Here is a 70952-nt window from a genome sequence, read left to right as displayed (position 1 = left end):
GTCTTTGCGCGAAGAAGCAGCTTCTTCGTCTCCGGGAGCCGGAGAGAGCGGCAACTTGGCAAAGGTGATGAAACAAGCTGTACAACACTGCGATTGTGTGCGCAGCTTGAAAACTGAGGAAAAACAGTACCTGAGCACTCTCCTGCGTTTTCTATTCACATGAACATTGGATTGCAAGCTGTTTTGGACAACTTTCTTTCTCTTCTTGCAAAACACTCGGCAGACCTCCGTGCAGCTTCTAGAACACGATGGGAGATGTTTTCTGTGCTGGCACTGTTTCTCCTTGCCAGACAGAGTGGAAAAGCTTTTTGCTAAGATGTAGACGAGAAGAGAGGCTAAAGACGAAGGTACGGTGCTCTGCAGAGCTAAGCAGCGCTCCCGGACCTCTTTCGGCAGAAGGCGCACACCGCAGAGCACTGTGAGCGGCAGAATCGTCTTTGCGTGAAGAAGCAGCTTCTTCGTCTCCGGGAGCCGGAGAGAGCGGCAACTTCGCAAAGGTGATGAAACAAGCTGTACAACACTGCGATTGTGTGCGCAGCTTGAAAACTGAGAGAAAACAGTACCTGACCACTCTCCTGCCTTTTCTATTCACATGAATATTCGATTGCAAACTGTTTTGGACAACTTGCTTTCTCTTCTTGCAAAACACTCGGCAGACCTCCGTGCAGCCTCTAGAACACGATGGGAGATGTTTTCTGTGCTGGCACAGTTTCTCCTTGCCAGACAGAGTGGAAAAGCTTTTTGCTAAGATGTAGACGAGAAGAGAGGCTAAAGACGAAGATACGGTGCTCTGCAGAGCTAAGCACCGCTCCCGGACCTCTTTCGGCAGAAGGCGCACACCGCAGAGCACTGTGAGCTGCAGAATCGTCTTTGCGCGAAGAAGCAGCTTCTTCGTCTCCGGGAGCTGGAGAGAGCGGCAACTTGGCAAAGGTGATGAAACAAGCTGTACAACACTGCGATTGTGTGCGCAGCTTGCCAACTGTGAGAAAACAGTACCTGAGCACTCTCCTGCCTTTTCTATTCACATGAACATTCGATTGCAAACTGTTTTGGACAACTTTCTTTCTCTTCTTGCAAAACACTCGGCAGACCTCCGTGCAGCCTCTAGAACACGATAGGATATGTTTTCCGTGCTGGCACTGTTTCTCCTTGCCAGACAGAGTGGAAAAGCTTTTTGCTAAGATGTAGACGAGAAGAGAGGCTAAAGACGAAGGTACGGTGCTCTGCAGAGCTAAGCACCGCTCCCGGGCTTCTTTCGGCAGAAGGCGCACACCGAAGAGCACTGTGAGCGGCAGAATCGTCTTTGCGCGAAGAAGCAGCTTCTTCGTCTCCGGGAGCCGGAGAGAGCGGCAACTTGGCAAAGGTGATGAAACAAGCTGTACAACACTGCGATTGTGTGCGCAGCTTGAAAACTGAGAGAAAACAGTACCTGACCACTCTCCTTCCTTTTATATTCACATGAGTATTCGATTGCAAGCTGTTTTGGACAACATTCTTTCTCTTCTTGCAAAACACTCGGCAGACCTCCGTGCAGCTTCTAGAACACGATGGGAGATGTTTTCTGTGCTGGCACTGTTTCTCCTTGCCAGACAGAGTGGAAAAGCTTTTTGCTAAGATGTAGACGAGAAGAGAGGCTAAAGACGAAGGTACGGTGCTCTGCAGAGCTAAGCACCGCTCCCGGACCTCTTTCGGCAGAAGGCGCACACCGCAGAGCACTGTGAGCGGCAGAATCGTCTTTGCGCGAAGAAGCAGCTTCTTCGTCTCCGGGAGCCGGAGAGAGCGGCAACTTCGCAAAGGTGATGAAACAAGCTGTACAACACTGCGATTGTGTGCGCAGCTTGAAAACTGAGAGAAAACAGTACCTGACCACTCTCCTGCCTTTTCTATTCACATGAATATTCGATTGCAAGCTGTTCTGGACAACTTTCTTTCTCTTCTTGCAAAACACTCGGCAGACCTCCGTGCAGCTTCTAGAACACGATGGGAGATGTTTTCTGTGCTGGCACAGTTTCTCCTTGCCAGACAGAGTGGAAAAGCTTTTTGCTAAGATGTAGACGAGAAGAGAGGCTAAAGACGAAGGTACGGTGCTCTGCAGAGCTAAGCACCGCTCCCGGACCTCTTTCGGCAGAAGGCGCACACCGCAGTGCACTGTGAGCGGCAGAATCGTCTTTGCGCGAAGAAGCAGCTTCTTCGTCTCCGGGAGCCGGAGAGAGCGGCAACTTCGCAAAGGTGATGAAACAAGCTGTACAACACTGCGATTGTGTGCGCAGCTTGAAAACTGAGAGAAAACAGTACCTGACCACTCTCCTGCCTTTTATATTCACATGAGTATTCGATTGCAAGCTGTTTTGGACAACTTTCTTTCTCTTCTTGCAAAACACTCGGCAGACCTCCGTGCAGCTTCTAGAACACGATGGGAGATGTTTTCTGTGCTGGCAGAGTTTCTCCTTGCCAGACAGAGTGGAAAAGCTTTTTGCTAAGATGTAGACGAGAAGAGAGGCTAAAGACGAAGGTACTGTGCTCTGCAGAGCTAAGCACCGCTCTTGGGCTTCTTTCGGCAAAAGGCGCACACCGCAGAGCACTGTGAGCGGCAGAATCGTCTTTGCGCGAAGAAGCAGCTTCTTCGTCTCCGGGAGCCGGAGAGAGCGGCAACTTCGCAAAGGTGATGAAACAAGCTGTACAACACTGCGATTGTGTGCGCAGCTTGAAAACTGAGAGAAAACAGTACCTGAGCACTCTCCTGCCTTTTCTATTCACATGAACATTCGATTGCAAACTGTTTTGGACAACTTTCTTTCTCTTCTTGCAAAACACTCGGCAGACCTCCGTGCAGCCTCTAGAACACGATAGGATATGTTTTCCGTGCTGGCAGAGTTTCTCCTTGCCAGACAGAGTGGAAAAGCTTTTTGCTAAGATGTAGACGAGAAGAGAGGCTAAAGACGAAGGTACGGTGCTCTGCAGAGCTAAGCACCGCTCCCGGGCTTCTTTCGGCAGAAGGCGCACACCGAAGAGCACTGTGAGCGGCAGAATCGTCTTTGCGCGAAGAAGCAGCTTCTTCGTCTCCGGGAGCCGGAGAGAGCGGCAACTTCGCAAAGGTGATGAAACAAGCTGTACAACACTGCGATTGTGTGCGCAGCTTGAAAACTGAGAGAAAACAGTACCTGACCACTCTCCTTCCTTTTATATTCACATGAGTATTCGATTGCAAGCTGTTTTGGACAACATTCTTTCTCTTCTTGCAAAACACTCGGCAGACCTCCGTGCAGCTTCTAGAACACGATGGGAGATGTTTTCTGTGCTGGCACTGTTTCTCCTTGCCAGACAGAGTGGAAAAGCTTTTTGCTAAGATGTAGACGAGAAGAGAGGCTAAAGACGAAGGTACGGTGCTCTGCAGAGCTAAGCACCGCTCCCGGACCTCTTTCGGCAGAAGGCGCACACCGCAGAGCACTGTGAGCGGCAGAATCGTCTTTGCGCGAAAAAGCAGCTTCTTCGTCTCCGGGAGCCGGAGAGAGCGGCAACTTGGCAAAGGTGATGAAACAAGCTGTACAACACTGCGATTGTGTGCGCAGCTTGAAAACTGAGAGAAAACAGTACCTGACCACTCTCCTGCCTTTTCTATTCACATGAATATTCGATTGCAAGCTGTTCTGGACAACTTTCTTTCTCTTCTTGCAAAACACTCGGCAGACCTCCGTGCAGCTTCTAGAACACGATGGGAGATGTTTTCTGTGCTGGCACAGTTTCTCCTTGCCAGACAGAGTGGAAAAGCTTTTTGCTAAGATGTAGACGAGAAGAGAGGCTAAAGACGAAGGTACGGTGCTCTGCAGAGCTAAGCACCGCTCCCGGACCTCTTTCGGCAGAAGGCGCACACCGCAGTGCACTGTGAGCGGCAGAATCGTCTTTGCGCGAAGAAGCAGCTTCTTCGTCTCCGGGAGCCGGAGAGAGCGGCAACTTCGCAAAGGTGATGAAACAAGCTGTACAACACTACGATTGTGTGCGCAGCTTGAAAACTGAGAGAAAACAGTACCTGACCACTCTCCTGCCTTTTATATTCACATGAGTATTCGATTGCAAGCTGTTTTGGACAACTTGCTTTCTCTTCTTGCAAAACACTCGGCAGACCTCCGTGCAGCTTCTAGAACACGATGGGAGATGTTTTCTGTGCTGGCAGAGTTTCTCCTTGCCAGACAGAGTGGAAAAGCTTTTTGCTAAGATGTAGACGAGAAGAGAGGCTAAAGACGAAGGTCCTGTGCTCTGCAGAGCTAAGCACCGCTCTTGGGCTTCTTTCGGCAAAAGGCGCACACCGCAGAGCACTGTGAGCGGCAGAATCGTCTTTGCGTGAAGAAGCAGCTTCTTCGTCTCCGGGAGCCGGAGAGAGCGGCAACTTGGCAAAGGTGATGAAACAAGCTGTACAACACTGCGATTGTGTGCGCAGCTTGAAAACTGAGGAAAAACAGTACCTGAGCACTCTCCTGCGTTTTCTATTCACATGAACATTGGATTGCAAGCTGTTTTGGACAACTTTCTTTCTCTTCTTGCAAAACACTCGGCAGACCTCCGTGCAGCCTCTAGAACACGATGGGAGATGTTTTCCGTGCTGGCACAGTTTCTCCTTGCCAGACAGAGTGGAAAAGCTTTTTGCTAAGATGTAGACGAGAAGAGAGGCTAAAGACGAAGGTACGGTTTCTGCAGAGCTAAGCACCGCTCTTGGGCTTCTTTCGGCAGAAGGCGCACACCGCAGAGCACTGTGAGCGGCAGAATCGTCTTTGCGCGAAGAAGCAGCTTCTTCGTCTCCGGGAGCCGGAGAGAGCGGCAACTTCGCAAAGGTGATGAAACAAGCTGTACAACACTGCGATTGTGTGCGCAGCTTGCCAACTGAGAGAAAACAGTACCTGACCACTCTCCTGCCTTTTCTATTCACATGAATATTCGATTGCAAGCTGTTCTGGACAACTTTCTTTCTCTTCTTGCAAAACACTCGGCAGACCTCCGTGCAGCCTCTAGAACACGATGGGAGATGTTTTCTGTGCTGGCACAGTTTCTCCTTGCCAGACAGAGTGGAAAAGCTTTTTGCTAAGATGTAGACGAGAAGAGAGGCTAAAGACGAAGGTACGGTGCTCTGCAGAGCTAAGCACCGCTCCCGGACCTCTTTCGGCAGAAGGCGCACACCGCAGTGCACTGTGAGCGGCAGAATCGTCTTTGCGCGAAGAAGCAGCTTCTTCGTCTCCGGGAGCCGGAGAGAGCGGCAACTTGGCAAAGGTGATGAAACAAGCTGTACAACACTGCGATTGTGTGCGCAGCTTGAAAACTGAGAGAAAACAGTACCTGAGCACTCTCCTGCCTTTTCTATTCACATGAATATTCGATTGCAAACTGTTTTGGACAACTTGCTTTCTCTTCTTGCAAAACACTCGGCAGACCTCCGTGCAGCCTCTAGAACACGATGGGAGATGTTTTCTGTGCTGGCACAGTTTCTCCTTGCCAGACAGAGTGGAAAAGCTTTTTGCTAAGATGTAGACGAGAAGAGAGGCTAAAGACGAAGGTACGGTGCTCAGCAGAGCTAACCACCGCTCTTGGGCTTCTTTCGGCAGAAGGCGCACACCGCAGAGCACTGTGAGCGGCAGAATCGTCTTTGCGCGAAGAAGCAGCTTCTTCGTCTCCGGGAGCCGGAGAGAGCGGCAACTTCGCAAAGGTGATGAAACAAGCTGTACAACACTGCGATTGTGTGCGCAGCTTGAAAACTGAGAGAAAACAGTACCTGACCACTCTCCTGCCTTTTCTATTCACATGAACATTCGATTGCAAGCTGTTTTGGACAACTTTCTTTCTCTTCTTGCAAAACACTCGGCAGACCTCCGTGCAGCTTCTAGAACACGATGGGAGATGTTTTCTGTGCTGGCACTGTTTCTCCTTGCCAGACAGAGTGGAAAAGCTTTTTGCTAAGATGTAGACGAGAAGAGAGGCTAAAGACGAAGATACGGTGCTCTGCAGAGCTAAGCACCGCTCCCGGACCTCTTTCGGCAGAAGGCGCACACCGCAGAGCACTGTGAGCTGCAGAATCGTCTTTGCGCGAAGAAGCAGCTTCTTCGTCTCCGGGAGCTGGAGAGAGCGGCAACTTCGCAAAGGTGATGAAACCAGCTGTACAACACTGCGATTGTGTGCGCAGCTTGCCAACTGTGAGAAAACAGTACCTGAGCACTCTCCTGCCTTTTCTATTCACATGAATATTCGATTGCAAACTGTTTTGGACAACTTTCTTTCTCTTCTTGCAAAACACTCGGCAGACCTCCGTGCAGCCTCTAGAACACGATAGGATATGTTTTCCGTGCTGGCAGAGTTTCTCCTTGCCAGACAGAGTGGAAAAGCTTTTTGCTAAGATGTAGACGAGAAGAGAGGCTAAAGACGAAGGTACGGTGCTCTGCAGAGCTAAGCACCGCTCCCGGGCTTCTTTCGGCAGAAGGCGCACACCGAAGAGCACTGTGAGCGGCAGAATCGTCTTTGCGCGAAGAAGCAGCTTCTTCGTCTCCGGGAGCCGGAGAGAGCGGCAACTTCGCAAAGGTGATGAAACAAGCTGTACAACACTGCGATTGTGTGCGCAGCTTGAAAACTGAGAGAAAACAGTACCTGACCACTCTCCTTCCTTTTATATTCACATGAGTATTCGATTGCAAGCTGTTTTGGACAACATTCTTTCTCTTCTTGCAAAACACTCGGCAGACCTCCGTGCAGCTTCTAGAACACGATGGGAGATGTTTTCTGTGCTGGCACTGTTTCTCCTTGCCAGACAGAGTGGAAAAGCTTTTTGCTAAGATGTAGACGAGAAGAGAGGCTAAAGACGAAGGTACGGTGCTCTGCAGAGCTAAGCACCGCTCCCGGACCTCTTTCGGCAGAAGGCGCACACCGCAGAGCACTGTGAGCGGCAGAATCATCTTTGCGCGAAAAAGCAGCTTCTTCGTCTCCGGGAGCCGGAGAGAGCGGCAACTTCGCAAAGGTGATGAAACAAGCTGTACAACACTGCGATTGTGTGCGCAGCTTGAAAACTGAGAGAAAACAGTACCTGACCACTCTCCTGCCTTTTCTATTCACATGAATATTCGATTGCAAGCTGTTCTGGACAACTTTCTTTCTCTTCTTGCAAAACACTCGGCAGACCTCCGTGCAGCTTCTAGAACACGATGGGAGATGTTTTCTGTGCTGGCACAGTTTCTCCTTGCCAGACAGAGTGGAAAAGCTTTTTGCTAAGATGTAGACGAGAAGAGAGGCTAAAGACGAAGGTACGGTGCTCTGCAGAGCTAAGCACCGCTCCCGGACCTCTTTCGGCAGAAGGCGCACACCGCAGTGCACTGTGAGCGGCAGAATCGTCTTTGCGCGAAGAAGCAGCTTCTTCGTCTCCGGGAGCCGGAGAGAGCGGCAACTTCGCAAAGGTGATGAAACAAGCTGTACAACACTGCGATTGTGTGCGCAGCTTGAAAACTGAGAGAAAACAGTACCTGACCACTCTCCTGCCTTTTATATTCACATGAGTATTCGATTGCAAGCTGTTTTGGACAACTTGATTTCTCTTCTTGCAAAACACTCGGCAGACCTCCGTGCAGCTTCTAGAACACGATGGGAGATGTTTTCTGTGCTGGCAGAGTTTCTCCTTGCCAGACAGAGTGGAAAAGCTTTTTGCTAAGATGTAGACGAGAAGAGAGGCTAAAGACGAAGGTACTGTGCTCTGCAGAGCTAAGCACCGCTCTTGGGCTTCTTTCGGCAAAAGGCGCACACCGCAGAGCACTGTGAGCGGCAGAATCGTCTTTGCGTGAAGAAGCAGCTTCTTCGTCTCCGGGAGCCGGAGAGAGCGGCAACTTGGCAAAGGTGATGAAACAAGCTGTACAACACTGCGATTGTGTGCGCAGCTTGAAAACTGAGGAAAAACAGTACCTGAGCACTCTCCTGCGTTTTCTATTCACATGAACATTCGATTGCAAACTGTTTTGGACAACTTTATTTCTCTTCTTGCAATACACTCGGCAGACCTCCGTGCAGCCTCTAGAACACGATGGGAGATGTTTTCCTTGCTGGCACAGTTTCTCCTTGCCAGACAGAGTGGAAAAGCTTTTTGCTAAGATGTAGACGAGAAGAGAGGCTAAAGACGAAGGTACGGTTTCTGCAGAGCTAAGCACCGCTCTTGGGCTTCTTTCGGCAGAAGGCGCACACCGCAGAGCACTGTGAGCGGCAGAATCGTCTTTGCGCGAAGAAGCAGCTTCTTCGTCTCCGGGAGCCGGAGAGAGCGGCAACTTCGCAAAGGTGATGAAACAAGCTGTACAACACTGCGATTGTGTGCGCAGCTTGCCAACTGAGAGAAAACAGTACCTGAGCACTCTCCTGCCTTTTCTATTCACATGAATATTCGATTGCAAGCTGTTCTGGACAACTTTCTTTCTCTTCTTGCAAAACACTCGGCAGACCTCCGTGCAGCCTCTAGAACACGATGGGAGATGTTTTCTGTGCTGGCACAGTTTCTCCTTGCCAGACAGAGTGGAAAAGCTTTTTGCTAAGATGTAGACGAGAAGAGAGGCTAAAGACGAAGGTACGGTGCTCTGCAGAGCTAAGCACCGCTCCCGGACCTCTTTCGGCAGAAGGCGCACACCGCAGTGCACTGTGAGCGGCAGAATCGTCTTTGCGCGAAGAAGCAGCTTCTTCGTCTCCGGGAGCCGGAGAGAGCGGCAACTTGGCAAAGGTGATGAAACAAGCTGTACAACACTGCGATTGTGTGCGCAGCTTGAAAACTGAGAGAAAACAGTACCTGACCACTCTCCTGCCTTTTCTATTCACATGAATATTCGATTGCAAACTGTTTTGGACAACTTGCTTTCTCTTCTTGCAAAACACTCGGCAGACCTCCGTGCAGCCTCTAGAACACGATGGGAGATGTTTTCTGTGCTGGCACAGTTTCTCCTTGCCAGACAGAGTGGAAAAGCTTTTTGCTAAGATGTAGACGAGAAGAGAGGCTAAAGACGAAGGTACGGTTTCTGCAGAGCTAAGCACCGCTCCCGGACCTCTTTCGGCAGAAGGCGCACACCGCAGAGCACTGTGAGCGGCAGAATCGTCTTTGCGCGAAGAAGCAGCTTCTTCGTCTCCGGGAGCCGGAGAGAGCGGCAACTTCGCAAAGGTGATGAAACAAGCTGTACAACACTGCGATTGTGTGCGCAGCTTGCCAACTGAGAGAAAACAGTACCTGAGCACTCTCCTGCCTTTTCTATTCACATGAACATTGGATTGCAAGCTGTTTTGGACAACTTGCTTTCTCTTCTTGCAAAACACTCGGCAGACCTCCGTGCAGCCTCTAGAACACGATGGGAGATGTTTTGTGTGCTGGCACAGTTTCTCCTTGCCAGACAGAGTGGAAAAGCTTTTTGCTAAGATGTAGACGAGAAGAGAGGCTAAAGACGAAGGTACGGTGCTCAGCAGAGCTAACCACCGCTCTTGGGCTTCTTTCGGCAGAAGGCGCACACCGCAGAGCACTGTGAGCGGCAGAATCGTCTTTGCGCGAAGAAGCAGCTTCTTCGTCTCCGGGAGCCGGAGAGAGCGGCAACTTCGCAAAGGTGATGAAACAAGCTGTACAACACTGCGATTGTGTGCGCAGCTTGAAAACTGAGAGAAAACAGTACCTGACCACTCTCCTGCCTTTTCTATTCACATGAACATTCGATTGCAAGCTGTTTTGGACAACTTTCTTTCTCTTCTTGCAAAACACTCGGCAGACCTCCGTGCAGCTTCTAGAACACGATGGGAGATGTTTTCTGTGCTGGCAGAGTTTCTCCTTGCCAGACAGAGTGGAAAAGCTTTTTGCTAAGATGTAGACGATAAGAGAGGCTAAAAACGAAGGTACGGTGCTCTGCAGAGCTAAGCACCGCTCCCGGACCTCTTTCGGCAGAAGGCGCACACCGCAGAGCACTGTGAGCGGCAGAATCGTCTTTGCGCGAAGAAGCAGCTTCTTCGTCTCCGGGAGCCGGAGAGAGCGGCAACTTCACAAAGGTGATGAAACAAGCTGTACAACACTGCGATTGTGTGCGCAGCTTGAAAACTGAGAGAAAACAGTACCTGAGCACTCTCCTGCCTTTTCTATTCACATGAATATTCGATTGCAAACTGTTTTGGACAACTTGCTTTCTCTTCTTGCAAAACACTCGGCAGACCTCCGTGCAGCCTCTAGAACACGATGGGAGATGTTTTCTGTGCTGGCACAGTTTCTCCTTGCCAGACAGAGTGGAAAAGCTTTTTGCTAAGATGTAGACGAGAAGAGAGGCTAAAGACGAAGATACGGTGCTCTGCAGAGCTAAGCACCGCTCCCGGACCTCTTTCGGCAGAAGGCGCACACCGCAGAGCACTGTGAGCTGCAGAATCGTCTTTGCGCGAAGAAGCAGCTTCTTCGTCTCCGGGAGCTGGAGAGAGCGGCAACTTCGCAAAGGTGATGAAACCAGCTGTACAACACTGCGATTGTGTGCGCAGCTTGCCAACTGTGAGAAAACAGTACCTGAGCACTCTCCTGCCTTTTCTATTCACATGAATATTCGATTGCAAACTGTTTTGGACAACTTTCTTTCTCTTCTTGCAAAACACTCGGCAGACCTCCGTGCAGCCTCTAGAACACGATAGGATATGTTTTCCGTGCTGGCAGAGTTTCTCCTTGCCAGACAGAGTGGAAAAGCTTTTTGCTAAGATGTAGACGAGAAGAGAGGCTAAAGACGAAGGTACGGTGCTCTGCAGAGCTAAGCACCGCTCCCGGGCTTCTTTCGGCAGAAGGCGCACACCGAAGAGCACTGTGAGCGGCAGAATCGTCTTTGCGCGAAGAAGCAGCTTCTTCGTCTCCGGGAGCCGGAGAGAGCGGCAACTTGGCAAAGGTGATGAAACAAGCTGTACAACACTGCGATTGTGTGCGCAGCTTGAAAACTGAGAGAAAACAGTACCTGACCACTCTCCTTCCTTTTATATTCACATGAGTATTCGATTGCAAGCTGTTTTGGACAACATTCTTTCTCTTCTTGCAAAACACTCGGCAGACCTCCGTGCAGCTTCTAGAACACGATGGGAGATGTTTTCTGTGCTGGCACTGTTTCTCCTTGCCAGACAGAGTGGAAAAGCTTTTTGCTAAGATGTAGACGAGAAGAGAGGCTAAAGACGAAGGTACGGTGCTCTGCAGAGCTAAGCACCGCTCCCGGACCTCTTTCGGCAGAAGGCGCACACCGCAGAGCACTGTGAGCGGCAGAATCGTCTTTGCGCGAAAAAGCAGCTTCTTCGTCTCCGGGAGCCGGAGAGAGCGGCAACTTCACAAAGGTGATGAAACAAGCTGTACAACACTGCGATTGTGTGCGCAGCTTGAAAACTGAGAGAAAACAGTACCTGAGCACTCTCCTGCCTTTTCTATTCACATGAATATTCGATTGCAAACTGTTTTGGACAACTTGCTTTCTCTTCTTGCAAAACACTCGGCAGACCTCCGTGCAGCCTCTAGAACACGATGGGAGATGTTTTCTGTGCTGGCACAGTTTCTCCTTGCCAGACAGAGTGGAAAAGCTTTTTGCTAAGATGTAGACGAGAAGAGAGGCTAAAGACGAAGATACGGTGCTCTGCAGAGCTAAGCACCGCTCCCGGACCTCTTTCGGCAGAAGGCGCACACCGCAGAGCACTGTGAGCGGCAGAATCGTCTTTGCGCGAAGAAGCGGCTTCTTCGTCTCCGGGAGCCGGAGAGAGCGGCAACTTCGCAAAGGTGATGAAACAAGCTGTACAACACTGCGATTGTGTGCGCAGCTTGCCAACTGAGAGAAAACAGTACCTGACCACTCTCCTGCCTTTTATATTCACATGAGTATTCGATTGCAAGCTGTTTTGGACAACATTCTTTCTCTTCTTGCAAAACACTCGGCAGACCTCCGTGCAGCTTCTAGAACACGATGGGAGATGTTTTCTGTGGTGGCACTGTTTCTCCTTGCCAGACAGAGTGGAAAAGCTTTTTGCTAAGATGTAGACGAGAAGAGAGGCTAAAAACGAAGGTACGGTGCTCTGCAGAGCTAAGCACCGCTCCCGGACCTCTTTCGGCAGAAGGCGCACACCGCAGAGCACTGTGAGCGGCAGAATCGTCTTTGCGCGAAAAAGCAGCTTCTTCGTCCCCGGGAGCCGGAGAGAGCGGCAACTTCGCAAAGGTGATGAAACAAGCTGTACAACACTGCGATTGTGTGCGCAGCTTGAAAACTGAGAGAAAACAGTACCTGACCACTCTCCTGCCTTTTCTATTCACATGAATATTCGATTGCAAGCTGTTTTGGACAACTTTCTTTCTCTTCTTGCAAAACACTCGGCAGACCTCCGTGCAGCTTCTAGAACACGATGGGAGATGTTTTCTGTGCTGGCACAGTTTCTCCTTGCCAGACAGAGTGGAAAAGCTTTTTGCTAAGATGTAGACGAGAAGAGAGGCTAAAGACGAAGGTACGGTGCTCTGCAGAGGTAAGCACCGCTCCCGGACCTCTTTCGGCAGAAGGCGCACACCGCAGTGCACTGTGAGCGGCAGAATCGTCTTTGCGCGAAGAAGCAGCTTCTTCGTCTCCGGGAGCCGGAGAGAGCGGCAACTTCGCAAAGGTGATGAAACAAGCTGTACAACACTGCGATTGTGTGCGCAGCTTGAAAACTGAGAGAAAACAGTACCTGACCACTCGAATATTCGATTGCAAACTGTTTTGGACAACTTTCTTTCTCTTCTTGCAAAACACTCGGCAGACCTCCGTGCAGCCTCTAGAACACGATGGGAGATGTTTTCTGTGCTGGCACAGTTTCTCCTTGCCAGACAGAGTGGAAAAGCTTTTTGCTAAGATGTAGACGAGAAGAGAGGCTAAAGACGAATGTACGGTGCTCAGCAGAGCTAACCACCGCTCTTGGGCTTCTTTCGGCAGAAGGCGCACACCGCAGAGCACTGTGAGCGGCAGAATCGTCTTTGCGCGAAGAAGCAGCTTCTTCGTCTCCGGGAGCCGGAGAGAGCGGCAACTTCGCAAAGGTGATGAAACAAGCTGTACAACACTGCGATTGTGTGCGCAGCTTGAAAACTGAGAGAAAACAGTACCTGAGCACTCTCCTGCCTTTTCTATTCACATGAACATTCGATTGCAAGCTGTGTTGGACAACTTGCTTTCTCTTCTTGCAAAACACTCGGCAGACCTCCGTGCAGCCTCTAGAACACGATGGGAGATGTTTTGTGTGCTGGCACAGTTTCTCCTTGCCAGACAGAGTGGAAAAGCTTTTTGCTAAGATGTAGACGAGAAGAGAGGCTAAAGACGAAGGTACGGTGCTCTGCAGAGCTAAGCACCGCTTCTGGGGCTCTTTCGACTGAAGACACACACCGCAGAGCACTGTAGCGGCAGAATCGTCTTTGCGCGAAGAAGCAGCTTCTTCGTCTCCGGGAGCCGGAGAGAGCGGCAACTTGGCAAAGGTGATGAAACAAGCTGTACAACACTGCGATTGTGTGCGCAGCTTGCCAACTGAGAGAAAACAGTACCTGAGCACTCTCCTGCCTTTTCTATTCACATGAACATTCGATTGCAAGCTGTTTTGGACAACTTGCTTTCTCTTCTTGCAAAACACTCGGCAGACCTCCGTGCAGCTTCTAGAACACGATGGGAGATGTTTTCTGTGCTGGCACAGTTTCTCCTTGCCAGACAGAGTGGAAAAGCTTTTTGCTAAGATGTAGACGAGAAGAGAGGCTAAAGACGAAGGTAGGGTGCTCTGCAGAGCTAAGCACCGCTTCTGGGGCTCTTTCGACTGAAGACACACACCGCAGAGCACTGTAGCGGCAGAATCGTCTTTGCGCGAAGAAGCAGCTTCTTCGTCTCCGGGAGCCGGAGAGAGCGGCAACTTCGCAAAGGTGATGAAACAAGCTGTACAACACTGCGATTGTGTGCGCAGCTTGAAAACTGAGAGAAAACAGTACCTGACCACTCTCCTGCCTTTTCTATTCACATGAACATTCGATTGCAAGCTGTTTTGGACAACTTGCTTTCTCTTCTTGCAAAACACTCGGCAGACCTCCGTGCAGCTTCTAGAACACGATGGGAGATGTTTTCTGTGCTGGCACTGTTTCTCCTTGCCAGACAGAGTGGAAAAGCTTTTTGCTAAGATGTAGACGAGAAGAGAGGCTAAAGACGAAGGTACGGTGCTCTGCAGAGCTAAGCACCGCTCCCGGACCTCTTTCGGCAGAAGGCGCACACCGCAGAGCACTGTGAGCGGCAGAATCGTCTTTGCGCGAAGAAGCAGCTTCTTCGTCTCCGGGAGCCGGAGAGAGCGGCAACTTCGCAAAGGTGATGAAACAAGCTGTACAACACTGCGATTGTGTGCGCAGCTTGAAAACTGAGAGAAAACAGTACCTGACCACTCTCCTGCCTTTTCTATTCACATGAATATTCGATTGCAAGCTGTTTTGGACAACTTTCTTTCTCTTCTTGCAAAACACTCGGCAGACCTCCGTGCAGCCTCTAGAACACGATGGGAGATGTTTTCTGTGCTGGCACAGTTTCTCCTTGCCAGACAGAGTGGAAAAGCTTTTTGCTAAGATGTAGACGAGAAGAGAGGCTAAAGACGAAGGTACGGTTTCTGCAGAGCTAAGCACCGCTCCCGGACCTCTTTCGGCAGAAGGCGCACACCGCAGAGCACTGTGAGCGGCAGAATCGTCTTTGCGCGAAGAAGCAGCTTCTTCGTCTCCGGGAGCCGGAGAGAGCGGCAACTTCGCAAAGGTGATGAAACAAGCTGTACAACACTGCGATTGTGTGCGCAGCTTGAAAACTGAGAGAAAACAGTACCTGAGCACTCTCCTGCCTTTTCTATTCACATGAACATTGGATTGCAAGCTGTTTTGGACAACTTTCTTTCTCTTCTTGCAAAACACTCGGCAGACCTCCGTGCAGCGTCTAGAACACGATGGGAGATGTTTTCTGTGCTGGCACTGTTTCTCCTTGCCAGACAGAGTGGAAAAGCTTTTTGCTAAGATGTAGACGAGAAGAGAGGCTAAAGACGAAGATACGGTGCTCTGCAGAGCTAAGCAACGCTCCCGTGCCTCTTTTGGCTGAAGGCGCACACCGCAGAGCACTGTGAGCGGCAGAATCGTCTTTGCGCGAAGAAGCAGCTTCTTCGTCTCCGGGAGCCGGAGAGAGCGGCAACTTCGCAAAGGTGATGAAACAAGCTGTACAACACTGCGATTGTGTGCGCAGCTTGAAAACTGAGAGAAAACAGTACCTGACCACTCTCCTGCCTTTTCTATTCACATGAATATTCGATTGCAAGCTGTTCTGGACAACTTGCTTTCTCTTCTTGCAAAACACTCGGCAGACCTCCGTGCAGCCTCTAGAACACGATAGGATATGTTTTCCGTGCTGGCAGGGTTTCTCCTTGCCAGACAGAGTGGAAAAGCTTTTTGCTAAGATGTAGACGAGAAGAGAGGCTAAAGACGAAGGTACGGTGCTCTGCAGAGCTAAGCACCGCTCCCGGGCTTCTTTCGGCAGAAGCCGCACACCGCAGAGCACTGTGAGCGGCAGAATCGTCTTTGCGCGAAGAAGCAGCTTCTTCGTCTCCGGGAGCCGGAGAGAGCGGCAACTTCGCAAAGGTGATGAAACCAGCTGTACAACACTGCGATTGTGTGCGCAGCTTGAAAACTGAGAGAAAACAGTACCTGACCACTCTCCTGCCTTTTCTATTCACATGAATATTCGATTGCAAACTGTTTTGGACAACTTTCTTTCTCTTCTTGCAAAACACTCGGCAGACCTCCGTGCAGCCTCTAGAACACGATGGGAGATGTTTTCTGTGCTGGCACAGTTTCTCCTTGCCAGACAGAGTGGAAAAGCTTTTTGCTAAGATGTAGACGAGAAGAGAGGCTAAAGACGAAGGTACGGTGCTCTGCAGAGCTAAGCACCGCTCCCGGACCTCTGTCGGCAGAAGGCGCACTCCGCAGAGCACTGTGAGCGGCAGAATCGTCTTTGCGCGAAGAAGCAGCTTCTTCGTCTCCGGGAGCCGGAGAGAGCGGCAACTTGGCAAAGGTGATGAAACAAGCTGTACAACACTGCGATTGTGTGCGCAGCTTGCCAACTGAGAGAAAACAGTACCTGAGCACTCTCCTGCCTTTTCTATTCACATGAACATTCGATTGCAAGCTGTTTTGGACAACTTTCTTTCTCTTCTTGCAAAACACTCGGCACACCTCCGTGCAGCCTCTAGAACACGATAGGAGATGTTTTCTGTGCTGGCACAGTTTCTCCTTGCCAGACAGAGTGGAAAAGCTTTTTGCTAAGATGTAGACGAGAAGAGAGGCTAAAGACGAAGGTACGGTACTCTGCAGAGCTAAGCACCGCTCCCGGGCTTCTTTCGGCAGAAGGCGCACAGCGCAGAGCACTGTGAGCGGCAGAATCGTCTTTGCGCGAAGAAGCAGCTTCTTCGTCTCCGGGAGCCGGAGAGAGCGGCAACTTGGCAAAGGTGATGAAACAAGCTGTACAACACTGCGATTGTGTGCGCAGCTTGAAAACTGAGAGAAAACAGTACCTGAGCACTCTCCTGCCTTTTCTATTCACATGAGTATTCGATTGCAAGCTGTTTTGGACAACATTCTTTCTCTTCTTGCAAAACACTCGGCAGACCTCCGTGCAGCGTCTAGAACACGATGGGAGATGTTTTCTGTGCTGGCACTGTTTCTCCTTGCCAGACAGAGTGGAAAAGCTTTTTGCTAAGATGTAGACGAGAAGAGAGGCTAAAGACGAAGATACGGTGCTCTGCAGAGCTAAGCACCGCTCCCGGACCTCTTTCGGCAGAAGGCGCACACGGCAGAGCACTGTGAGCGGCAGAATCGTCTTTGCGCGAAGAAGCAGCTTCTTCGTCTCCGGGAGCCGGAGAGAGCGGCAACTTCGCAAAGGTGATGAAACAAGCTGTACAACACTGCGATTGTGTGCGCAGCTTGAAAACTGAGAGAAAACAGTACCTGACCACTCTCCTGCCTTTTCTATTCACATGAATATTCGATTGCAAGCTGTTTTGGACAACTTTCTTTCACTTCTTGCAAAACACTCGGCAGACCTCCGTGCAGCCTCTAGAACACGATGGGAGATGTTTTCTGTGCTGGCACAGTTTCTCCTTGCCAGACAGAGTGGAAAAGCTTTTTGCTAAGATGTAGACAAGAAGAGAGGCTAAAGACGAAGATACGGTGCTCTGCAGAGCTAAGCCTCGCTCCCGGGCCTCTTTTGGCTGAAGGCGCACACCGCAGAGCACTGTGAGCGGCAGAATCGTCTTTGCGCGAAGAAGCAGCTTCTTCGTCTCCGGGAGCCGGAGAGAGCGGCAACTTCGCAAAGGTGATGAAACAAGCTGTACAACACTGCGATTGTGTGCGCAGCTTGCCAACTGAGAGAAAACAGTACCTGACCACTCTCCTGCCTTTTCTATTCACATGAACATTCGATTGCAAGCTGTTTTGGACAACTTGCTTTCTCTTCTTGCAAAACACTCGGCAGACCTCCGTGCAGCCTCTAGAACACGATGGGAGATGTTTTCTGTGCTGGCACAGTTTCTCCTTGCCAGACAGAGTGGAAAAGCTTTTTGCTAAGATGTAGACGAGAAGAGAGGCTAAAGACGAAGGTACGGTGCTCTGCAGAGCTAAGCACCGCTCCCGGACCTCTTTCGGCAGAAGGCGCACACCGCAGAGCACTGTGAGCGGCAGAATCGTCTTTGCGCGAAGAAGCAGCTTCTTCGTCTCCGGGAGCCGGAGAGAGCGGCAACTTCGCAAAGGTGATGAAACAAGCTGTACAACACTGCGATTGTGTGCGCAGCTTGCCAACTGAGAGAAAACAGTACCTGACCACTCTCCTGCCTTTTCTATTCACATGAATATTCGATTGCAAGCTGTTTTGGACAACTTTCTTTCTCTTCTTGCAAAACACTCGGCAGACCTCCGTGCAGCCTCTAGAACACGATAGGATATGTTTTCCGTGCTGTCACAGTTTCTCCTTGCCAGACAGAGTGGAAAAGCTTTTTGCTAAGATGTAGACGAGAAGAGAGGCTAAAGACGAATGTACGGTGCTCTGCAGAGCTAAGCACCGCTCCCGGGCTTCTTTCGGCAGAAGGCGCACACCGCAGACACTGTGAGCGGCAGAATCGTCTTTGCGCGAAGAAGCAGCTTCTTCGTCTCCGGGAGCCGGAGAGAGCGGCAACTTCGCAAAGGTGATGAGACCAGCTGTACAACACTGCGATTGTGTGCGCAGCTTGAAAACTGAGAGAAAACAGTACCTGACCACTCTCCTGCCTTTTATATTCACATGAGTATTCGATTGCAAGCTGTTTTGGACAACATTCTTTCTCTTCTTGCAAAACACTCGGCAGACCTCCGTGCAGCTTCTAGAACACGATGGGAGATGTTTTCTGTGCTGGCACTGTTTCTCCTTGCCAGACAGAGTGGAAAAGCTTTTTGCTAAGATGTAGACGAGAAGAGAGGCTAAAAACGAAGGTACGGTGCTCTGCAGAGCTAAGCACCGCTCCCGGACCTCTTTCGGCAGAAGGCGCACACCGCAGAGCACTGTGAGCGGCAGAATCGTCTTTGCGCGAAGAAGCAGCTTCTTCGTCTCCGGGAGCCGGAGAGAGCGGCAACTTCGCAAAGGTGATGAAACAAGCTGTACAACACTGCGATTGTGTGCGCAGCTTGCCAACTGAGAGAAAACAGTACCTGACCACTCTCCTGCCTTTTCTATTCACATGAACATTCGATTGCAAGCTGTTTTGGACAACTTGCTTTCTCTTCTTGCAAAACACTCGGCAGACCTCCGTGCAGCTTCTAGAACACGATGGGAGATGTTTTCTGTGCTGGCACAGTTTCTCCTTGCCAGACAGAGTGGAAAAGCTTTTTGCTAAGATGTAGACGAGAAGAGAGGCTAAAGACGAAGGTACGGTGCTCTGCAGAGCTAAGCACCGCTTCTGGGGCTCTTTCGACTGAAGACACACACCGCAGAGCACTGTAGCGGCAGAATCGTCTTTGCGCGAAGAAGCAGCTTCTTCGTCTCCGGGAGCCGGAGAGAGCGGCAACTTCGCAAAGGTGATGAAACAAGCTGTACAACACTGCGATTGTGTGCGCAGCTTGCCAACTGAGAGAAAACAGTACCTGAGCACTCTCCTGCCTTTTCTATTCACATGAACATTCGATTGCAATCTGTTTTGGACAACTTTCTTTCTCTTCTTGCAAAACACTCGGCAGACCTCCGTGCCGCTTCTAGAACACGATGGGAGATGTTTTCTGTGCTGGCACTGTTTCTCCTTGCCAGACAGAGTGGAAAAGCTTTTTGCTAAGATGTAGACGAGAAGAGAGGCTAAAGACGAAGATACGGTGCTCTGCAGAGCTAAGCAGCGCTCCCGGACCTCTTTCGGCAGAAGGCGCACACCGCAGAGCACTGTGAGCGGCAGAATCGTCTTTGCGCGAAGAAGCAGCTTCTTCGTCTCCGGGAGCCGGAGAGAGCGGCAACTTCGCAAAGGTGATGAAACAAGCTGTACAACACTGCGATTGTGTGCGCAGCTTGAAAACTGAGAGAAAACAGTACCTGACCACTCTCCTGCCTTTTCTATTCACATGAATATTCGATTGCAAGCTGTTTTGGACAACTTTCTTTCTCTTCTTGCAAAACACTCGGCAGACCTCCGTGCAGCCTCTAGAACACGATGGGAGATGTTTTCTGTGCTGGCACTGTTTCTCCTTGCCAGACAGAGTGGAAAAGCTTTTAGCTAAGATGTAGACGAGAAGAGAGGCTAAAGACGAAGTTACGGTTTCTGCAGAGCTAAGCACCGCTCCCGGACCTCTTTCGGCAGAAGGCGCACACCGCAGAGCACTGTGAGCGGCAGAATCGTCTTTGCGCGAAGAAGCAGCTTCTTCGTCTCCGGGAGCCGGAGAGAGCGGCAACTTCGCAAAGGTGATGAAACAAGCTGTACAACACTGCGATTGTGTGCGCAGCTTGAAAACTGAGAGAAAACAGTACCTGAGCACTCTCCTGCCTTTTCTATTCACATGAACATTGGATTGCAAGCTGTTTTGGACAACTTTCTTTCTCTTCTTGCAAAACACTCTGCAGACCTCCGTGCAGCCTCTAGAACACGATAGGATATGTTTTCCGTGCTGGCACAGTTTCTCCTTGCCAGACAGAGTGGAAAAGCTTTTTGCTAAGATGTAGACGAGAAGAGAGGCTAAAGACGAAGGTACGGTGCTCTGCAGAGCTAAGCACCGCTTCTGGGGCTCTTTCGACTGAAGACACACACCGCAGAGCACTGTAGCGGCAGAATCGTCTTTGCGCGAAGAAGCAGCTTCTTCGTCTCCGGGAGCCGGAGAGAGCGGCAACTTCGCAAAGGTGATGAAACAAGCTGTACAACACTGCGATTGTGTGCGCAGCTTGAAAACTGAGAGAAAACAGTACCTGACCACTCTCCTGCCTTTTCTATTCACATGAATATTCGATTGCAAGCTGTTCTAGACAACTTTCTTTCTCTTCTTGCAAAACACTCGGCAGACCTCCGTGCAGCTTCTAGAACACGATGGGAGATGTTTTCTGTGCTGGCACAGTTTCTCCTTGCCAGACAGAGTGGAAAAGCTTTTTGCTAAGATGTAGACGAGAAGAGAGGCTAAAGACGAAGGTACGGTGCTCTGCAGAGCTAAGCACCGCTCCCGGACCTCTTTCGGCAGAAGGCGCACACCGCAGTGCACTGTGAGCGGCAGAATCGTCTTTGCGCGAAGAAGCAGCTTCTTCGTCACCGGGAGCCGGAGAGAGCGGCAAGTTCGCAAAGGTGATGAAACAAGCTGTACAACACTGCGATTGTGTGCGCAGCTTGAAAACTGAGAGAAAACAGTACCTGACCACTCTCCTGCCTTTTCTATTCACATGAATATTCGATTGCAAACTGTTTTGGACAACTTGCTTTCTCTTCTTGCAAAACACTCGGCAGACCTCCGTGCAGCCTCTAGAACACGATGGGAGATGTTTTCTGTGCTGGCACAGTTTCTCCTTGCCAGACAGAGTGGAAAAGCTTTTTGCTAAGATGTAGACGAGAAGAGAGGCTAAAGACGAAGGTACGGTGCTCAGCAGAGCTAACCACCGCTCTTGGGCTTCTTTCGGCTGAAGGCGCACACCGCAGAGCACTGTGAGCGGCAGAATCGTCTTTGCGCGAAGAAGCAGCTTCTTCGTCTCCGGGAGCCGGAGAGAGCGGCAACTTCGCAAAGGTGATGAAACAAGCTGTACAACACTGCGATTGTGTGCGCAGCTTGAAAACTGAGAGAAAACAGTACCTGACCACTCTCCTGCCTTTTCTATTCACATGAATATTCGATTGCAAGCTGTTTTGGACAACTTGCTTTCTCTTCTTGCAAAACACTCGGCAGACCTCCGTGCAGCCTCTAGAACACGATGGGAGATGTTTTCTGTGCTGGCACAGTTTCTCCTTGCCAGACAGAGTGGAAAAGCTTTTTGCTAAGATGTAGACGAGAAGAGAGGCTAAAGACGAAGGTACGGTGCTCTGCAGAGCTAAGCACCGCTCCCGGACCTCTTTCGGCAGAAGGCGCACACCGCAGAGCACTGTGAGCGGCAGAATCGTCTTTGCGCGAAGAAGCAGCTTCTTCGTCTCCGGGAGCTGGAGAGAGCGGCAACTTTGTAAAGGTGATGAAACAAGCTGTACAACACTGCGATTGTGTGCGCAGCTTGCCAACTGTGAGAAAACAGTACCTGAGCACTCTCCTGCCTTTTCTATTCACATGAACATTCGATTGCAAGCTGTTTTGGACAACTTTCTTTCTCTTCTTGCAAAACACTCGGCAGACCTCCGTGCAGCCTCTAGAACACGATAGGATATGTTTTCCGTGCTGGCAGAGTTTCTCCTTGCCAGACAGAGTGGAAAAGCTTTTTGCTAAGATGTAGACGAGAAGAGAGGCTAAAGACGAAGGTACGGTGCTCTGCAGAGCTAAGCACCGCTCCCGGGCTTCTTTCGGCAGAAGGCGCACACCGCAGAGCACTGTGAGCGGCAGAATCGTCTTTGCGCGAAGAAGCAGCTTCTTCGTCTCCGGGAGCCGGAGAGAGCGGCAACTTCGCAAAGGTGATGAAACAAGCTGTACAACACTGCGATTGTGTGCGCAGCTTGCCAACTGAGAGAAAACAGTACCTGACCACTCTCCTGCCTTTTATATTCACATGAGTATTCGATTGCAAGCTGTTTTGGACAACATTCTTTCTCTTCTTGCAAAACACTCGGCAGACCTCCGTGCAGCTTCTAGAACACGATGGGAGATGTTTTCTGTGCTGGCACAGTTTCTCCTTGCCAGACAGAGTGGAAAAGCTTTTTGCTAAGATGTAGACGAGAAGAGAGGCTAAAAACGAAGGTACGGTGCTCTGCAGAGCTAAGCACCGCTCCCGGACCTCTTTCGGCAGAAGGCGCACACCGCAGAGCACTGTGAGCGGCAGAATCGTCTTTGCGCGAAAAAGCAGCTTCTTCGTCTCCGGGAGCCGGAGAGAGCGGCAACTTGGCAAAGGTGATGAAACAAGCTGTACAACACTGCGATTGTGTGCGCAGCTTGAAAACTGAGAGAAAACAGTACCTGAGCACTCTCCTGCCTTTTCTATTCACATGAATATTCGATTGCAAGCTGTTTTGGACAACTTTCTTTCTCTTCTTGCAAAACACTCAGCAGACCTCCGTGCAGCTTCTAGAACACGATGGGAGATGTTTTCTGTGCTGGCACAGTTTCTCCTTGCCAGACAGAGTGGAAAAGCTTTTTGCTAAGATGTAGACGAGAAGAGAGGCTAAAGACGAAGGTACGGTGCTCTGCAGAGCTAAGCACCGCTTCTGGGGCTCTTTCGACTGAAGACACACACCGCAGAGCACTGTAGCGGCAGAATCGTCTTTGTGCGAAGAAGCAGCTTCTTCGTCTCCGGGAGCCGGAGAGAGCGGCAACTTCGCAAAGGTGATGAAACAAGCTGTACAACACTGCGATGGTGTGCGCAGCTTGCCAACTGAGAGAAAACAGTACCTGAGCACTCTCCTGCCTTTTCTATTCACATGAACATTCGATTGCAAGCTGTTTTGGACAACTTTCTTTCTCTTCTTGCAAAACACTCGGCAGACCTCCGTGCAGCTTCTAGAACACGATGGGAGATGTTTTCTGTGCTGGCACAGTTTCTCCTTGCCAGACAGAGTGGAAAAGCTTTTTGCTAAGATGTAGACGAGAAGAGAGGCTAAAGACGAAGATACGGTGCTCTGCAGAGCTAAGCAGCGCTCCCGGACCTCTTTCGGCAGAAGGCGCACACCGCAGTGCACTGTGAGCGGCAGAATCGTCTTTGCGCGAAGAAGCAGCTTCTTCGTCTCCGGGAGCCGGAGAGAGCGGCAACTTCGCAAAGGTGATGAAACAAGCTGTACAACACTGCGATTGTGTGCGCAGCTTGAAAACTGAGAGAAAACAGTACCTGACCACTCTCCTGCCTTTTCTATTCACATGAATATTCGATTGCAAACTGTTTTGGACAACTTGCTTTCTCTTCTTGCAAAACACTCGGCAGACCTCCGTGCAGCCTCTAGAACACGATGGGAGATGTTTTCTGTGCTGGCACAGTTTCTCCTTGCCAGACAGAGTGGAAAAGCTTTTTGCTAAGATGTAGACGAGAAGAGAGGCTAAAGACGAAGGTACGGTGCTCAGCAGAGCTAACCACCGCTCTTGGGCTTCTTTCGGCAGAAGGCGCACACCGCAGAGCACTGTGAGCGGCAGAATCGTCTTTGCGCGAAGAAGCAGCTTCTTCGTCTCCGGGAGCCGGAGAGAGCGGCAACTTCGCAAAGGTGATGAAACAAGCTGTACAACACTGCGATTGTGTGCGCAGCTTGCCAACTGAGAGAAAACAGTACCTGAGCACTCTCCTGCCTTTTCTATTCACATGAACATTGGATTGCAAGCTGTTTTGGACAACTTTCTTTCTCTTCTTGCAAAACACTCGGCAGACCTCCGTGCAGCCTCTAGAACACGATGGGAGATGTTTTCTGTGCTGGCACAGTTTCTCCTTGCCAGACAGAGTGGAAAAGCTTTTTGCTAAGATGTAGACGAGAAGAGAGGCTAAAGACGAAGGTACGGTGCTCTGCAGAGCTAAGCACCGCTTCTGGGGCTCTTTCGACTGAAGACACACACCGCAGAGCACTGTAGCGGCAGAATCGTCTTTGTGCGAAGAAGCAGCTTCTTCGTCTCCGGGAGCCGGAGAGAGCGGCAACTTCGCAAAGGTGATGAAACAAGCTGTACAACACTGCGATGGTGTGCGCAGCTTGCCAACTGAGAGAAAACAGTACCTGAGCACTCTCCTGCCTTTTCTATTCACATGAACATTCGATTGCAAGCTGTTTTGGACAACTTGCTTTCTCTTCTTGCAAAACACTCGGCAGACCTCCGTGCAGCTTCTAGAACACGATGGGAGATGTTTTCTGTGCTGGCACAGTTTCTCCTTGCCAGACAGAGTGGAAAAGCTTTTTGCTAAGATGTAGACGAGAAGAGAGGCTAAAGACGAAGATACGGTGCTCTGCAGAGCTAAGCAGCGCTCCCGGACCTCTTTCGGCAGAAGGCGCACACCGCAGAGCACTGTGAGCGGCAGAATCGTCTTTGCGCGAAGAAGCAGCTTCTTCGTCTCCGGGAGCCGGAGAGAGCGGCAACTTCGCAAAGGTGATGAAACAAGCTGTACAACACTGCGATTGTGTGCCCAGCTTGAAAACTGAGAGAAAACAGTACCTGACCACTCTCCTGCCTTTTCTATTCACATGAATATTCGATTGCAAGCTGTTTTGGACAACTTTCTTTCTCTTCTTGCAAAACACTCGGCAGACCTCCGTGCAGCTTCTAGAACACGATGGGAGATGTTTTGTGTGCTGGCACTGTTTCTCCTTGCCAGACAGAGTGGAAAAGCTTTTAGCTAAGATGTAGACGAGAAGAGAGGCTAAAGACGAAGGTACGGTTTCTGCAGAGCTAAGCACCGCTCCCGGACCTCTTTCGGCAGAAGGCGCACACCGCAGAGCACTGTGAGCGGCAGAATCGTCTTTGCGCGAAGAAGCAGCTTCTTCGTCTCCGGGAGCCGGAGAGAGCGGCAACTTGGCAAAGGTGATGAAACAAGCTGTACAACACTGCGATTGTGTGCGCAGCTTGCCAACTGAGAGAAAACAGTACCTGAGCACTCTCCTGCCTTTTCTATTCACATGAACATTCGATTGCAAGCTTTTTTGGACAACTTGCTTTCTCTTCTTGCAAAACACTCGGCAGACCTCCGTGCAGCTTCTAGAACACGATGGGAGATGTTTTCTGTGCTGGCACTGTTTCTCCTTGCCAGACAGAGTGGAAAAGCTTTTTGCTAAGATGTAGACGAGAAGAGAGGCTAAAGACGAAGGTACGGTGCTCTGCAGAGCTAAGCACCGCTTCTGGGGCTCTTTCGACTGAAGACACACACCGCAGAGCACTGTAGCGGCAGAATCGTCTTTGTGCGAAGAAGCAGCTTCTTCGTCTCCGGGAGCCGGAGAGAGCGGCAACTTCGCAAAGGTGATGAAACAAGCTGTACAACACTGCGATGGTGTGCGCAGCTTGCCAACTGAGAGAAAACAGTACCTGAGCACTCTCCTGCCTTTTCTATTCACATGAACATTCGATTGCAAGCTGTTTTGGACAACTTTCTTTCTCTTCTTGCAAAACACTCGGCAGACCTCCGTGCAGCTTCTAGAACACGATGGGAGATGTTTTCTGTGCTGGCACAGTTTCTCCTTGCCAGACAGAGTGGAAAAGCTTTTTGCTAAGATGTAGACGAGAAGAGAGGCTAAAGACGAAGATACGGTGCTCTGCAGAGCTAAGCAGCGCTCCCGGACCTCTTTCGGCAGAAGGCGCACACCGCAGTGCACTGTGAGCGGCAGAATCGTCTTTGCGCGAAGAAGCAGCTTCTTCGTCTCCGGGAGCCGGAGAGAGCGGCAACTTCGCAAAGGTGATGAAACAAGCTGTACAACACTGCGATTGTGTGCGCAGCTTGAAAACTGAGAGAAAACAGTACCTGACCACTCTCCTGCCTTTTCTATTCACATGAATATTCGATTGCAAACTGTTTTGGACAACTTGCTTTCTCTTCTTGCAAAACACTCGGCAGACCTCCGTGCAGCCTCTAGAACACGATGGGAGATGTTTTCTGTGCTGGCACAGTTTCTCCTTGCCAGACAGAGTGGAAAAGCTTTTTGCTAAGATGTAGACGAGAAGAGAGGCTAAAGACGAAGGTACGGTGCTCAGCAGAGCTAACCACCGCTCTTGGGCTTCTTTCGGCAGAAGGCGCACACCGCAGAGCACTGTGAGCGGCAGAATCGTCTTTGCGCGAAGAAGCAGCTTCTTCGTCTCCGGGAGCCGGAGAGAGCGGCAACTTCGCAAAGGTGATGAAACAAGCTGTACAACACTGCGATTGTGTGCGCAGCTTGCCAACTGAGAGAAAACAGTACCTGAGCACTCTCCTGCCTTTTCTATTCACATGAACATTGGATTGCAAGCTGTTTTGGACAACTTTCTTTCTCTTCTTGCAAAACACTCGGCAGACCTCCGTGCAGCCTCTAGAACACGATGGGAGATGTTTTCTGTGCTGGCACAGTTTCTCCTTGCCAGACAGAGTGGAAAAGCTTTTTGCTAAGATGTAGACGAGAAGAGAGGCTAAAGACGAAGGTACGGTGCTCTGCAGAGCTAAGCACCGCTTCTGGGGCTCTTTCGACTGAAGACACACACCGCAGAGCACTGTAGCGGCAGAATCGTCTTTGTGCGAAGAAGCAGCTTCTTCGTCTCCGGGAGCCGGAGAGAGCGGCAACTTCGCAAAGGTGATGAAACAAGCTGTACAACACTGCGATGGTGTGCGCAGCTTGCCAACTGAGAGAAAACAGTACCTGAGCACTCTCCTGCCTTTTCTATTCACATGAACATTCGATTGCAAGCTGTTTTGGACAACTTGCTTTCTCTTCTTGCAAAACACTCGGCAGACCTCCGTGCAGCTTCTAGAACACGATGGGAGATGTTTTCTGTGCTGGCACAGTTTCTCCTTGCCAGACAGAGTGGAAAAGCTTTTTGCTAAGATGTAGACGAGAAGAGAGGCTAAAGACGAAGATACGGTGCTCTGCAGAGCTAAGCAGCGCTCCCGGACCTCTTTCGGCAGAAGGCGCACACCGCAGAGCACTGTGAGCGGCAGAATCGTCTTTGCGCGAAGAAGCAGCTTCTTCGTCTCCGGGAGCCGGAGAGAGCGGCAACTTCGCAAAGGTGATGAAACAAGCTGTACAACACTGCGATTGTGTGCCCAGCTTGAAAACTGAGAGAAAACAGTACCTGACCACTCTCCTGCCTTTTCTATTCACATGAATATTCGATTGCAAGCTGTTTTGGACAACTTTCTTTCTCTTCTTGCAAAACACTCGGCAGACCTCCGTGCAGCTTCTAGAACACGATGGGAGATGTTTTGTGTGCTGGCACTGTTTCTCCTTGCCAGACAGAGTGGAAAAGCTTTTAGCTAAGATGTAGACGAGAAGAGAGGCTAAAGACGAAGGTACGGTTTCTGCAGAGCTAAGCACCGCTCCCGGACCTCTTTCGGCAGAAGGCGCACACCGCAGAGCACTGTGAGCGGCAGAATCGTCTTTGCGCGAAGAAGCAGCTTCTTCGTCTCCGGGAGCCGGAGAGAGCGGCAACTTGGCAAAGGTGATGAAACAAGCTGTACAACACTGCGATTGTGTGCGCAGCTTGCCAACTGAGAGAAAACAGTACCTGAGCACTCTCCTGCCTTTTCTATTCACATGAACATTCGATTGCAAGCTTTTTTGGACAACTTGCTTTCTCTTCTTGCAAAACACTCGGCAGACCTCCGTGCAGCTTCTAGAACACGATGGGAGATGTTTTCTGTGCTGGCACTGTTTCTCATTGCCAGACAGAGTGGAAAAGCTTTTTGCTAAGATGTAGACGAGAAGAGAGGCTAAAGACGAAGGTACGGTGCTCTGCAGAGCTAAGCAGCGCTCCCGGACCTCTTTCGGCAGAAGGCGCACACCGCAGAGCACTGTGAGCGGCAGAATCGTCTTTGCGCGAAGAAGCAGCTTCTTCGTCTCCGGGAGCCGGAGAGAGCGGCAACTTCGCAAAGGTGATGAAACAAGCTTTACAACACTGCGATTGTGTGCGCAGCTTGAAAACTGAGAGAAAACAGTACCTGACCACTCTCCTGCCTTTTATATTCACATGAGTATTCGATTGCAAGCTGTTTTGGACAACTTTCTTTCTCTTCTTGCAAAACACTCGGCAGACCTCCGTGCAGCTTCTAGAACACGATGGGAGATGTTTTCTGTGCTGGCACTGTTTCTCCTTGCCAGACAGAGTGGAAAAGCTTTTTGCTAAGATGTAGACGAGAAGAGAGGCTAAAGACGAAGGTACGGTTTCTGCAGAGCTAAGCACCGCTCCCGGACCTCTTTCGGCAGAAGGCGCACACCGCAGAGCACTGTGAGCGGCAGAATCGTCTTTGCGCGAAGAAGCAGCTTCTTCGTCTCCGGGAGCCGGAGAGAGCGGCAACTTCGCAAAGGTGATGAAACAAGCTGTACAACACTGCGATTGTGTGCGCAGCTTGAAAACTGAGAGAAAACAGTACCTGAGCACTCTCCTGCCTTTTCTATTCACATGAACATTGGATTGCAAGCTGTTTTGGACAACTTGCTTTCTCTTCTTGCAAAACACTCGGCAGACCTCCGTGCAGCCTCTACAACACGATGGGAGATGTTTTCTGTGCTGGCACAGTTTCTCCTTGCCAGACAGAGTGGAAAAGCTTTTTGCTAAGATGTAGACGAGAAGAGAGGCTAAAGACGAAGGTACGGTGCTCTGCAGAGCTAAGCACCGCTCCCGGTCCTCTTTCGGCAGAAGGCGCACACCGCAGTGCACTGTGAGCGGCAGAATCGTCTTTGCGCGAAGAAGCAGCTTCTTCGTCTCCGGGAGCCGGAGAGAGCGGCAACTTCGCAAAGGTGATGAAACAAGCTGTACAACACTGCGATTGTGTGCGCAGCTTGAAAACTGAGAGAAAACAGTACCTGACCACTCTCCTGCCTTTTCTATTCACATGAATATTCGATTGCAAACTGTTTTGGACAACTTGCTTTCTCTTCTTGCAAAACACTCGGCAGACCTCCGTGCAGCCTCTAGAACACGATGGGAGATGTTTTCTGTGCTGGCACAGTTTCTCCTTGCCAGACAGAGTGGAAAAGCTTTTTGCTAAGATGTAGACGAGAAGAGAGGCTAAAGACGAAGGTACGGTGCTCAGCAGAGCTAACCACCGCTCTTGGGCTTCTTTCGGCAGAAGGCGCACACCGCAGAGCACTGTGAGCGGCAGAATCGTCTTTGCGCGAAGAAGCAGCTTCTTCGTCTCCGGGAGCCGGAGAGAGCGGCAACTTCGCAAAGGTGATGAAACAAGCTGTACAACACTGCGATTGTGTGCGCAGCTTGCCAACTGAGAGAAAACAGTACCTGAGCACTCTCCTGCCTTTTCTATTCACATGAACATTGGATTGCAAGCTGTTTTGGACAACTTTCTTTCTCTTCTTGCAAAACACTCGGCAGACCTCCGTGCAGCCTCTAGAACACGATGGGAGATGTTTTCTGTGCTGGCACAGTTTCTCCTTGCCAGACAGAGTGGAAAAGCTTTTTGCTAAGATGTAGACGAGAAGAGAGGCTAAAGACGAAGGTACGGTGCTCTGCAGAGCTAAGCACCGCTTCTGGGGCTCTTTCGACTGAAGACACACACCGCAGAGCACTGTAGCGGCAGAATCGTCTTTGTGCGAAGAAGCAGCTTCTTCGTCTCCGGGAGCCGGAGAGAGCAGCAACTTCGCAAAGGTGATGAAACAAGCTGTACAACACTGCGATGGTGTGCGCAGCTTGCCAACTGAGAGAAAACAGTACCTGAGCACTCTCCTGCCTTTTCTATTCACATGAACATTCGATTGCAAGCTGTTTTGGACAACTTGCTTTCTCTTCTTGCAAAACACTCGGCAGACCTCCGTGCAGCTTCTAGAACACGATGGGAGATGTTTTCTGTGCTGGCACAGTTTCTCCTTGCCAGACAGAGTGGAAAAGCTTTTTGCTAAGATGTAGACGAGAAGAGAGGCTAAAGACGAAGATACGGTGCTCTGCAGAGCTAAGCAGCGCTCCCGGACCTCTTTCGGCAGAAGGCGCACACCGCAGAGCACTGTGAGCGGCAGAATCGTCTTTGCGCGAAGAAGCAGCTTCTTCGTCTCCGGGAGCCGGAGAGAGCGGCAACTTCGCAAAGGTGATGAAACAAGCTGTACAACACTGCGATTGTGTGCGCAGCTTGAAAACTGAGAGAAAACAGTACCTGACCACTCTCCTGCCTTTTCTATTCACATGAATATTCGATTGCAAACTGTTTTGGACAACTTGCTTTCTCTTCTTGCAAAACACTCGGCAGACCTCCGTGCAGCCTCTAGAACACGATGGGAGATGTTTTCTGTGCTGGCACAGTTTCTCCTTGCCAGACAGAGTGGAAAAGCTTTTTGCTAAGATGTAGACGAGAAGAGAGGCTAAAGACGAAGGTACGGTGCTCTGCAGAGCTAACCACCGCTCTTGGGCTTCTTTCGGCAGAAGGCGCACACCGCAGAGCACTGTGAGCGGCAGAATCGTCTTTGCGCGAAGAAGCAGCTTCTTCGTCTCCGGGAGCCGGAGAGAGCGGCAACTTCGCAAAGGTGATGAAACAAGCTGTACAACACTGCGATTGTGTGCGCAGCTTGCCAACTGAGAGAAAACAGTACCTGAGCACTCTCCTGCCTTTTCTATTCACATGAACATTGGATTGCAAGCTGTTCTGGACAACTTTCTTTCTCTTCTTGCAAAACACTCGGCAGACCTCCGTGCAGCCTCTAGAACACGATGGGAGATGTTTTGTGTGCTGGCACAGTTTCTCCTTGCCAGACAGAGTGGAAAAGCTTTTTGCTAAGATGTAGACGAGAAGAGAGGCTAAAGACGAAGGTACGGTGCTCTGCAGAGCTAAGCACCGCTTCTGGGGCTCTTTCGACTGAAGACACACACCGCAGAGCACTGTAGCGGCAGAATCGTCTTTGTGCGAAGAAGCAGCTTCTTCGCCTCCGGGAGCCGGAGAGAGCGGCAACTTCGCAAAGGTGATGAAACAATCTGTACAACACTGCGATGGTGTGCGCAGCTTGCCAACTGAGAGAAAACAGTACCTGAGCACTCTCCTGCCTTTTCTATTCACATGAACATTCGATTGCAAGCTGTTTTGGACAACTTGCTTTCTCTTCTTGCAAAACACTCGGCAGACCTCCGTGCAGCTTCTAGAACACGATGGGAGATGTTTTCTGTGCTGGCACAGTTTCTCCTTGCCAGACAGAGTGGAAAAGCTTTTTGCTAAGATGTAGACGAGAAGAGAGGCTAAAGACGAAGATACGGTGCTCTGCAGAGCTAAGCAGCGCTCCCGGACCTCTTTCGGCAGAAGGCGCACACCGCAGAGCACTGTGAGCGGCAGAATCGTCTTTGCGCGAAGAAGCAGCTTCTTCGTCTCCGGGAGACGGAGAGAGCGGCAACTTCGCAAAGGTGATGAAACAAGCTGTACAACACTGCGATTGTGTGCGCAGCTTGAAAACTGAGAGAAAACAGTACCTGAGCACTCTCCTGCCTTTTCTATTCACATGAACATTGGATTGCAAGCTGTTTTGGACAACTTTCTTTCTCTTCTTGCAAAACACTCGGCAGACCTGCGTGCAGCCTCTAGAACACGATGGGAGATGTTTTGTGTGCTGGCACTGTTTCTCCTTGCCAGACAGAGTGGAAAAGCTTTTTGCTAAGATGTAGACGAGAAGAGAGGCTAAAGACGAAGATACGGTGCTCTGCAGAGCTAAGCATCGCTCCCGGGCCTCTTTTGGCTGAAGGCGCACACCGCAGAGCACTGTGAGCGGCAGAATCGTCTTTGCGCGAAGAAGCAGCTTCTTCGTCTCCGGGAGCCGGAGAGAGCGGCAACTTGGCAAAGGTGATGAAACAAGCTGTACAACACTGCGATTGTGTGCGCAGATTGGAAACTGAGAGAAAACAGTACCTGACCACTCTCCTGCCTTTTCTATTCACATGAACATTCGATTGCAAGCTGTTTTGGACAACTTGCTTTCTCTTCTTGCAAAACACTCGGCAGACCTCCGTGCAGCCTCTAGAACACGATGGGAGATGTTTTCTGTGCTGGCACAGTTTCTCCTTGCCAGACAGAGTGGAAAAGCTTTTTGCTAAGATGTAGACGAAAAGAGAGGCTAAAGACGAAGGTACTGTGCTCTGCAGAGCTAAGCACCGCTCTTGGGCTTCTTTCGGCAAAAGGCGCACACCGCAGAGCACTGTGAGCGGCAGAATCGTCTTTGCGCGAAGAAGCAGCTTCTTCGTCTCCGGGAGCCGGAGAGAGCGGCAACTTCGCAAAGGTGATGAAACAAGCTGTACAACACTGCGATTGTGTGCGCAGCTTGAAAACTGAGAGAAAACAGTACCTGACCACTCTCCTGCCTTTTATATTCACATGAGTATTCGATTGCAAGCTGTTTTGGACAACTTTCTTTCTCTTCTTGCAAAACACTCGGCAGACCTCCGTGCAGCTTCTAGAACACGATGGGAGATGTTTTCTGTGCTGGCACTGTTTCTCCTTGCCAGACAGAGTGGAAAAGCTTTTTGCTAAGATGTAGACGAGAAGAGAGGCTAAAGACGAAGGTACGGTGCTCTGCAGAGCTAAGCACCGCTCCCGGACCTCTTTCGGCAGAAGGCGCACACCGCAGAGCACTGTGAGCGGCAGAATCGTCTTTGCGTGAAGAAGCAGCTTCTTCGTCTCCGGGAGCCGGAGAGAGCGGCAACTTCGCAAAGGTGATGAAACAAGCTGTACAACACTGCGATTGTGTGCGCAGCTTGAAAACTGAGAGAAAACAGTACCTGACCACTCTCCTGCCTTTTCTATTCACATGAATATTCGATTGCAAACTGTTTTGGACAACTTGCTTTCTCTTCTTGCAAAACACTCGGCAGACCTCCGTGCAGCCTCTAGAACACGATGGGAGATGTTTTCTGTGCTGGCACAGTTTCTCCTTGCCAGACAGAGTGGAAAAGCTTTTTGCTAAGATGTAGACGAGAAGAGAGGCTAAAGACGAAGATACGGTGCTCTGCAGAGCTAAGCACCGCTCCCGGACCTCTTTCGGCAGAAGGCGCACACCGCAGAGCACTGTGAGCTGCAGAATCGTCTTTGCGCGAAGAAGCAGCTTCTTCGTCTCCGGGAGCTGGAGAGAGCGGCAACTTGGCAAAGGTGATGAAACAAGCTGTACAACACTGCGATTGTGTGCGCAGCTTGAAAACTGAGAGAAAACAGTACCTGAGCACTCTCCTGCCTTTTCTATTCACATGAACATTCGATTGCAAACTGTTTTGGACAACTTTCTTTCTCTTCTTGCAAAACACTCGGCAGACCTCCGTGCAGCCTCTAGAACACGATAGGATATGTTTTCCGTGCTGGCAGAGTTTCTCCTTGCCAGACAGATTGGAAAAGCTTTTTGCTAAGATGTAGACGAGAAGAGAGGCTAAAGACGAAGGTACGGTGCTCTGCAGAGCTAAGCACCGCTCCCGGGCTTCTTTCGGCAGAAGGCGCACACCGAAGAGCACTGTGAGCGGCAGAATCGTCTTTGCGCGAAGAAGCAGCTTCTTCGTCTCCGGGAGCCGGAGAGAGCGGCAACTTCGCAAAGGTGATGAAACAAGCTGTACAACACTGCGATTGTGTGCGCAGCTTGAAAACTGAGAGAAAACAGTACCTGACCACTCTCCTTCCTTTTATATTCACATGAGTATTCGATTGCAAGCTGTTTTGGACAACATTCTTTCTCTTCTTGCAAAACACTCGGCAGACCTCCGTGCAGCTTCTAGAACACGATGGGAGATGTTTTCTGTGCTGGCACTGTTTCTCCTTGCCAGACAGAGTGGAAAAGCTTTTTGCTAAGATGTAGACGAGAAGAGAGGCTAAAGACGAAGGTACGGTTTCTGCAGAGCTAAGCACCGCTCCCGGACCTCTTTCGGCAGAAGGCGCACACCGCAGAGCACTGTGAGCGGCAGAATCGTCTTTGCGCGAAGAAGCAGCTTCTTCGTCTCCGGGAGCCGGAGAGAGCGGCAACTTGGCAAAGGTGATGAAACAAGCTGTACAACACTGCGATTGTGTGCGCAGCTTTAAAACTGAGAGAAAACAGTACCTGACCACTCTCCTGCCTTTTCTATTCACATGAATATTCGATTGCAAGCTGTTCTGGACAACTTTCTTTCTCTTCTTGCAAAACACTCGGCAGACCTCCGTGCAGCTTCTAGAACACGATGGGAGATGTTTTCTGTGCTGGCACAGTTTCTCCTTGCCAGACAGAGTGGAAAAGCTTTTTGCTAAGATGTAGACGAGAAGAGAGGCTAAAGACGAAGGTACGGTGCTCTGCAGAGCTAAGCACCGCTCCCGGACCTCTTTCGGCAGAAGGCGCACACCGCAGTGCACTGTGAGCGGCAGAATCGTCTTTGCGCGAAGAAGCAGCTTCTTCGTCTCCGGGAGCCGGAGAGAGCGGCAACTTCGCAAAGGTGATGAAACAAGCTGTACAACACTGCGATTGTGTGCGCAGCTTGAAAACTGAGAGAAAACAGTACCTGACCACTCTCCTGCTTTTTATATTCACATGAGTATTCGATTGCAAGCTGTTTTGGACAACTTTCTTTCTCTTCTTGCAAAACACTCGGCAGACCTCCGTGCAGCTTCTAGAACACGATGGGAGATGTTTTCTGTGCTGGCAGATTTTCTCCTTGCCAGACAGAGTGGAAAAGCTTTTTGCTAAGATGTAGACGAGAAGAGAGGCTAAAGACGAAGGTACGGTGCTCTGCAGAGCTAAGCACCGCTCCCGGACCTCTTTCGGCAGAAGGCGCACACCGCAGAGCACTGTGAGCGGCAGAATCGTCTTTGCGCGAAGAAGCAGCTTCTTCGTCTCCGGGAGCCGGAGAGAGCGGCAACTTGGCAAAGGTGATGAAACAAGCTGTACAACACTGCGATTGTGTGCGCAGCTTGAAAACTGAGGAAAAACAGTACCTGAGCACTCTCCTGCGTTTTCTATTCACATGAACATTCGATTGCAAGCTGTTTTGGACAACTTTCTTTCTCTTCTTGCAAAACACTCGGCAGACCTCCGTGCAGCTTCTAGAACACGATGGGAGATGTTTTCTGTGCTGGCACTGTTTCTCCTTGCCAGACAGAGTGGAAAAGCTTTTTGCTAAGATGTAGACGAGAAGAGAGGCTAAAGACGAAGGTACGGTGCTCTGCAGAGCTAAGCAGCGCTCCCGGACCTCTTTCGGCAGAAGGCGCACACCGCAGAGCACTGTGAGCGGCAGAATCGTCTTTGCGTGAAGAAGCAGCTTCTTCGTCTCCGGGAGCCGGAGAGAGCGGCAACTTCGCAAAGGTGATGAAACAAGCTGTACAACACTGCGATTGTGTGCGCAGCTTGAAAACTGAGAGAAAACAGTACCTGACCACTCTCCTGCCTTTTCTATTCACATGAATATTCGATTGCAAGCTGTTTTGGACAACTTGCTTTCTCTTCTTGCAAAACACTCGGCAGACCTCCGTGCAGCCTCTAGAACACGATGGGAGATGTTTTCTGTGCTGGCACAGTTTCTCCTTGCCAGACAGAGTGGAAAAGCTTTTTGCTAAGATGTAGACGAGAAGAGAGGCTAAAGACGAAGATACGGTGCTCTGCAGAGCTAAGCACCGCTCCCGGACCTCTTTCGGCAGAAGGCGCACACCGCAGAGCACTGTGAGCTGCAGAATCGTCTTTGCGCGAAGAAGCAGCTTCTTCGTCTCCGGGAGCTGGAGAGAGCGGCAACTTGGCAAAGGTGATGAAACAAGCTGTACAACACTGCGATTGTGTGCGCAGCTTGCCAACTGTGAGAAAACAGTACCTGAGCACTCTCCTGCCTTTTCTATTCACATGAACATTCGATTGCAAACTGTTTTGGACAACTTTCTTTCTCTTCTTGCAAAACACTCGGCAGACCTCCGTGCAGCCTCTAGAACACGATAGGATATGTTTTCCGTGCTGGCACTGTTTCTCCTTGCCAGACAGAGTGGAAAAGCTTTTTGCTAAGATGTAGACGAGAAGAGAGGCTAAAGACGAAGGTACGGTGCTCTGCAGAGCTAAGCACCGCTCCCGGACCTCTTTCGGCAGAAGGCGCACACCGCAGAGCACTGTGAGCGGCAGAATCGTCTTTGCGCGAAGAAGCAGCTTCTTCGTCTCCGGGAGCCGGAGAGAGCGGCAACTTCGCAAAGGTGATGAAACAAGCTGTACAACACTGCGATTGTGTGCGCAGCTTGCCAACTGAGAGAAAACAGTACCTGACCACTCTCCTGCCTTTTATATTCACATGAGTATTCGATTGCAAGCTGTTTTGGACAACATTCTTTCTCTTCTTGCAAAACACTCGGCAGACCTCCGTGCAGCTTCTAGAACACGATGGGAGATGTTTTCTGTGCTGGCACTGTTTCTCCTTGCCAGACAGAGTGGAAAAGCTTTTTGCTAAGATGTAGACGAGAAGAGAGGCTAAAGACGAAGATACGGTGCTCTGCAGAGCTAAGCACCGCTCCCGGACCTCTTTCGGCAGAAGGCGCACACCGCAGAGCACTGTGAGCGGCAGAATCGTCTTTGCGCGAAAAAGCAGCTTCTTCGTCTCCGGGAGCCGGAGAGAGCGGCAACTTCGCAAAGGTGATGAAACAAGCTGTACAACACTGCGATTGTGTGCGCAGCTTGAAAACTGAGAGAAAACAGTACCTGACCACTCTCCTGCCTTTTCTATTCACATGAATATTCGATTGCAAGCTGTTTTGGACAACTTTCTTTCACTTCTTGCAAAACACTCGGCAGACCTCCGTGCAGCTTCTAGAACACGATGGGAGATGTTTTCTGTGCTGGCACAGTTTCTCCTTGCCAGACAGAGTGGAAAAGCTTTTTGCTAAGATGTAGACGAGAAGAGAGGCTAAAGACGAAGGTACGGTGCTCTGCAGAGCTAAGCACCGCTCCCGGACCTCTTTCGGCAGAAGGCGCACACCGCAGTGCACTGTGAGCGGCAGAATCGTCTTTGCGTGAAGAAGCAGCTTCTTCGTCTCCGGGAGCCGGAGAGAGCGGCAACTTCGCAAAGGTGATGAAACAAGCTGTACAACACTGCGATTGTGTGCGCAGCTTGAAAACTGAGAGAAAACAGTACCTGACCACTCTCCTGCCTTTTCTATTCACATGAATATTCGATTGCAAACTGTTTTGGACAACTTGCTTTCTCTTCTTGCAAAACACTCGGCAGACCTCCGTGCAGCCTCTAGAACACGATGGGAGATGTTTTCTGTGCTGGCACAGTTTCTCCTTGCCAGACAGAGTGGAAAAGCTTTTTGCTAAGATGTAGACGAGAAGAGAGGCTAAAGACGAATGTACGGTGCTCAGCAGAGCTAACCACCGCTCTTGGGCTTCTTTCGGCAGAAGGCGCACACCGCAGAGCACTGTGAGCGGCAGAATCGTCTTTGCGCGAAGAAGCAGCTTCTTCGTCTCCGGGAGCCGGAGAGAGCGGCAACTTCGCAAAGGTGATGAAACAAGCTGTACAACACTGCGATTGTGTGCGCAGCTTGAAAACTGAGAGAAAACAGTACCTGAGCACTCTCCTGCCTTTTCTATTCACATGAACATTCGATTGCAAGCTGTGTTGGACAACTTGCTTTCTCTTCTTGCAAAACACTCGGCAGACCTCCGTGCAGCCTCTAGAACACGATGGGAGATGTTTTCTGTGCTGGCACAGTTTCTCCTTGCCAGACAGAGTGGAAAAGCTTTTTGCTAAGATGTAGACGAGAAGAGAGGCTAAAGACGAAGGTACGGTGCTCTGCAGAGCTAAGCACCGCTTCTGGGGCTCTTTCGACTGAAGACACACACCGCAGAGCACTGTGAGCGGCAGAATCGTCTTTGCGCGAAGAAGCAGCTTCTTCGTCTCCGGGAGCCGGAGAGAGCGGCAACTTCGCAAAGGTGATGAAACAAGCTGTACAACACTGCGATTGTGTGCGCAGCTTGCCAACTGAGAGAAAACAGTACCTGAGCACTCTCCTGCCTTTTCTATTCACATGAACATTCGATTGCAAGCTGTTTTGGACAACTTGCTTTCTCTTCTTGCAAAACACTCGGCAGACCTCCGTGCAGCTTCTAGAACACGATGGGAGATGTTTTCTGTGCTGGCACAGTTTCTCCTTGCCAGACAGAGTGGAAAAGCTTTTTGCTAAGATGTAGACGAGAAGAGAGGCTAAAGACGAAGGTAGGGTGCTCTGCAGAGCTAAGCACCGCTTCTGGGGCTCTTTCGACTGAAGACACACACCGCAGAGCACTGTAGCGGCAGAATCGTCTTTGCGCGAAGAAGCAGCTTCTTCGTCTCCGGGAGCCGGAGAGAGCGGCAACTTGGCAAAGGTGATGAAACAAGCTGTACAACACTGCGATTGTGTGCGCAGCTTGCCAACTGAGAGAAAACAGTACCTGAGCACTCTCCTGCCTTTTCTATTCACATGAACATTCGATTGCAAGCTGTTTTGGACAACTTTCTTTCTCTTCTTGCAAAACACTCGGCAGACCTCCGTGCAGCTTCTAGAACACGATGGGAGATGTTTTCTGTGCTGGCACTGTTTCTCCTTGCCAGACAGAGTGGAAAAGCTTTTTGCTAAGATGTAGACGAGAAGAGAGGCTAAAGACGAAGGTACGGTGCTCTGCAGAGCTAAGCACCGCTCCCGGACCTCTTTCGGCAGAAGGCGCACACCGCAGAGCACTGTGAGCGGCAGAATCGTCTTTGCGCGAAGAAGCAGCTTCTTCGTCTCCGGGAGCCGGAGAGAGCGGCAACTTCGCAAAGGTGATGAAACAAGCTGTACAACACTGCGATTGTGTGCGCAGCTTGAAAACTGAGAGAAAACAGTACCTGACCACTCTCCTGCCTTTTCTATTCACATGAATATTCGATTGCAAGCTGTTTTGGACAACTTTCTTTCTCTTCTTGCAAAACACTCGGCAGACCTCCGTGCAGCTTCTAGAACACGATGGGAGATGTTTTCTGTGCTGGCACAGTTTCTCCTTGCCAGACAGAGTGGAAAAGCTTTTTGCTAAGATGTAGACGAGAAGAGAGGCTAAAGACGAAGGTACGGTTTCTGCAGAGCTAAGCACCGCTCCCGGACCTCTTTCGGCAGAAGGCGCACACCGCAGAGCACTGTGAGCGGCAGAATCGTCTTTGCGCGAAGAAGCAGCTTCTTCGTCCCCGGGAGCCGGAGAGAGCGGCAACTTCGCAAAGGTGATGAAACAAGCTGTACAACACTGCGATTGTGTGCGCAGCTTGAAAACTGAGAGAAAACAGTACCTGAGCACTCTCCTGCCTTTTCTATTCACATGAACATTGGATTGCAAGCTGTTTTGGACAACTTTCTTTCTCTTCTTGCAAAACACTCGGCAGACCTCCGTGCAGCGTCTAGAACACGATGGGAGATGTTTTCTGTGCTGGCACAGTTTCTCCTTGCCAGACAGAGTGGAAAAGCTTTTTGCTAAGATGTAGACGAGAAGAGAGGCTAAAGACGAAGATACGGTGCTCTGCAGAGCTAAGCAACGCTCCCGTGCCTCTTTTGGCTGAAGGCGCACACCGCAGAGCACTGTGAGCGGCAGAATCGTCTTTGCGCGAAGAAGCAGCTTCTTCGTCTCCGGGAGCCGGAGAGAGCGGCAACTTGGCAAAGGTGATGAAACAAGCTGTACAACACTGCGATTGTGTGCGCAGCTTGAAAACTGAGAGAAAACAGTACCTGACCACTCTCCTGCCTTTTCTATTCACATGAATATTCGATTGCAAGCTGTTCTGGACAACTTGCTTTCTCTTCTTGCAAAACACTCGGCAGACCTCCGTGCAGCCTCTAGAACACGATAGGATATGTTTTCCGTGCTGGCAGGGTTTCTCCTTGCCAGACAGAGTGGAAAAGCTTTTTGCTAAGATGTAGACGAGAAGAGAGGCTAAAGACGAAGGTACGGTGCTCTGCAGAGCTAAGCACCGCTCCCGGGCTTTGTGGGATTTCTGGGCTGTTCAGATGGTCTGGGGAAAAGCCCAAAGATGGCCTTGGGCCCCCGGGTTCGAAAGGACGAGAGGAAGCTTCAGATTTGTTCTTGGTCTTGGTGTTTATTAATTGCTTATCTAAAAGATTTTCTCTTGGCCTGACAGAGTTCTGCTCAGCAGTCAGCCATGGGCACACACTGAAAGCCCCTGGGGCGGTCACCTATCTTTATACCCGGAGTTACGTATACAATATTTATCATTTTTCTCCAATACCCTCTACCCTTATTAACCAGTGTTCCCCTAGTAAGGTCCAATCCCGGAGTGCCAACATCACCACAGAAGACGGAGGTCTAGAGGAAGAAGAAGAAGGAGAAGGGCACGCCCCAATTCCTCCATCTTACTTCTCTAGACCCCCCTGTACAGAAATCTTAAGCCCTGTATCTCACACCCCAATTAACTTGTCCCTTCACCATTCACCCCAGTGAAATCCTCCCGTCCTCATACTGATGTCATCTCCCATGTGGGATCAAAGTCCAGCCACCAGACATCTCTGGCAGCATTCCAGGACTCCCGAGCCCCCCAGGGGGGGTCTTGTTCACCCTGCACCCCAGTTCTGAGAGACTGAGATCCCACATCTCCCCCTTCTGTTTGCACCAAAAGACCCCTTTTTTTTTTTGCTTTTATGTGAAAACCCCCCAAAGTCCTTAGTTTCTTTTCATTTCTCTTCTGGGTCATTTTTCGCAGCCTGAGTCTCGACTTCTGTCTGAGTACTCGTCTCTCTGCTTCTTGGATCAGCATTCTCGTGTTCTCGCGTTCGGAATGGTTTCACGTGCCGTGCCGACACCCACTTCAGACCTCGATCTGTGGAGATACAAGCAAAACCCTTTCCCCAAATGATTAGTTTGAAAGGACCCTCTATTTAACCTGTTTCTGGGTTTCTGATCAAAACCAAAGGATTTTCCCTTAGCTTTGCCTATGTGTTGTTTGAACATTTTTGAGCCTCCCAAAAGATGGGTATTTCGTGACATCAGCTTGCCACAACTGAAGACTTTGCAGCCCCCGCGGATTGATGGCCCCGGTAGAAGAAGGTGGCTGCACAAGCTGACAGTCTGGACAAGCACTAATGATCTCCCTCGCATCTGTAGCATTGTCCTCCTTGGGGGTTGTTCTCTTCCTGCATTGCCGCGAGAATTTTGTTGATATTTTCATCCTGTTGATGAAGTAATTTCTCGAACATCTTCTCCAATGTCTTGTCCTCTGATTGCCCTTCTGAGCGTCCCTTTAGCTGTTTCTCCCATTCCTCTTTTAGTTCATCCTTTACAATCGCTGCGACGTGCTGAGGCGTCCCCACCTTGCTGCATGCCTCCACCATCTCTGCCAAGGATGGCCGTCCTGGCATGGTGCTAATCACCCGTTGACAATCCGGGTTGGCATTGCCGAAAGCTAAATTCTCCAAGAGAGGCCTCTTCACTTCTTCTGTTGTCACCTGTCGATCCACGGCTTGCGTGAGTCGGTCGATGAATGACATGAATGGCTCTGTGGGACCTTGCCTGATGCAAGAGAACGGGACATCCGGAGCTCCTGTCGGCGTAATTTGCATGATTGCCAATCGCGCTGCTTCTTTGATGTCGCTTAACACTCTCCGTGGAAGCCGCGCTGCTTGTTCCCCTGGATTGTCATCTGGAGGATCCCCTGCTAATTGCCCTTCTGTGAGGTTCGCATTCGGCCCACCTTGGTATCTGTTCCGCAACTCAGCAAGATATTTTCTCCACCTTTTTTCCCAGACAAGACTCTGTGTGTCAGTGAGGATCATTGCCACAATACTTCGAATGTCATATGGTGTGAGATCATACATAGAGAATGTCCCTCTTAATAGCTGTTTGAAGTATTGTGAGTTCAGCCCAAAAGTCTGAGCTGCCTTCCCTAGGTCTTTGAGTGTCTCATGACCCATCCTTTCCCACCTTGGATTCTGTCCCTGGGCATCATATGTCACTGGCATTGTCAAATCCCCTGATCCCGGGAATAAATGCTTTTCCTTTTCCAATGCTTTTCTGATTTGCCTCCAATCCATTGTCTTCACCGGCTCTTGAAACCCCTCTTCATCAGATTCCATTGGGATTTGCATGAATAATGGTGTTGTAGATGTCATCGGTGATTCATAGTGTCTCATTTTTTGCCTTGAGGTTTTTGGCCTTGCTCCTAAATCCGAAAAGGAAACTCGAGGATCCTGTTGATATTTCTTCTTTACTGTATCGAATGAATGCAAGAAGCTTTTTGCTGCTTCTGCTGCTGATAGCATCCATGTTGGGACACCTTCCGATGCTGTGATTCTTATGACATCTTCCCCTTGTAGCTGTTCTTCATCTGAGCTTTCATCATCTTCGTGAAATCCCGAAGTGGATGGATAATCCCTTTGTCGTGTTAACATTGTCTTCTTCGAGGTGCTTTTCTTTTTATATATTGTTGGAAAAAATTGCTGCATTGTTGCAGTCTCGCCACGAGATGGCGCTGTGGCTCCGCCGAGCCGACCCGGCATGTCGTGCACTTCTGCCCTCCTGCCACTAGGTGGCGCTGTCACCGGCCCCCCTGGCTCGGATGACGAAGCAAGCTCGACTACCCTACTTCCTCTTCCTGCTCGGCGTCTCCCATGGAGGGAAGGAACTGAAACTCCGAGGCTCGAGACTAAAGGCACCAGATCTGGAGACGGTGTGGAGCCGCGGGACGTAGAATCCCTAACACGGCCCCTCCTCACCCGCGACGTCACAGGGGACCGGGCTCGGGCCCGCCCGCGTCTTACTCTCTGCGCGTGCGTGCTCTCTGAGCTACTTCCGGTGTCCCCCAGGGTGACGTCATCATCGTCTCCCCCCTGTTTCACCTCTGAGGTTCCCGCCCCTCGGTCTGTCCCAGAACCCGACCCCTCCTCCTCTGATGTTGTGTTCGCCTCACCCGCCGGCACCCCGGCTCTACCCGCGATTCGCGCTGACCGTCGCACCGGCTCTGACATCACACCCGCGCGCCTCCTGCGTCCCGCCGCGGCGGCCCTCCGGGGCTGCGCGTTTTCCCTCAGCCCGCCTTGCGCGCTCGCCGCCCCCGCGCTGGTATGTGAGTCTATCCCCCGGTTTTTGCGAGTTTCGCCCTCCGCGGGCGTGTCCTCATCCTCACCGGCGCTGCTCGCGCCCGCCGCCGCCGCCGCGTCGCCGCTTTCGCCGCGAGCAGGCCCCCCCCCCGATCCCTTATCTTCCTGCTCCCCCCCTTCTGCTCCTGACTCCTCCACACTCTCTGGAGTTTCAGGACGCCCTTGGGGTTTGTTGCATTTTTTGATCGGGGGTTTTAATATTTTTTCCTGCTCTCTTTTTTCGAGAGCCCTTTCCCCCTGGCCTTTTAAAGCCAGAGCAATTTTTTTCCCGGAGCTCTGCCGCTCCGCCCCCTCCTCTGAGGGTGCCGCAGCTTCTCGCTGCTTCTCCAGTTTTTTAGACTGGACTGCAATACCTTGTAACATGATTCTTGCCGGCGAGAGTAGCTTTAACGCTGTCTCATCTTTTTTTGTTGCTAAAATATATAAATGCCTATTAATCTCTTGCCAAAACCCGACTTCGAACAAAAGATATGTCTCTGCAAGTGGGTAATTGAGCCTTGCCCATAATAACAGCTGTTTTAATTCTTTCTTTGGGATCCCTTCTGTATATAATTCTGCTACACTTTGTAAGGTGGATAAGATTTCCCGTTGTTCTTGGGAGAGTGTTGCCCCCATAATATTATTTTGGCCTTCTTACCGAATCTGTCGCCAGCGTGGTCTGGAGGCCCTTGTTCTCCGTCCAGCAGATTACGAGGGATGGATCAGAGGCGCCTTTCTGGTCCCAGTCCAGGCCGCTCTGCTACGAGCTGTCTTCAGCAGAAGCTGAGAGATGGGATTTCTCAGTGACTGCTGATTTTTGCAGCTTCTCCCGGCCGGTTTTTTCTTTTTCTTCTTTCTTTCTTCAGGCTTCCCTCCTCTGGAGTTATCAGTGCTGTTCTCTTGGCTCTTCAGCTCTTCAGGGCTTTCCCCCCCCCGAAAGGTTTGGTGGGAGATAGCCCGCACAGCGGACGCCAATTGTGGGATTTCTGGGCTGTTCAGATGGTCTGGGGAAAAGCCCAAAGATGGCCTTGGGCCCCCGGGTTCGAAAGGACGAGAGGAAGCTTCAGATTTGTTCTTGGTCTTGGTGTTTATTAATTGCTTATCTAAAAGATTTTCTCTTGGCCTGACAGAGTTCTGCTCAGCAGTCAGCCATGGGCACACACTGAAAGCCCCTGGGGCGGTCACCTATCTTTATACCCGGAGTTACGTATACAATATTTATCATTTTTCTCCAATACCCTCTACCCTTATTAACCAGTGTTCCCCTAGTAAGGTCCAATCCCGGAGTGCCAACATCACCACAGAAGACGGAGGTCTAGAGGAAGAAGAAGAAGGAGAAGGGCACGCCCCAATTCCTCCATCTTACTTCTCTAGACCCCCCTGTACAGAAATCTTAAGCCCTGTATCTCACACCCCAATTAACTTGTCCCTTCACCATTCACCCCAGTGAAATCCTCCCGTCCTCATACTGATGTCATCTCCCATGTGGGATCAAAGTCCAGCCACCAGACATCTCTGGCAGCATTCCAGGACTCCCGAGCCCCCCAGGGGGGGTCTTGTTCACCCTGCACCCCAGTTCTGAGAGACTGAGATCCCACAGGCTTCTTTCGGCAGAAGCCGCACACCGCAGAGCACTGTGAGCGGCAGAATCGTCTTTGCGCGAAGAAGCAGCTTCTTCGTCTCCGGGAGCCGGAGAGAGCGGCAACTTCGCAAAGGTGATGAAACCAGCTGTACAACACTGCGATTGTGTGCGCAGCTTGAAAACTGAGAGAAAACAGTACCTGACCACTCTCCTGCCTTTTCTATTCACATGAATATTCGATTGCAAACTGTTTTGGACAACTTTCTTTCTCTTCTTGCAAAACACTCGGCAGACCTCCGTGCAGCCTCTAGAACACGATGGGAGATGTTTTCTGTGCTGGCACAGTTTCTCCTTGCCAGACAGAGTGGAAAAGCTTTTTGCTAAGATGTAGACGAGAAGAGAGGCTAAAGACGAAGGTACGGTGCTCTGCAGAGCTAAGCACCGCTCCCGGACCTCTGTCGGCAGAAGGCGCACTCCGCAGAGCACTGTGAGCGGCAGAATCGTCTTTGCGCGAAGAAGCAGCTTCTTCGTCTCCGGGAGCCGGAGAGAGCGGCAACTTCGCAAAGGTGATGAAACAAGCTGTACAACACTGCGATTGTGTGCGCAGCTTGCCAACTGAGAGAAAACAGTACCTGACCACTCTCCTGCCTTTTCTATTCACATGAACATTCGATTGCAAGCTGTTTTGGACAACTTGCTTTCTCTTCTTGCAAAACACTCGGCACACCTCCGTGCAGCCTCTAGAACACGATAGGAGATGTTTTCTGTGCTGGCACAGTTTCTCCTTGCCAGACAGAGTGGAAAAGCTTTTTGCTAAGATGTAGACGAGAAGAGAGGCTAAAGACGAAGGTACGGTACTCTGCAGAGCTAAGCACCGCTCCCGGGCTTCTTTCGGCAGAAGGCGCACAGCGCAGAGCACTGTGAGCGGCAGAATCGTCTTTGCGCGAAGAAGCAGCTTCTTCGTCTCCGGGAGCCGGAGAGAGCGGCAACTTGGCAAAGGTGATGAAACAAGCTGTACAACACTGCGATTGTGTGCGCAGCTTGAAAACTGAGAGAAAACAGTACCTGACCACTCTCCTGCCTTTTCTATTCACATGAGTATTCGATTGCAAGCTGTTTTGGACAACTTTCTTTCTCTTCTTGCAAAACACTCGGCAGACCTCCGTGCAGCGTCTAGAACACGATGGGAGATGTTTTCTGTGCTGGCACTGTTTCTCCTTGCCAGACAGAGTGGAAAAGCTTTTTGCTAAGATGTAGACGAGAAGAGAGGCTAAAGACGAAGATACGGTGCTCTGCAGAGCTAAGCACCGCTCCCGGACCTCTTTCGGCAGAAGGCGCACACGGCAGAGCACTGTGAGCGGCAGAATCGTCTTTGCGCGAAGAAGCAGCTTCTTCGTCTCCGGGAGCCGGAGAGAGCGGCAACTTCGCAAAGGTGATGAAACAAGCTGTACAACACTGCGATTGTGTGCGCAGCTTGAAAACTGAGAGAAAACAGTACCTGACCACTCTCCTGCCTTTTCTATTCACATGAATATTCGATTGCAAGCTGTTTTGGACAACTTTCTTTCACTTCTTGCAAAACACTCGGCAGACCTCCGTGCAGCCTCTAGAACACGATGGGAGATGTTTTCTGTGCTGGCACAGTTTCTCCTTGCCAGACAGAGTGGAAAAGCTTTTTGCTAAGATGTAGACGAGAAGAGAGGCTAAAGACGAAGGTACGGTGCTCTGCAGAGCTAAGCACCGCTCCCGGGCCTCTTTTGGCTGAAGGCGCACACCGCAGAGCACTGTGAGCGGCAGAATCGTCTTTGCGCGAAGAAGCAGCTTCTTCGTCTCCGGGAGCCGGAGAGAGCGGCAACTTCGCAAAGGTGATGAAACAAGCTGTACAACACTGCGATTGTGTGCGCAGCTTGCCAACTGAGAGAAAACAGTACCTGACCACTCTCCTGCCTTTTCTATTCACATGAACATTCGATTGCAAGCTGTTTTGGACAACTTGCTTTCTCTTCTTGCAAAACACTCGGCAGACCTCCGTGCAGCCTCTAGAACACGATGGGAGATGTTTTCTGTGCTGGCACAGTTTCTCCTTGCCAGACAGAGTGGAAAAGCTTTTTGCTAAGATGTAGACGAGAAGAGAGGCTAAAGACGAAGGTACGGTGCTCTGCAGAGCTAAGCACCGCTCCCGGACCTCTTTCGGCAGAAGGCGCACACCGCAGAGCACTGTGAGCGGCAGAATCGTCTTTGCGCGAAGAAGCAGCTTCTTCGTCTCCGGGAGCCGGAGAGAGCGGCAACTTGGCAAAGGTGATGAAACAAGCTGTACAACACTGCGATTGTGTGCGCAGCTTGAAAACTGAGAGAAAACAGTACCTGAGCACTCTCCTGCCTTTTCTATTCACATGAACATTCGATTGCAAGCTGTTTTGGACAACTTGCTTTCTCTTCTTGCAAAACACTCGGCAGACCTCCGTGCAGCCTCTAGAACACGATGGGAGATGTTTTCCGTGCTGGCAGGGTTTCTCCTTGCCAGACAGAGTGGAAAAGCTTTTTGCTAAGATGTAGACGAGAAGAGAGGCTAAAAACGAAGGTACGGTGCTCTGTAGAGCTAAGCACCGCTCTTGGGCTTCTTTCGGCAGAAGGCGCACACCGCAGAGCACTGTGAGCGGCAGAATCGTCTTTGCGCGAAGAAGCAGCTTCTTCGTCTCCGGGAGCCGGAGAGAGCGGCAACTTCGCAAAGGTGATGAAACAAGCTGTACAACACTGCGATTGTGTGCGCAGCTTGAAAACTGAGAGAAAACAGTACCTGACCACTCTCCTGCCTTTTCTATTCACATGAATATTCGATTGCAAACTGTTTTGGACAACTTGCTTTCTCTTCTTGCAAAACACTCGGCAGACCTCCGTGCAGCCTCTAGAACACGATGGGAGATGTTTTCTGTGCTGGCACAGTTTCTCCTTGCCAGACAGAGTGGAAAAGCTTTTTGCTAAGATGTAGACGAGAAGAGAGGCTAAAGGCGAAGGTACGGTGCTCAGCAGAGCTAACCACCGCTCTTGGGCTTCTTTCGGCTGAAGGCGCACACCGCAGAGCACTGTGAGCGGCAGAATCGTCTTTGCGCGAAGAAGCAGCTTCTTCGTCTCCGGGAGCCGGAGAGAGCGGCAACTTGGCAAAGGTGATGAAACAAGCTGTACAACACTGCGATTGTGTGCGCAGCTTGAAAACTGAGAGAAAACAGTACCTGACCACTCTCCTGCCTTTTCTATTCACATGAATATTCGATTGCAAACTGTTTTGGACAACTTGCTTTCTCTTCTTGCAAAACACTCGGCAGACCTCCGTGCAGCCTCTAGAACACGATGGGAGATGTTTTCTGTGCTGGCACAGTTTCTCCTTGCCAGACAGAGTGGAAAAGCTTTTTGCTAAGATGTAGACGAGAAGAGAGGCTAAAGACGAAGGTACGGTGCTCTGCAGAGCTAAGCACCGCTCCCGGACCTCTTTCGGCAGAAGGCGCACACCGCAGAGCACTGTGAGCGGCAGAATCGTCTTTGCGCGAAGAAGCAGCTTCTTCGTCTCCGGGAGCCGGAGAGAGCGGCAACTTGGCAAAGGTGATGAAACAAGCTGTACAACACTGCGATTGTGTGCGCAGCTTGCCAACTGAGAGAAAACAGTACCTGACCACTCTCCTGCCTTTTCTATTCACATGAATATTCGATTGCAAGCTGTTTTGGACAACTTTCTTTCTCTTCTTGCAAAACACTCGGCAGACCTCCGTGCAGCCTCTAGAACACGATAGGATATGTTTTCCGTGCTGTCACAGTTTCTCCTTGCCAGACAGAGTGGAAAAGCTTTTTGCTAAGATGTAGACGAGAAGAGAGGCTAAAGACGAAGGTACGGTGCTCTGCAGAGCTAAGCACCGCTCCCGGGCTTCTTTCGGCAGAAGGCGCACACCGCAGAGCACTGTGAGCGGCAGAATCGTCTTTGCGCGAAGAAGCAGCTTCTTCGTCTCCGGGAGCCGGAGAGAGCGGCAACTTCGCAAAGGTGATGAGACCAGCTGTACAACACTGCGATTGTGTGCGCAGCTTGAAAACTGAGAGAAAACAGTACCTGACCACTCTCCTGCCTTTTATATTCACATGAGTATTCGATTGCAAGCTGTTTTGGACAACATTCTTTCTCTTCTTGCAAAACACTCGGCAGACCTCCGTGCAGCTTCTAGAACACGATGGGAGATGTTTTCTGTGCTGGCACTGTTTCTCCTTGCCAGACAGAGTGGAAAAGCTTTTTGCTAAGATGTAGACGAGAAGAGAGGCTAAAAACGAAGGTACGGTGCTCTGCAGAGCTAAGCACCGCTCCCGGACCTCTTTCGGCAGAAGGCGCACACCGCAGAGCACTGTGAGCGGCAGAATCGTCTTTGCGCGAAGAAGCAGCTTCTTCGTCTCCGGGAGGCGGAGAGAGCGGCAACTTCGCAAAGGTGATGAAACAAGCTGTACAACACTGCGATTGTGTGCGCAGCTTGCCAACTGAGAGAAAACAGTACCTGAGCACTCTCCTGCCTTTTCTATTCACATGAACATTCGATTGCAAGCTGTTTTGGACAACTTGCTTTCTCTTCTTGCAAAACACTCGGCAGACCTCCGTGCAGCTTCTAGAACACGATGGGAGATGTTTTCTGTGCTGGCACAGTTTCTCCTTGCCAGACAGAGTGGAAAAGCTTTTTGCTAAGATGTAGACGAGAAGAGAGGCTAAAGACGAAGGTACGGTGCTCTGCAGAGCTAAGCACCGCTTCTGGGGCTCTTTCGACTGAAGACACACACCGCAGAGCACTGTAGCGGCAGAATCGTCTTTGCGCGAAGAAGCAGCTTCTTCGTCTCCGGGAGCCGGAGAGAGCGGCAACTTGGCAAAGGTGATGAAACAAGCTGTACAACACTGCGATTGTGTGCGCAGCTTGCCAACTGAGAGAAAACAGTACCTGAGCACTCTCCTGCCTTTTCTATTCACATGAACATTCGATTGCAAGCTGTTTTGGACAACTTTCTTTCTCTTCTTGCAAAACACTCGGCAGACCTCCGTGCAGCCTCTAGAACACGATGGGAGATGTTTTCTGTGCTGGCACTGTTTCTCCTTGCCAGACAGAGTGGAAAAGCTTTTTGCTAAGATGTAGACGAGAAGAGAGGCTAAAGACGAAGGTACGGTTTCTGCAGAGCTAAGCACCGCTCCCGGACCTCTTTCGGCAGAAGGCGCACACCGCAGAGCACTGTGAGCGGCAGAATCGTCTTTGCGCGAAGAAGCAGCTTCTTCGTCTCCGGGAGCCGGAGAGAGCGGCAACTTCGCAAAGGTGATGAAACAAGCTGTACAACACTGCGATTGTGTGCGCAGCTTGAAAACTGAGAGAAAACAGTACCTGAGCACTCTCCTGCCTTTTCTATTCACATGAACATTGGATTGCAAGCTGTTTTGGACAACTTTCTTTCTCTTCTTGCAAAACACTCTGCAGACCTCCGTGCAGCCTCTAGAACACGATAGGATATGTTTTCCGTGCTGGCAGGGTTTCTCCTTGCCAGACAGAGTGGAAAAGCTTTTTGCTAAGATGTAGACGAGAAGAGAGGCTAAAGACGAAGGTACGGTGCTCTGCAGAGCTAAGCACCGCTTCTGGGGCTCTTTCGACTGAAGACACACACCGCAGAGCACTGTAGTGGCAGAATCGTCTTTGCGCGAAGAAGCAGCTTCTTCGTCTCCGGGAGCCGGAGAGAGCGGCAACTTCGCAAAGGTGATGAAACAAGCTGTACAACACTGCGATTGTGTGCGCAGCTTGAAAACTGAGAGAAAACAGTACCTGAGCACTCTCCTGCCTTTTCTATTCACATGAACATTGGATTGCAAGCTGTTTTGGACAACTTTCTTTCTCTTCTTGCAAAACACTCTGCAGACCTCCGTGCAGCCTCTAGAACACGATAGGATATGTTTTCCGTGCTGGCAGGGTTTCTCCTTGCCAGACAGAGTGGAAAAGCTTTTTGCTAAGATGTAGACGAGAAGAGAGGCTAAAGACGAAGGTACGGTGCTCTGCAGAGCTAAGCACCGCTTCTGGGGCTCTTTCGACTGAAGACACACACCGCAGAGCACTGTAGTGGCAGAATCGTCTTTGCGCGAAGAAGCAGCTTCTTCGTCTCCGGGAGCCGGAGAGAGCGGCAACTTCGCAAAGGTGATGAAACAAGCTGTACAAAACTGCGATTGTGTGCGCAGCTTGAAAACTGAGAGAAAACAGTACCTGACCACTCTCCTGCCTTTTCTATTCACATGAATATTCGATTGCAAGCTGTTCTGGACAACTTTCTTTCTCTTCTTGCAAAACACTCGGCAGACCTCCGTGCAGCTTCTAGAACACGATGGGAGATGTTTTCTGTGCTGGCACAGTTTCTCCTTGCCAGACAGAGTGGAAAAGCTTTTTGCTAAGATGTAGACGAGAAGAGAGGCTAAAGACGAAGGTACGGTGCTCTGCAGAGCTAAGCACCGCTCCCGGACCTCTTTCGGCAGAAGGCGCACACCGCAGTGCACTGTGAGCGGCAGAATCGTCTTTGCGCGAAGAAGCAGCTTCTTCGTCTCCGGGAGCCGGAGAGAGCGGCAACTTCGCAAAGGTGATGAAACAAGCTGTACAACACTGCGATTGTGTGCGCAGCTTGAAAACTGAGAGAAAACAGTACCTGACCACTCTCCTGCCTTTTCTATTCACATGAATATTCGATTGCAAACTGTTTTGGACAACTTGCTTTCTCTTCTTGCAAAACACTCGGCAGACCTCCGTGCAGCCTCTAGAACACGATGGGAGATGTTTTCTGTGCTGGCACAGTTTCTCCTTGCCAGACAGAGTGGAAAAGCTTTTTGCTAAGATGTAGACGAGAAGAGAGGCTAAAGACGAAGGTACGGTGCTCAGCAGAGCTAACCACCGCTCTTGGGCTTCTTTCGGCTGAAGGCGCACACCGCAGAGCACTGTGAGCGGCAGAATCGTCTTTGCGCGAAGAAGCAGCTTCTTCGTCTCCGGGAGCCGGAGAGAGCGGCAACTTCGCAAAGGTGATGAAACAAGCTGTACAACACTGCGATTGTGTGCGCAGCTTGAAAACTGAGAGAAAACAGTACCTGACCACTCTCCTGCCTTTTCTATTCACATGAATATTCGATTGCAAGCTGTTTTGGACAACTTGCTTTCTCTTCTTGCAAAACACTCGGCAGACCTCCGTGCAGCCTCTAGAACACGATGGGAGATGTTTTCTGTGCTGGCACTGTTTCTCCTTGCCAGACAGAGTGGAAAAGCTTTTTGCTAAGATGTAGACGAGAAGAGAGGCTAAAGACGAAGGTACGGTGCTCTGCAGAGCTAAGCACCGCTCCCGGACCTCTTTCGGCAGAAGGCGCACACCGCAGAGCACTGTGAGCGGCAGAATCGTCTTTGCGAGAAGAAGCAGCTTCTTCGTCTCCGGGAGCTGGAGAGAGCGGCAACTTGGTAAAGGTGATGAAACAAGCTGTACAACACTGCGATTGTGTGCGCAGCTTGGCAACTGTGAGAAAACAGTACCTGAGCACTCTCGTGCCTTTTCTATTCACATGAACATTCGATTGCAAGCTGTTTTGGACAACTTTCTTTCTCTTCTTGCAAAACACTCGGCAGACCTCCGTGCAGCCTCTAGAACACGATAGGATATGTTTTCCGTGCTGGCAGAGTTTCTCCTTGCCAGACAGAGTGGAAAAGCTTTTTGCTAAGATGTAGACGAGAAGAGAGGCTAAAGACGAAGGTACGGTGCTCTGCAGAGCTAAGCACCGCTCCCGGGCTTCTTTCGGCAGAAGGCGCACACCGCAGAGCACTGTGAGCGGCAGAATCGTCTTTGCGCGAAGAAGCAGCTTCTTCGTCTCCGGGAGCCGGAGAGAGCGGCAACTTCGCAAAGGTGATGAAACAAGCTGTACAACACTGCGATTGTGTGCGCAGCTTGCCAACTGAGAGAAAACAGTACCTGACCACTCTCCTGCCTTTTATATTCACATGAGTATTCGATTGCAAGCTGTTTTGGACAACATTCTTTCTCTTCTTGCAAAACACTCGGCAGACCTCCGTGCAGCTTCTAGAACACGATGGGAGATGTTTTCTGTGCTGGCACTGTTTCTCCTTGCCAGACAGAGTGGAAAAGCTTTTTGCTAAGATGTAGACGAGAAGAGAGGCTAAAAACGAAGGTACGGTGCTCTGCAGAGCTAAGCAGCGCTCCCGGACCTCTTTCGGCAGAAGGCGCACACCGCAGAGCACTGTGAGCGGCAGAATCGTCTTTGCGCGAAAAAGCAGCTTCTTCGTCTCCGGGAGCCGGAGAGAGCGGCAACTTGGCAAAGGTGATGAAACAAGCTGTACAACACTGCGATTGTGTGCGCAGCTTGAAAACTGAGAGAAAACAGTACCTGACCACTCTCCTGCCTTTTCTATTCACATGAATATTCGATTGCAAGCTGTTTTGGACAACTTTCTTTCTCTTCTTGCAAAACACTCAGCAGACCTCCGTGCAGCTTCTAGAACACGATGGGAGATGTTTTCTGTGCTGGCACAGTTTCTCCTTGCCAGACAGAGTGGAAAAGCTTTTTGCTAAGATGTAGACGAGAAGAGAGGCTAAAGACGAAGGTACGGTGCTCTGCAGAGCTAAGCACCGCTCCCGGACCTCTTTCGGCAGAAGGCGCACACCGCAGTGCACTGTGAGCGGCAGAATCGTCTTTGCGCGAAGAAGCAGCTTCTTCGTCTCCGGGAGCCGGAGAGAGCGGCAACTTCGCAAAGGTGATGAAACAAGCTGTACAACACTGCGATTGTGTGCGCAGCTTGCCAACTGAGAGAAAACAGTACCTGACCACTCTCCTGCCTTTTATATTCACATGAATATTCGATTGCAAACTGTTTTGGACAACTTGCTTTCTCTTCTTGCAAAACACTCGGCAGACCTCCGTGCAGCCTCTAGAACACGATGGGAGATGTTTTCTGTGCTGGCACAGTTTCTCCTTGCCAGACAGAGTGGAAAAGCTTTTTGCTAAGATGTAGACGAGAAGAGAGGCTAAAGACGAAGGTACGGTGCTCAGCAGAGCTAACCACCGCTCTTGGGCTTCTTTCGGCAGAAGGCGCACACCGCAGAGCACTGTGAGCGGCAGAATCGTCTTTGCGCGAAGAAGCAGCTTCTTCGTCTCCGGGAGCCGGAGAGAGCGGCAACTTCGCAAAGGTGATGAAACAAGCTGTACAACACTGCGATTGTGTGCGCAGCTTGAAAACTGAGAGAAAACAGTACCTGAGCACTCTCCTGCCTTTTCTATTCACATGAACATTCGATTGCAAGCTGTTTTGGACAACTTGCTTTCTCTTCTTGCAAAACACTCGGCAGACCTCCGTGCAGCCTCTAGAACACGATGGGAGATGTTTTCTGTGCTGGCACAGTTTCTCCTTGCCAGACAGAGTGGAAAAGCTTTTTGCTAAGATGTAGACGAGAAGAGAGGCTAAAGACGAAGGTACGGTGCTCTGCAGAGCTAAGCACCGCTTCTGGGGCTCTTTCGACTGAAGACACACACCGCAGAGCACTGTAGCGGCAGAATCGTCTTTGCGCGAAGAAGCAGCTTCTTCGTCTCCGGGAGCCGGAGAGAGCGGCAACTTCGCAAAGGTGATGAAACAAGCTGTACAACACTGCGATTGTGTGCGCAGCTTGCCAACTGAGAGAAAACAGTACCTGACCACTCTCCTGCCTTTTCTATTCACATGAACATTCGATTGCAAGCTGTTTTGGACAACTTGCTTTCTCTTCTTGCAAAACACTCGGCAGACCTCCGTGCAGCTTCTAGAACACGATGGGAGATGTTTTCTGTGCTGGCACTGTTTCTCCTTGCCAGACAGAGTGGAAAAGCTTTTTGCTAAGATGTAGACGAGAAGAGAGGCTAAAGACGAAGGTACGGTGCTCTGCAGAGCTAAGCACCGCTTCTGGGGCTCTTTCGACTGAAGACACACACCGCAGAGCACTGTAGCGGCAGAATCGTCTTTGCGCGAAGAAGCAGCTTCTTCGTCTCCGGGAGCCGGAGAGAGCGGCAACTTCGCAAAGGTGATGAAACAAGCTGTACAACACTGCGATTTTGTGCGCAGCTTGCCAACTGAGAGAAAACAGTACCTGAGCACTCTCCTGCCTTTTCTATTCACATGAACATTCGATTGCAAGCTGTTTTGGACAACTTTCTTTCTCTTCTTGCAAAACACTCGGCACACCTCCGTGCAGCCTCTAGAACACGATGGGAGATGTTTTCTGTGCTGGCACAGTTTCTCCTTGCCAGACAGAGTGGAAAAGCTTTTTGCTAAGATGTAGACGAGAAGAGAGGCTAAAGACGAAGGTACGGTGCTCTGCAGAGCTAAGCACCGCTCCCGGACCTCTGTCGGCAGAAGGCGCACTCCGCAGAGCACTGTGAGCGGCAGAATCGTCTTTGCGCGAAGAAGCAGCTTCTTCGTCTCCGGGAGCCGGAGAGAGCGGCAACTTCGCAAAGGTGATGAAACAAGCTGTACAACACTGCGATTGTGTGCGCAGCTTGAAAACTGAGAGAAAACAGTACCTGACCACTCTCCTGCCTTTTATATTCACATGAGTATTCGATTGCAAGCTGTTTTGGACAACATTCTTTCTCTTCTTGCAAAACACTCGGCAGACCTCCGTGCAGCGTCTAGAACACGATGGGAGATGTTTTCTGTGCTGGCGCAGTTTCTCCTTGCCAGACAGAGTGGAAAAGCTTTTTGCTAAGATGTAGACGAGAAGAGAGGCTAAAGACGAAGGTACGGTGCTCTGCAGAGCTAAGCACCGCTCCCGGACCTCTTTCGGCAGAAGGCGCACACTGCAGAGCACTGTGAGCGGCAGAATCGTCTTTGCGCGAAGAAGCAGCTTCTTCGTCTCCGGGAGCCGGAGAGAGCGGCAACTTCGCAAAGGTGATGAAACAAGCTGTACAACACTGCGATTGTGTGCGCAGCTTGAAAACTGAGAGAAAACAGTACCTGACCACTCTCCTGCCTTTTCTATTCACATGAATATTCGATTGCAAGCTGTTTTGGACAACTTTCTTTCACTTCTTGCAAAACACTCGGCAGACCTCCGTGCAGCCTCTAGAACACGATGGGAGATGTTTTCTGTGCTGGCACAGTTTCTCCTTGCCAGACAGAGTGGAAAAGCTTTTTGCTAAGATGTAGACGAGAAGAGAGGCTAAAGACGAAGATACGGTGCTCTGCAGAGCTAAGCCTCGCTCCCGGGCCTCTTTTGGCTGAAGGCGCACACCGCAGAGCACTGTGAGCGGCAGAATCGTCTTTGCGCGAAGAAGCAGCTTCTTCGTCTCCGGGAGCCGGAGAGAGCGGCAACTTCGCAAAGGTGATGAAACAAGCTGTACAACACTGCGATTGTGTGCGCAGCTTGGAAACTGAGAGAAAACAGTACCTGAGCACTCTCCTGCCTTTTCTATTCACATGAACATTCGATTGCAAGCTGTTTTGGACAACTTTCTTTCTCTTCTTGCAAAACACTCGGCAGACCTCCGTGCAGCCTCTAGAACACGATGGGAGATGTTTTCTGTGCTGGCACAGTTTCTCCTTGCCAGACAGAGTGGAAAAGCTTTTTGCTAAGATGTAGACGAGAAGAGAGGCTAAAGACGAAGGTACGGTGCTCTGCAGAGCTAAGCACCGCTCCCGGACCTCTTTCGGCAGAAGGCGCACACCGCAGAGCACTGTGAGCGGCAGAATCGTCTTTGCGCGAAGAAGCAGCTTCTTCGTCTCCGGGAGCCGGAGAGAGCGGCAACTTGGCAAAGGTGATGAAACAAGCTGTACAACACTGCGATTGTGTGCGCAGCTTGAAAACTGAGAGAAAACAGTACCTGACCACTCTCCTGCCTTTTCTATTCACATGAATATTCGATTGCAAACTGTTTTGGACAACTTTCTTTCTCTTCTTGCAAAACACTCGGCAGACCTCCGTGCAGCCTCTAGAACACGATGGGAGATGTTTTCTGTGCTGGCACAGTTTCTCCTTGCCAGACAGAGTGGAAAAGCTTTTTGCTAAGATGTAGACGAGAAGAGAGGCTAAAGACGAAGGTACGGTGCTCAGCAGAGCTAACCACCGCTCTTGGGCTTCTTTCGGCTGAAGGCGCACACCGCAGAGCACTGTGAGCGGCAGAATCGTCTTTGCGCGAAGAAGCAGCTTCTTCGTCTCCGGGAGCCGGAGAGAGCGGCAACTTCGCAAAGGTGATGAAACAAGCTGTACAACACTGCGATTGTGTGCGCAGCTTGAAAACTGAGAGAAAACAGTACCTGACCACTCTCCTGCCTTTTCTATTCACATGAATATTCGATTGCAAACTGTTTTGGACAACTTGCTTTCTCTTCTTGCAAAACACTCGGCAGACCTCCGTGCAGCCTCTAGAACACGATGGGAGATGTTTTCCGTGCTGGCACAGTTTCTCCTTGCCAGACAGAGTGGAAAAGCTTTTTGCTAAGATGTAGACGAGAAGAGAGGCTAAAGACGAAGGTACGGTGCTCTGCAGAGCTAAGCACCGCTCCCGGACCTCTTTCGGCAGAAGGCGCACACCGCAGAGCACTGTGAGCGGCAGAATCGTCTTTGCGCGAAGAAGCAGCTTCTTCGTCTCCGGGAGCCGGAGAGAGCGGCAACTTCGCAAAGGTGATGAAACAAGCTGTACAACACTGCGATTGTGTGCGCAGCTTGCCAACTGTGAGAAAACAGTACCTGAGCACTCTCCTGCCTTTTCTATTCACATGAACATTCGATTGCAAGCTGTTTTGGACAACTTTCTTTCTCTTCTTGCAAAACACTCGGCAGACCTCCGTGCAGCCTCTAGAACACGATAGGATATGTTTTCCGTGCTGGCACAGTTTCTCCTTGCCAGACAGAGTGGAAAAGCTTTTTGCTAAGATGTAGACGAGAAGAGAGGCTAAAGACGAAGGTACGGTGCTCTGCAGAGCTAAGCACCGCTCCCGGGCTTCTTTCGGCAGAAGGCGCACACCGCAGAGCACTGTGAGCGGCAGAATCGTCTTTGCGCGAAGAAGCAGCTTCTTCGTCTCCGGGAGCCGGAGAGAGCGGCAACTTCGCAAAGGTGATGAAACCAGCTGTACAACACTGCGATTGTGTGCGCAGCTTGAAAACTGAGAGAAAACAGTACCTGACCACTCTCCTGCCTTTTATATTCACATGAGTATTCGATTGCAAGCTGTTTTGGACAACATGCTTTCTCTTCTTGCAAAACACTCGGCAGACCTCCGTGCAGCTTCTAGAACACGATGGGAGATGTTTTCTGTGCTGGCACAGTTTCTCCTTGCCAGACAGAGTGGAAAAGCTTTTTGCTAAGATGTAGACGAGAAGAGAGGAAAAGGAAGAAGGTACTGTGCTCTGCAGAGCTAAGCACCGCTCCCGGACCTCTTTCGGCAGAAGGCGCACACCGCAGAGCACTGTGAGCGGCAGAATCGTCTTTGCGCGAAAAAGCAGCTTCTTCGTCTCCGGGAGCCGGAGAGAGCGGCAACTTGGCAAAGGTGATGAAACAAGCTGTACAACACTGCGATTGTGTGCGCAGCTTGAAAACTGAGAGAAAACAGTACCTGAGCACTCTCCTGCGTTTTCTATTCACATGAACATTGGATTGCAAGCTGTTTTGGACAACTTTCTTTCTCTTCTTGCAAAACACTCGGCAGACCTCCGTGCAGCTTCTAGAACACGATGGGAGATGTTTTCTGTGCTGGCACATTTTCTCCTTGCCAGACAGAGTGGAAAAGCTTTTTGCTAAGATGTAGACGAGAAGAGAGGCTAAAGACGAAGGTACGGTGCTCTGCAGAGCTAAGCACCGCTCCCGGACCTCTTTCGGCAGAAGGCGCACACCGCAGTGCACTGTGAGCGGCAGAATCGTCTTTGCGCGAAGAAGCAGCTTCTTCGTCTCCGGGAGCCGGAGAGAGCGGCAACTTCGCAAAGGTGATGAAACAAGCTGTACAACACTGCGATTGTGTGCGCAGCTTGAAAACTGAGAGAAAACAGTACCTGACCACTCTCCTGCCTTTTCTATTCACATGAATATTCGATTGCAAACTGTTTTGGACAACTTGCTTTCTCTTCTTGCAAAACACTCGGCAGACCTCCGTGCAGCCTCTAGAACACGATGGGAGATGTTTTCCGTGCTGGCACAGTTTCTCCTTGCCAGACAGAGTGGAAAAGCTTTTTGCTAAGATGTAGACGAGAAGAGAGGCTAAAGACGAAGGTACGGTGCTCTGCAGAGCTAAGCACCGCTCCCGGACCTCTTTCGGCAGAAGGCGCACACCGCAGAGCACTGTGAGCGGCAGAATCGTCTTTGCGCGAAGAAGCAGCTTCTTCGTCTCCGGGAGCCGGAGAGAGCGGCAACTTCGCAAAGGTGATGAAACAAGCTGTACAACACTGCGATTGTGTGCGCAGCTTGCCAACTGTGAGAAAACAGTACCTGAGCACTCTCCTGCCTTTTCTATTCACATGAACATTCGATTGCAAGCTGTTTTGGACAACTTTCTTTCTCTTCTTGCAAAACACTCGGCAGACCTCCGTGCAGCCTCTAGAACACGATAGGATATGTTTTCCGTGCTGGCACAGTTTCTCCTTGCCAGACAGAGTGGAAAAGCTTTTTGCTAAGATGTAGACGAGAAGAGAGGCTAAAGACGAAGGTACGGTGCTCTGCAGAGCTAAGCACCGCTCCCGGGCTTCTTTCGGCAGAAGGCGCACACCGCAGAGCACTGTGAGCGGCAGAATCGTCTTTGCGCGAAGAAGCAGCTTCTTCGTCTCCGGGAGCCGGAGAGAGCGGCAACTTCGCAAAGGTGATGAAACCAGCTGTACAACACTGCGATTGTGTGCGCAGCTTGAAAACTGAGAGAAAACAGTACCTGACCACTCTCCTGCCTTTTCTATTCACATGAGTATTCGATTGCAAGCTGTTTTGGACAACATGCTTTCTCTTCTTGCAAAACACTCGGCAGACCTCCGTGCAGCTTCTAGAACACGATGGGAGATGTTTTCTGTGCTGGCACAGTTTCTCCTTGCCAGACAGAGTGGAAAAGCTTTTTGCTAAGATGTAGACGAGAAGAGAGGCAAAGGAAGAAGGTACTGTGCTCTGCAGAGCTAAGCACCGCTCCCGGACCTCTTTCGGCAGAAGGCGCACACCGCAGAGCACTGTGAGCGGCAGAATCGTCTTTGCGCGAAAAAGCAGCTTCTTCGTCTCCGGGAGCCGGAGAGAGCGGCAACTTGGCAAAGGTGATGAAACAAGCTGTACAACACTGCGATTGTGTGCGCAGCTTGAAAACTGAGAGAAAACAGTACCTGAGCACTCTCCTGCGTTTTCTATTCACATGAACATTGGATTGCAAGCTGTTTTGGACAACTTTCTTTCTCTTCTTGCAAAACACTCGGCAGACCTCCGTGCAGCTTCTAGAACACGATGGGAGATGTTTTCTGTGCTGGCACATTTTCTCCTTGCCAGACAGAGTGGAAAAGCTTTTTGCTAAGATGTAGACGAGAAGAGAGGCTAAAGACGAAGGTACGGTGCTCTGCAGAGCTAAGCACCGCTCCCGGACCTCTTTCGGCAGAAGGCGCACACCGCAGTGCACTGTGAGCGGCAGAATCGTCTTTGCGCGAAGAAGCAGCTTCTTCGTCTCCGGGAGCCGGAGAGAGCGGCAACTTCGCAAAGGTGATGAAACAAGCTGTACAACACTGCGATTGTGTGCGCAGCTTGAAAACTGAGAGAAAACAGTACCTGAGCACTCTCCTGCCTTTTCTATTCACATGAATATTCGATTGCAAACTGTTTTGGAAAACTTTCTTTCTCTTCCTGCAAAACACTCGGCAGACCTCCGTGCAGCCTCTAGAACACGATGGGAGATGTTTTCTGTGCTGGCACAGTTTCTCCTTGCCAGACAGAGTGGAAAAGCTTTTTGCTAAGATGTAGACGAGAAGAGAGGCTAAAGACGAAGGTACGGTGCTCAGCAGAGCTAACCACCGCTCTTGGGCTTCTTTCGGCAGAAGGCGCACACCGAAGAGCACTGTGAGCGGCAGAATCGTCTTTGCGCGAAGAAGCAGCTTCTTCGTCTCCGGGAGCCGGAGAGAGCGGCAACTTCGCAAAGGTGATGAAACAAGCTGTACAACACTGCGATTGTGTGCGCAGCTTGAAAACTGAGAGAAAACAGTACCTGAGCACTCTCCTGCCTTTTCTATTCACATGAACATTCGATTGCAAGCTGTTTTGGACAACTTGCTTTCTCTTCTTGCAAAACACTCGGCAGACCTCCGTGCAGCCTCTAGAACACGATGGGAGATGTTTTCTGTGCTGGCACAGTTTCTCCTTGCCAGACAGAGTGGAAAAGCTTTTTGCTAAGATGTAGACGAGAAGAGAGGCTAAAGACGAAGGTACGGTGCTCTGCAGAGCTAAGCACCGCTTCTGGGGCTCTTTCGACTGAAGACACCCACCGCAGAGCACTGTAGCGGCAGAATCGTCTTTGCGCGAAGAAGCAGCTTCTTCGTCTCCGGGAGCCGGAGAGAGCGGCAACTTCGCAAAGGTGATGAAACAAGCTGTACAACACTGCGATTGTGTGCGCAGCTTGCCAACTGAGAGAAAACAGTACCTGAGCACTCTCCTGCCTTTTCTATTCACATGAACATTCGATTGCAAGCTGTTTTGGACAACTTGCTTTCTCTTCTTGCAAAACACTCGGCAGACCTCCGTGCAGCTTCTAGAACACGATGGGAGATGTTTTCTGTGCTGGCACTGTTTCTCCTTGCCAGACAGAGTGGAAAAGCTTTTTGCTAAGATGTAGACGAGAAGAGAGGCTAAAGACGAAGGTACGGTGCTCAGCAGAGCTAAGCACCGCTTCTGGGGCTCTTTCGACTGAAAACACACACCGCAGAGCACTGTAGCGGCAGAATCGTCTTTGCGCGAAGAAGCAGCTTCTTCGTCTCCGGGAGCCGGAGAAAGCGGCAACTTCGCAAAGGTGATGAAACAAGCTGTACAACACTGCGATTGTGTGCGCACCTTGCCAACTGAGAGAAAACAGTACCTGAGCACTCTCCTGCCTTTTCTATTCACATGAACATTCGATTGCAAGCTGTTTTGGACAACTTTCTTTCTCTTCTTGCAAAACACTCGGCACACCTCCGTGCAGCTTCTAGAACACGATGGGAGATGTTTTCTGTGCTGGCACAGTTTCTCCTTGCCAGACAGAGTGGAAAAGCTTTTTGCTAAGATGTAGACGAGAAGAGAGGCTAAAGACGAAGGTACGGTGCTCTGCAGAGCTAAGCAGCGCTCCCGGACCTCTTTCGGCAGAAGGCGCACACCGCAGAGCACTGTGAGCGGCAGAATCGTCTTTGCGCGAAGAAGCAGCTTCTTCGTCTCCGGGAGCCGGAGAGAGCGGCAACTTGGCAAAGGTGATGAAACAAGCTGTACAACACTGCGATTGTGTGCGCAGCTTGAAAACTGAGAGAAAACAGTACCTGACCACTCTCCTGCCTTTTCTATTCACATGAATATTCGATTGGAAGCTGTTTTGGACAACTTTCTTTCTCTTCTTGCAAAACACTCGGCAGACCTCCGTGCAGCCTCTAGAACACGATGGGAGATGTTTTCTGTGCTGGCACAGTTTCTCCTTGCCAGACAGAGTGGAAAAGCTTTTTGCTAAGATGTAGACGAGAAGAGAGGCTAAAGACGAAGATACGGTGCTCTGCAGAGCTAAGCAACGCTCCCGTGCCTCTTTTGGCTGAAGGCGCACACCGCAGAGCACTGTGAGCGGCAGAATCGTCTTTGCGCGAAGAAGCAGCTTCTTCGTCTCCGGGAGCCGGAGAGAGCGGCAACTTGGCAAAGGTGATGAAACAAGCTGTACAACACTGCGATTGTGTGCGCAGCTTGAAAACTGAGAGAAAACAGTACCTGACCACTCTCCTGCCTTTTCTATTCACATGAACATTCGATTGCAAGCTGTTTTGGACAACTTGCTTTCTCTTCTTGCAAAACACTCGGCAGACCTCCGTGCATCTTCTAGAACACGATGGGAGATGTTTTCTGTGCTGGCACAGTTTCTCCTTGCCAGACAGAGTGGAAAAGCTTTTTGCTAAGATGTAGACGAGAAGAGAGGCTAAAGACGAAGCTACGGTGCTCTGCAGAGCTAAGCACCGCTCCCGGACCTCTTTCGACTGAAGACACACACCGCAGAGCACTGTAGCGGCAGAATCGTCTTTGCGCGAAGAAGCAGCTTCTTCGTCTCCGGGAGCCGGAGAGAGCGGCAACTTCGCAAAGGTGATGAAACAAGCTGTACAACACTGCGATTGTGTGCGCAGCTTGCCAACTGAGAGAAAACAGTACCTGAGCACTCTCCTGCCTTTTCTATTCACATGAACATTCGATTGCAAGCTGTTTTGGACAACTTGCTTTCTCTTCTTGCAAAACACTCGGCAGACCTCCGTGCAGCTTCTAGAACACGATGGGAAATGTTTTCTGTGCTGGCACTGTTTCTCCTTGCCAGACAGAGTGGAAAAGCTTTTTGCTAAGATGTAGACGAGAAGAGAGGCTAAAGACGAAGGTACGGTGCTCTGCAGAGCTAAGCACCGCTTCTGTGGCTCTTTCGACTGAAAACACACACCGCAGAGCACTGTAGCGGCAGAATCGTCTTTGCGCGAAGAAGCAGCTTCTTCGTCTCCGGGAGCCGGAGAGAGCGGCAACTTCGCAAAGGTGATGAAACAAGCTGTACAACACTGCGATTGTGTGCGCAGCTTGCCAACTGAGAGAAAACAGTACCTGAGCACTCTCCTGCCTTTTCTATTCACATGAACATTCGATTGCAAGCTGTTTTGGACAACTTTCTTTCTCTTCTTGCAAAACACTCGGCACACCTCCGTGCAGCTTCTAGAACACGATGGGAGATGTTTTCTGTGCTGGCACTGTTTCTCCTTGCCAGACAGAGTGGAAAAGCTTTTTGCTAAGATGTAGACGAGAAGAGAGGCTAAAGACGAAGGTACGGTGCTCTGCAGAGCTAAGCAGCCCTCCCGGACCTCTTTCGGCAGAAGGCGCACACCGCAGAGCACTGTGAGCGGCAGAATCGTCTTTGCGCGAAGAAGCAGCTTCTTCGTCTCCGGGAGCCGGAGAGAGCGGCAACTTCGCAAAGGTGATGAAACAAGCTGTACAACACTGCGATTGTGTGCGCAGCTTGAAAACTGAGAGAAAACAGTACCTGAGCACTCTCCTGCCTTTTCTATTCACATGAATATTCGATTGCAAGCTGTTTTGGACAACTTTCTTTCTCTTCTTGCAAAACACTCGGCAGACCTCCGTGCAGCTTCTAGAACACGATGGGAGATGTTTTCTGTGCTGGCACTGTTTCTCCTTGCCAGACAGAGTGGAAAAGCTTTTTGCTAAGATGTAGACGAGAAGAGAGGCTAAAGACGAAGGTACGGTTTCTGCAGAGCTAAGCACCGCTCCCGGACCTCTTTCGGCAGAAGGCGCACACCGCAGAGCACTGTGAGCGGCAGAATCGTCTTTGCGCGAAGAAGCAGCTTCTTCGTCTCCGGGAGCCGGAGAGAGCGGCAACTTCGCAAAGGTGATGAAACAAGCTGTACAAAACTGCGATTGTGTGCGCAGCTTGAAAACTGAGAGAAAACAGTACCTGACCACTCTCCTGCCTTTTATATTCACATGAGTATTCGATTGCAAGCTGTTTTGGACAACATTCTTTCTCTTCTTGCAAAACACTCGGCAGACCTCCGTGCAGCGTCTAGAACACGATGGGAGATGTTTTCTGTGCTGGCACTGTTTCTCCTTGCCAGACAGAGTGGAAAAGCTTTTTGCTAAGATGTAGACGAGAAGAGAGGCTAAAGACGAAGGTACGGTGCTCTGCAGAGCTAAGCACCGCTCCCGGACCTCTTTCGGCAGAAGGCGCACACTGCAGAGCACTGTGAGCGGCAGAATCGTCTTTGCGCGAAGAAGCAGCTTCTTCGTCTCCGGGAGCCGGAGAGAGCGGCAACTTGGCAAAGGTGATGAAACAAGCTGTACAACACTGCGATTGTGTGCGCAGCTTGAAAACTGAGAGAAAACAGTACCTGACCACTCTCCTGCCTTTTCTATTCACATGAATATTCGATTGCAAGCTGTTTTGGACAACTTTCTTTCTCTTCTTGCAAAACACTCGGCAGACCTCCGTGCAGCTTCTAGAACACGATGGGAGATGTTTTCTGGGCTGGCACTGTTTCTCCTTGCCAGACAGAGTGGAAAAGCTTTTTGCTAAGATGTAGACGAGAAGAGAGGCTAAAGACGAAGGTACGGTTTCTGCAGAGCTAAGCACCGCTCCCGGACCTCTTTCGGCAGAAGGCGCACACCGCAGAGCACTGTGAGCGGCAGAATCGTCTTTGCGCGAAGAAGCAGCTTCTTCGTCTCCGGGAGCCGGAGAGAGCGGCAACTTCGCAAAGGTGATGAAACAAGCTGTACAACACTGCGATTGTGTGCGCAGCTTGAAAACTGAGAGAAAACAGTACCTGAGCACTCTCCTGCCTTTTCTATTCACATGAACATTCGATTGCAAGCTGTTTTGGACAACTTTCTTTCTCTTCTTGCAAAACACTCGGCAGACCTCCGTGCAGCGTCTAGAACACGATGGGAGATGTTTTCTGTGCTGGCACAGTTTCTCCTTGCCAGACAGAGTGGAAAAGCTTTTTGCTAAGATGTAGACGAGAAGAGAGGCTAAAGACGAAGATACGGTGCTCTGCAGAGCTAAGCAACGCTCCCGGGCCTCTTTTGGCTGAAGGCGCACACCGCAGAGCACTGTGAGCGGCAGAATCGTCTTTGCGCGAAGAAGCAGCTTCTTCGTCTCCGGGAGCCGGAGAGAGCGGCAACTTCGCAAAGGTGATGAAACAAGCTGTACAACACTGCGATTGTGTGCGCAGCTTGAAAACTGAGAGAAAACAGTACCTGAGCACTCTCCTGCCTTTTCTATTCACATGAACATTCGATTGCAAGCTGTTTTGGACAACTTTCTTTCTCTTCTTGCAAAACACTCGGCAGACCTCCGTGCAGCCTCTAGAACACGATAGGATATGTTTTCCGTGCTGGCAGGGTTTCTCCTTGCCAGACAGAGTGGAAAAGCTTTTTGCTAAGATGTAGACGAGAAGAGAGGCTAAAGACGAAGGTACGGTGCTCAGCAGAGCCAAGCACCGCTCCCGGGCTTCTTTCGGCAGAAGCCGCACACCGCAGAGCACTGTGAGGGGCAGAATCGTCTTTGCGCGAAGAAGCAGCTTCTTCGTCTCCGGGAGCCGGAGAGAGCGGCAACTTGGCAAAGGTGATGAAACCAGCTGTACAACACTGCGATTGTGTGCGCAGCTTGAAAACTGAGAGAAAACAGTACCTGACCACTCTCCTGCCTTTTCTATTCACATGAATATTCGATTGCAAACTGTTTTGGACAACTTTCTTTCTCTTCTTGCAAAACACTCGGCAGACCTCCGTGCAGCCTCTAGAACACGATGGGAGATGTTTTGTGTGCTGGCACAGTTTATCCTTGCCAGACAGAGTGGAAAAGCTTTTTGCTAAGATGTAGACGAGAAGAGAGGCAAAGGAAGAAGGTACTGTGCTCTGCAGGTTGGCAAAGGTGAAGAAGCAAGCTGTACAACACTGCCATTGTGTGTGCAGCTTACAAACTGAGAGAAAACAGTACCTGACCACTCTCCTGCCTTTTCTATTCACATGAATATTCGATTGGAAGCTGTTTTGGACAACTTTCTTTCTCATCTTGCAAAACACTCGGCAGACCTCCGTGCAGTTTCTAGAACACGATGGGAGATTTTTTGTGTGCTGGCACAGTTTCTCCTTGCCAGACAGAGAGGAAAAGCTTTTTGCTAAGATGTGGACGAGAAGAGAGCCTAAAACGAAGGTACGGTGCTCTGCAGCTTGGCAAAGGTGAAGAAGCAAGCTGTACAACACTGCCATTGTGTGTGCAGCTTGCCAACAGAGAGAAAACAGTACCTGACCACTCTCCTGCCTTTTCTATTCACATGAATATTCGATTGGAAGCTGTTTTGGACAACTTTCTTTCTCTTCTTGCAAAACACTCGGCAGACCTCCGTGCAGCCTCTAGAACACGATGGGAGATGTTTTGTGTGCTGGCAAAGTTTCTCCTTGCCAGACAGAGAGGAAAAGCTTTTTGCTAAGATGTGGACGAGAAGAGAGGCTAAAGACGAAGGTACGGTGCTCTGCAGCTTGGCAAAGGTGAAGAAGCAAGCTGTACAACACTGCCATTGTGTGTGCAGCTTGCCAACTGAGAGAAAACAGTACCTGACCACTCTCCTGCCTTTTCTATTCACACGAATATTCGATTGGAAGCTGTTTTGGACAACTTTATTTCTCTTCTTGCAAAACATTCGGCAGACCTCCGTGCAGCCTCTCAAACACGATGGGAGATGTTTTCTGTGCTGGCACAGTTTCTCCTTGCCAGACAGAGTGGAAAAGCTTTTTCCTAAGATGTAGACGAGAAGAGAGGCTAAAGACGAAGGTACGGTGCTAGGCAAGCTTGGCAAAGGTGAAGAAGCAAGCTGTACAACACTGCCATTGTGTGTGCAGCTTGCCAACTGAGAGAAAACAGTACCTGACCACTCTCCTGCCTTTTCTATTCACATGAATATTCGATTGCAAGCTGTTTTGGACAACTTTCTTTCTCTTCTTGCAAAACACTCGGCAGACCTCCGTGCAGTCTCTAGAACACGATGGGAGATGTTTTCTGTGCTGGCACAGTTTCTCCTTGCCAGACAGAGTGGAAAAGATTTTGCTAAGATGTAGACGAGAGGAGAGAGGCTAAAGACGAAGGTACTGTGCTCTGCAGCTTGGCAAAGGTGAAGAAGCAAGCTGTACAACACTGCCATTGTGTGTGCAGCTTGCCAACTGAGAGAAAACAGTACCTGACCACTCTCCTGCCTTTTCTATTCACATGAATATTCGATTGGAAGCTGTTTTGGACAACTTTCTTTCTCATCTTGCAAAACACTCGGCAGACCTCCGTGCAAGCTCTAGAACACGATGGGAGATGTGTTCTGTGCTGGCACAGTTTCTCCTTCCCAGACAGAGTGGAAAAGCTTTTTTCTAAGATGTAGACGAGAAGAGAGGCTAAAGACGAAGGTACTGTGCTCTGCAGAGCTAAGCTCTGCTCCCGGGCGTCTTTCGGCAGAAGGCGCACACCGCAGTGCACTGTGAGCGGCAGAATCGTCTTTGCGCGAAGAAGCCGCTTCTTCGCCTCCGGGAGGCGGAGAGAGCGGCAGCATGGCAAAGGTGAAGAAGCAAGCTGTACAACACTGCGATTCTGTGTGCAGCTTGCCAACTGAGAGAAAACAGTACCTGACCACTCTCCTGCCTTTTCTATTCACATGAATATTCGATTGCAAGCTGTTTTGGACAACTTTCTTTCTCTTCTTGTAAAACACTCTGCAGACCTCCGTGCAGCCTCTAGAACACGATGGGAGATGATTTATGTGCTGGCACAGTTTCTCCTTGCCAGACAGAGTGGAAAAGCTTTTTTCTAAGATGTAGACGAGAAGAGAGTCGAAGGAAGAAGGTACTCTGCTCTGCAGCTTGGCAAAGGGAAGAAGCAAGCTGTACAACACTGCCATTGTGTGTGCAGCTTGCCAACTGGGAGAAAACAATACTGACCACTCTCCTGCCTTTTCTATTCACATGAATATTCGATTGGAAGCTGTTTTGGACAACTTTCTTTCTCATCTTGCAAAACACTCGGCAGAACTCCGTGCAGTCTCTAGAACACGATGGGAGATGTTTTGTGTGCTGGCAGAGTTTCTCCTTGCCAGACAGAGTGCAAAAGCTTTTTGCTAAGATGTAGACGAGAAGAGAGGCTAAAGACGAAGCTACGGTGCTCTGCAGAGCTAAGCACCGCTCCCGGGCCTCTTTCGGCAGAAGGCGCACACCGCAGAGCACTGTGAGCGGCAGAATCGTCTTTGCGCGAAGAAGCAGCTTCTTCGTCTCCGGGAGCCGGAGAGAGCGGCAGCTTCGCAAAGGTGATGAAACAAGCTGTGCAACACTGCGATTGTGTGCGCAGCTTGCCAACTGAGAGAAAACAGTACCTGACCACTCTCCTGCCTTTTCTATTCACATGAACATTCGATTGCAAGCTGTTTTGGACAACTTTCTTTCTCTTCTTGCAAAACACTCGGCAGACCTCCGTGCCGGTTCTAGAAGACGATGGGAGATGTTTTGTGTTCTGGCACAGTTTCTCCTTGCCAGACAGAGTGGAAAAGCTTTTTGCTAAGAAGTAGACGAGAAGAGAGGCTAAAGACGAAGGTACGGTGCTCTGCAGAGCTAAGCACCGCTCCCGGGCCTTTTTCGGAGAAGGCGCACACCGCAAAGCACTGTGAGCGGCAGAATCGTCTTTGCGCGAAGAAGCAGCTTCTTCGTCTCCGGGAGCCGGAGAGAGCGGCAGCTTCGCAAAGGTGATGAAACAAGCTGCGCAACACTGCGATTGTGTGCGCAGCTTGCCAACTGAGAGAAAACAGTACCTGACCACTCTCCTGCCTTTTCTATTCACATGAATATTCGATTGGAAGCTGTTTTGGACAACTTTCTTTCTCTTCTTGCAAAACACTCGGCAGACGTCCGTGCAGCCTCTAGAACACGATGGGAGATGTTTTGTGTGCTGGCACAGTTTCTCCTTGCCAGACAGAGTGGAAAACCTTTTTGCAAAGATGTAGACGAGAAGAGAGGCTAAAGACGAAGGTACTGTGCTCTGCAGCTTGGCAAAGGTGAAGGAGCAAGCTGTACAACACTGCCATTGTGTGTGCAGCTTGCCATCTGAGAGAAAACAGTACCTGACCACTCTCCTGCCTTTTCTATTCACATGAATATTCGATTGGAAGCTGTTTTGGACAACTTTCTTTCTCTTCTTGTAAAACACTCGGCAGACCTCCGTGCAGTCTCTAGAACACGATGGGAGATGTTTTGTGTGCTGGCACAGTTTCTCCTTGCCAGACAGAGTGGAAAAGCTTTTTGCTAAGATGTAGACGAGAAGACACGCTAAAGACGAAGGTACGGTGCTCTGCAGAGCTAAGCACCGCTCCCGGGCGTCTTTCGGCAGAAGGCGCACATCGCAGAGCACTGTGAGCGGCAGAATCGTCTTTGCGCGAAGAAGCAGCTTCTTCGCCTCCGGGAGCCGGAGAGAGCGGCAGCTTCGCAAAGGTGATGAAACAAGCTGTACAACACTGCGATTGTATGCGCAGCTTGCCAACTGAGAGAAAACAGTACCTGACCACTCTCCTGCCTTTTCTATTCACATGAACATTCGATTGCAAGCCGTTTTGGACAACTTTCTTTCTCTTCTTGCAAAACTCTCGGCAGACCTCCGTGCAGCATCTAGAACACGATGGGAGATGTTTTGTGTGCTGGCACAGTTTATCCTTGCCAGACAGAGTGGAAAAGCTTTTTGCTAAGATGTAGACGAGAAGAGAGGCAAAGGAAGAAGGTACTGTGCTCTGCAGGTTGGCAAAGGTGAAGAAGCAAGCTGTACAACACTGCCATTGTGTGTGCAGCTTGCCAACTGAGAGAAAACAGTACCTGACCACTCTCCTGCCTTTTCTATTCACATGAATATTCGATTGGAAGCTGTTTTGGACAACTTTCGTTCTCTTCTTGCAAAACACTCGTCAGACCTCCGTGCAGCCTCTAGAACACGATGGGAGATGTTTTGTGTGCTGGCAAAGTTTCTCCTTGCCAGACAGAGTGGAAAAGCTTTTTGCTAAGATGTGGACGAGAAGAGAGGCTAAAGACGAAGGTACGGTGCTCTGCAGCTTGGCAAAGGTGAAGAAGCAAGCTGTACAACACTGCCATTGTGTGTGCAGCTTGCCAACTGAGAGAAAACAGTACCTGACCACTCTCCTGCCTTTTCTATTCACATGAATATTCGATTGGAAGCTGTTTTGGACAACTTTCTTTCTCATCTTGCAAAACACTCGGCAGACCTCCGTGCAAGCTCTAGAACACGATGGGAGATGTTTTGTCTGCTGGCACAGTTTCTCCTTGCCAGACAGAGTGGAAA

Source organism: Melozone crissalis, unplaced genomic scaffold (assembly GCF_028551555.1).
Source record: "Melozone crissalis strain CALT ecotype California unplaced genomic scaffold, PUWL_Pcris_2 ptg000038l_1, whole genome shotgun sequence".
NCBI lineage: Eukaryota > Metazoa > Chordata > Aves > Passeriformes > Passerellidae > Melozone > Melozone crissalis.
Note: the sequence above shows the minus strand (reverse complement) of the source record.